Source organism: Rutilus rutilus (assembly GCF_951802725.1).
Source record: "Rutilus rutilus genome assembly, chromosome: 13".
NCBI classification, from domain to species: Eukaryota; Metazoa; Chordata; class Actinopteri; order Cypriniformes; family Leuciscidae; genus Rutilus; species Rutilus rutilus.
The window spans coordinates 18,100,702-18,153,504 of record NC_140218.1 but is presented as its reverse complement, the minus strand read 5'-3'; the positions used below and the strand labels follow the sequence as shown (position 1 = coordinate 18,153,504).

Genomic DNA, 52,803 nt, shown 5'->3' with positions numbered 1-52,803 from the left:
AAATATGAAATATGGAAACAAATGATATTAAATATATAATTAATATACTATTAACTTAATTTCATGGGCTGTGCTACCACTTGATGTCCAGAAACAGTTGAGATCCATGGCTGTATGGAACCCTCATTGAAAAAAAAGCAGGGACACTCTTATTTATCATATAAATAATTTTATGTAATTTGGCCAAATTCGTCAGTAAACATATTCATCAAGTATATTTTAAACAATGCCTCAAAACACAAATATATGTATACACTTTTTGATGTTCAGAATAATATTTGTTGACTTATTTTGTGTATTGTCAACTGGCCGTTATAAAGTGAACTTAAAGCGCTTTAAGACTTTTCCATATAGTGGACCTCCATCATCCTCTGCTGAGTTGTACCCACTTTAGACTTACGAAGGGCACCAGTACATTCAGGCTTATACTGTATTCCATAGCTTAAATAGATGATTATGCATCTCTCAAATCTCTTTGTGACCTTTTCCCTCCCCTTTTCCGTCTCCTTCTTACTTTTCCCATCCGTTTCTCTTTTACTCTCCATTACTTTGCATGGCAATCAGTGTGAGCTAACTGCAGGCTCTCTCTCACACAGTCGGTCCCTCCTACCTTGCTTTCTTTTTGTGCCTTCTTCCATAGGGACCCCCATCTGTCCCTCCTCTCCAGCCATTGTGGGGGCTCAAAGCCAGGCCACCTCCACAATGCATTGGGCGTGTAGAGGGGGGAGGCAGGGTAAACATGACAGCATCACCATCCTATTAGAAGCTCTTTAACTTTGACAACCCAACACTCTCACAAAGCTCTGAGGAGACGAGTCTCGCCTCACAATGTCACTTTAATGGCTTGTTCCACCCTTCTGTGAACTCTAACCTCCCTTTACCTTTCCTCTGCTGTGGATCGTCTTAGTCTTTGGTCTGACCTGAGCTCACTGAGCAGGTGCACTGGTGAAAACCATCTATCCCAGATCTATCTATCTATCTATCTATCTATCTATCTATCTATCTATCTATCTATCTATCTATCTATCTATCTATCTATCTATCTATCTATCTATCTATCTATCTATCTATCGTTCTATCTATCGTTCTATCTATCTATCTATCTATCTATCTATCTATCTATCTATCGATCTATCTATCGTTCTATCTATCGTTCTATCTATCGTTCTATCTATCGCTATCGTGTATCTGTCTGTCATTAATTTGGAAATCATATCTATCCATCTATCCATCAATCTATCCATCTATCTATCTATTTATCTATCTATCTATCTATCTATCTATCTATCTATCTATCTATCTATCTATCTATCTATCTATCTATCTATCTATCTATCTATCTATCTATCTATCTATCTATCTATCTATCTATCTATCATTCTATCGTTCTATCTATCGTTCTATCTATCTATCGTTCTATTTATCGTGTATCTGTCTGTCATTAATTTGGAAATCATATCTATCCATCTATCCATCTATCTATCTATCTATCTATCGATTTATCTATCTATCGTTCTATCGTTCTATCTATCTATCGTTCTATTTATCGTGTATCTGTCTGTCATTAATTTGGAAATCATATCTATCCATCTATCCATCTATCCATCCATCTATCTATCTATCTATCTATCTATCTATCTATCTATCTATCTATCTATCTATCTATCTATCTATCTATCGTGTATCTGTCTGTCATTAATTTGGAAATCATATCTATCCATCTATCTATCTATCTATCTATCTATCTCTATCTATCTATCTATCTATCTATCGTGTATCTGTCTGTCATTAATTTGGAAATCATATCTATCTATCTATTTATCTATCTATTGTGTATCTGTCTGTCATTAATTTGGAAATCATATCTATCTATCTATCTATCTATCTATCTATCTATCTATCTATCTATCTATCTATCTATCTATCTATCTATCTATCGTGTATCTGTCTGTCATTAATTTGGAAATCATATCTATCTATCTATCTATCTATCTATCTATCTATCTATCTATCTATCGTGTATCTGTCTGTCATTAATTTGGAAATCATCTATCTATCTATCTATCTATCTATCTATCTATCGTGTATCTATCTGTCTATCTATCTATCGTGTATCTATCTATCGTGTATCTCTATCTATCTATCTATCTATCTATCTAGTTCAGCGTTTTTTGTCTTTCACCAAACCTCATCCTCTGTCATCGTACTCTTCCCTATTTCTTCATCCTGCTGCCACCTATCAGTCTCATTGTCCTCCAACTCTGTACCTTGACCTCACTGTTCTCCGGCCTATCCAGCGTGTTTTTGTGAGTGTGTGTGATGTGACTCATGAGGAGGAGGATCACAGCGTTAGCTGAAGCTTAAAGGCAGGGGATTACGGCAGCACAGACACTGATTAAAGCCTTCCAGCCTCCTATGGCCCCATTAATACAATCTTAATCACAATGCTTTATCCCCATCTCCCCCCTATGGATCAGGACCTTTCATTTAGTAGGAGACTGCGTTGTTTGGCCAGTGGATTAGTGCCAGAGAGACAAAAAGCTGGGGAGGAGTGAAAGAGGTTTCAGACTGCACTTTAATGTCCCATCATCCACTCCTTCTCTTTAACTCAACATTTTAAAATCACAACTCCACACGGCAACTACCTCGCACAGTAATTGAAGATCTGCAATTGCATAGAGGCCCCAAAAAGTATTTGAACACTGTAGCCACACTTTAACTGCAGACTGCAGAGGTCTTCAACCCTGAAATGAATTTTTACCAGCTGGTGTCAAAGTGATTTTAGTGTGTATGTAGGTGTAGGAGTAACCACAGGTGTAGATCATCACCACTGTTCAAATAAATTTGACAATCATAAAGTGTCCAAATATATATATATATTTTTTTACATTTTATATACAAAATGTACTGTTGTATATATTTTAAATCAAAAATGATTTGCTTGAAATGTTTTTATTTATTCATTTATAAATGCCACTTGTTTACTCTTTGCAGTGTAAATCAGACTGTCATAAATCCTTTGAGTTTTGGCTGTATTAGAAGATTTCAAATTAATCTTAAAAACACCACGCTAAGATTGTAATTTTCTTATTTTTTTCATAAACTTTGTATGGGTATTTGCTGTGGCACGGAGGTCACAGCGATGGCCATCTGCCCTATGGGAAAACGCAACAGTCTTCACGTGCCTTTTCATTTTTACTAGCACATTTCTCCTCTACGCTTTCTCATCTGTTTTCAAAGGATATGTCGACAGCAGCTGACAACTCTGAAACCGTTCCCTTATTTCAGCCCTGCTGAGTTCTGCACAGACGGCTGATGTATTGGCAATGAACAATGCCAAAGACTCTCTTAAAACATCTTGTATAGTTTTTTATATAACTTTTGTGGATAGTAATTTGCAGCTTTATGAGTAACATGCTGAGTTATAAAATAAAAGAAACTTTCTGTGAGTTTTGCTTGAAATGTGTTCTATTCATTTATTTATTTATTTAAATGCCTCTATACATTATCTATATCTATCTATCTATATCTATCTATATAATTTTAATTTTTTTGTATTATTCATATGTACTAAATGACATATACACGATGCACAATATAGTGGCTAATGCACGATATAGTGGCTTCAAATATATTCGGGCACTTCAGCCACTATTAAAATTCAGTCATCATTTACTTTACATCATTTAGCATTTATTTTAAAGAAATATAATTTTTAAAGCAAAGTTTTTCCCAAACTGTTACGTTTTATATTAACAAATATGTTGTTGAATAGCCTTCATTGAAAACATTATGATTAGATCATGTTCAGTTAATGTGCTGTAACTACACCTGTGTGAAATCAAGGGGAACTGAACACTACAGGTGTTGACACTATGTCCTACAGGTTAGAGTCATATTTAAATGTAATTTCTCATCATTTGATTTCACTTCCTTTTTTTTAAAAAAAACTAAATGCTCTTGACGGCACAGCCTGAAAGCCTTCTGTGCACTTGACTCCCTCCATTCTGTCCTTTCCTCATCTTCACCCACTCAACCATCTCAACGTGTGGAACTATGTGTCATTCCAATGCCCAGCTGACCCACAAGAGGACAGGGAAAGGGGTCACTCAAGAATAGGGCCTCGTTCACCACTTCTGTTTTGTTTTACTCCCTCTCCCACTTTCTCTTTTTCTCCCTTGCTCTCTCTCTCTCTCTCTCTCTCTCTCTCTCTCTCTCTCTCTCACTAGTTTGGCCCCAGCTGTCCATCAGCCCCCCGCAGTTCTCCCAGCTGTCTCGGCTCTCCGAACGAACAGCCTAACAACAATGCAGGTCAGAGGTCGAGAGAAAGAACACACTGCACTTACAATAGACCAGCGGCGCCCGCTAAAACAATCGCTCCCTTTTTCTCCTTCACTTCTCTCGCTTTGCCAGGGCTGGAAAAGACAAACCTTTGGAATAGTGGATGACGCAGGGTCCACTTCAAGCAAAACAGCCTCTGAGGCGCCCGTTCTCATCTTAGTGCAGCTTCCAACAATAAACACACTTTCACACACTGTGAAACTGGCTTGTCACCCCATCAACCCTCTGTTTGTTCATTTGGAGAGGCATTGCATTGTCCGATATGAGCACAAAGCTGAAGTCAACGATCGTCCTGTACTCAAGTGATATAAAGGTTTGTGGGAAAAGGCAATGCTGTTCAATACAGCTATGTGACATGCTAGAGTTCCAGGACTTAAAAACACATTCACACTGTAATTCTTTTTGTTCCCTACATCATTAACCCCCCTTTTTGTGTGCTTGTTTTGTTTTGTTGATTTCCCCAACCATTTTGGCAATGAAAAGGCTGGGAAAACGCAAGTGATAGTGAAAGGGGATCCCATGACACAGTCACCTGTTCCACAGCTATGTGTTCCCATGGCTCCACATGCTCCACTGACTCCCATGCCCATCATAACACTAATATTAATCATTAAAACCTCTATTATTATTATTCAACCGAACACACAAATTCAGTGAAATATCTTTCTCATTTTTCATTCAAATATAAAACGTGCAATTCTGCCTTATGCAATGATTTTGTTATGCAACCTTTGGTAACACTTTATTTTACAGTGTCCTTGTTACACGTTACATGTTACTATAGGAATTACTAAATTGTGCATAATTACATGCAACTAACACCCTAACCTTATAGTAATGTAGTTTATTATTATTACTCAGTCCTTAAATATATAACTGTAACACGGACAACTTAAAATAAAGTGTAACCCAACTATTTTCTAAAATAAATGATGGAATATTATATAATATTCCACATTACAGAATCCATGAAGTATTGTAAAACTATTGTAAAAAAACTGTTTTTATTATAATGACAGAAGAATCTAATTAAATATTTAATCATAATATTTAAATTGAATGCATTTTTAAATCTGGTTTATTGTTAAAATTATAGCATTTTTCTTTCTATCATTATGTTTTCTTACATTCTAGAATCTCTAAACAAATATGATCATGATAATGGTACAAATAACAATAAAGAAACAAAATAGTGTCATATTATATAAGAATATGTATTTTATTAAGTGCGAAACAGGTAAATATTTACAAATGCTTGAGCAAGATTACAAATATTGTGGAGAATGACAAAAATACATTAAACTGAATGATAAATAAATTAGATACTTTATGAGTATTGGTAGCAGTTACTGGCAGTGTACCAAAGAACCAATAAAAACAGTGCTGACGAATTGTTTCAAAACATGTACAATTGTCATCAAAATAAATAATAAATACAGTCATAAATAAACGCATTTGTCATGAAAAATGTAGTGTGCTAAATTTTTTGTCCTTTTCCTTCCTTCTTTCGTTTGTGTCGTGTTTTGTTTAGTGGCAAATCAGCATCTGGTTGAACAGTGCTGAAGAGACTTAAGCGTCTAAAATCCTTCCAGTGTTTGTCTACATGTCAATTTGATGCACTTTTATGGCACGTGTCCAAAAAAGCCATCCTATTTGAGGAGGAGAACAAGCGTATACAGAATACAAATCCCGGAACAATTAAAAATAACATTTAAAATAGTAACAAACTCAGTCGTGACAAAAACGAGAATAAATTAACAAAAAAAAATATGCATCTCTATCTCAGTACTTCAATTGCCACAGGTAGGTTGCGTTTCAGAAACTCTCTTTCAGTGACCTCTATGGTCTCTTAAGGGATCAGACAGGATACATGCAAAGTGTCTCCTTAAATGTGCTGGGCCCCTGGAGGCACACTGAGGAGCAGGAGGCAGAATTGCTGAGCGTCTCTGGTGGTCATATTTGTTTATTCACTGTAAATGCTGCTCATCTGTGATGTCACAATGTGCGAAGGGGCGAACGGCTCGAAAGCCATCTCTAAAGGAAGCTCGTAACGGGAGCCTGGGAATAGAGGGTGACCCTGAGGGACTGGAAGACCGGCCAAAGAGGTGGGTGGGTAAGGGTGTGAGGAGATGTAATGGGTGGCGTGGGCCGGGTGAGCGGTAAAGTTCCTCTCAGCCTCGTGAGGAGATGGCTCCTGTTTGAGGGCGAAGTTGCCGCTGATGCTGAGTGGCGGCGTAAGAGGGCCGTCGTAAGGTGGCGTGCCGCTGCTACATTCGTTGGGTGAGGAGTTCTCATAGGCAGTCCCCTTGAAACCCTTCAGATGAAGCAAGTGTGAGGCCTCCAACGAGCCGTAGGGTGGACTGGGAAGTCCCGGCGAGGGATAGCTAATGGGGTGACCCTGCGCACCACCTGCTCCTGGCACCCCGCACTTTTCATCCATCTTGTTGAGCACCATGGTCGAGGGCCCAAGTTGGAGGCAGCCGGCTACGAGATTGCTGGTAGGTTGCGAAAGCCCCTTGCAAAGCATCTCCATAAAACCATTGCTCTCGGGTGACTGGCCGCTGTCCAGAACCTCCGAAAGCGCCCAGATGTAGTTGCGGGCCAGCCGCAGGGTCTCGATTTTGGAGAGCTTCTGGGTCTTTGAGTAACAAGGCATGACTCGCCGCAAGCTTTCCAACGCATCATTGAGCCCATGCATGCGCGAGCGTTCCCTTGCATTGGCCTTGACGCGGCGGGCACGGAATCGTTCTTGTCTGGCTTTGGTCATTTTCTTCTTTTTAGGACCTCTTCGCTTGGGTGCCTTTTCTCCATCGAGACCCATATCTTCCTCTTCCTCCTCCTCCTCCTCTTCCTCCATATCCTCACTGCCAAGCTCTTCGCGATTGCTCCTGTGTAGAGCATAGTGACCCATCTCAGGGGTCCTGTCGCCATCCTGTGAGCTGAGGTCTTCCTCCATCCATCCAAGAGAGCTGACTAGCTCAGTCACATCCCCTGGTTTTCCATAAGGTTTGGTCATCATTGTGATCTGACGTCAAAGGAGAAAAATGATTAAAAAACGTTTAAAAATAAATATACACCTTATTTAGACCTCTATGTGTTTAGAAGTTCAGACTATGACTTTTGACATGTGCTCACACGAGTTAAATCCTTCATCATAGAGAGAGCACGATTATTGAGATGATTATTATATAGCTTACAGCTCTACAATTCCATTTCTTCTCTCAGTTTTAATGCTCCATCTAAAAGGACTTTCTGTTTAAACCCTTTGATTTCCGCAGTCATTTTGAGACGCTGTCCAATCTGGGACACGACTGGATTTAGTCCACAGATAAAGCGCTCGGATTTAATTTGTGGGGAGTCTGTAAACCGGAATCAACAAACACAGGACCAAGCCACACTAATACTACTACAACACTTTTAAATTTGATTTGATTGAAAGACATCAGCATTGTCTCTAAATATTTAGTCACAAAATTCTGTCGGCCTCCCGTTGATGAATATTCCGATTGTTTTCCTACTCTAGATTACGCGCTTCTGAGCGAAATATTTAGATTCTAATTAAAGTTACATTCTATTGTGACGCTTAGGCTATAAACGTGTTTGTTTTGTGCATTCATTGGCGCGTCATATATTTATAAGTAGAACAGGAAAGTTTGTAATAATTTATAGTCTAGGCCATATACGCGGCCCAGATTTCGACTGCATTGATTAACTGCACTGTAAAAAATAAATAAATAAAGTTAAATTGTTGCCTTAAAGTGAATTAAAAATGTGGCAGATCACTTTGTATTTAACTAACTAGCCTATGACTGGCATAATCATATCAAAATTCCATTTTGTCAAACGGGAGACATGATGAAAACATTTTAGGATGACTATTATATGTTGACTGTTTTATAGCCTATTCATTTCTTTTTATTTACTTATTTGTTTTGGTTTTTTAAATGAGAAATCATAAAATGAATAAACAAATATTATTACGCCGAATTTGTTTGATCTAAATCTTTAAATAAATCCTGAAATAAATCTACATTTGATGTCCTACATCTTAAAAAATAAAAACAAGAAGATATATAGCCTATTTGTATAAATGATTAAAAACAACCGTAACCTACCTGTAAAAATAGCACCTGGATTCACTTCAATAAAACTTCGACCACTAAAAAGGTGGTCAGAAAGCCAGAACACACTGTCAAAATGTTTTTAAAAATGAAAAACAAAGTTCCAGACGCCCCACTGATAGTTTGTGTATGTCAACAGTCCGTCTGCGCTATAGTTCAGATCCGTTAGTTCTCCATTGGTGCTTCAGAGCGCGTCGCATGCCTCACTGAAGCGCACTGACTCCCGGCTTTGACTTTCTAGCGATGCTCACAAAGCTCCGCCCACAAGCCACCCACCCACCCCCTCCAGCTGATCCGAAAGCGCGTGGCGCGCTCGTGGCCAAAAGTTTCACGACTTAAGTGTGTGCGTTTACCCCAGGGGCTTTGTGTCTGAGAGGGTGTTCGCATTTGTGTGCGAGGGAACGATGCAACTTCCCTTGTACATTAACCCTTATAAATCTTACAAGGTGAGCGGCTCTGCAATTCGAAGAAGGGAAGAAAGCTGCAAACGTTTCTGACAACATTTGGGTCAATGACGTCGACGCTCATAGGCTCATTTTGATTTTAATAAATTCATAGGCTATTGCAGCAGGGATTAAAATGTCCTGTCTGGAGATGGTAAGAAAACGTTTAATTAAAAAGATTTGAATTCTTGAAACAAAAACAAAAAATGCTGGCATAATTTTTCATAATTTTTTACAATTTTGGAAAATACAAGTCAGCAAAATTTAAGTCAGGGTGGTGTAATCAACATACAAAACTAGGCCTATTTAAAATAGAGAAGACCCTTTGATACCCGCATGACTGTATGGCCATGTCATTCATTCATTATAAAAAGTTACTTTATTATTATTGATTTGATGATCAACATATTACGTTTACTGGATTATGTAATACACCAGTTGATTTGTAGTGTAGCCTACTATTCCAAATTGAAATAGCCTATAATTGGGAATCTATACAAATATCACTCTTCGCTTTTCTTTCGTGACCTAACGTAATTTTCTGCCCCAATAAAGCCCGCTCAGTGCTGGATTAATACCCCTGAGCCCTATTTGGTTTATGGCGAGGTCAAACGTTGTTCTTAACTCTAATTACAGTAGTCTAGTGTACAAAGACGCGCGCGCGTCCCAGTAAATGATTGTGACAGCTTGGTGCAGTGTGAGCAGGTGTGTGTGTTGTTCACCCGTTTCATTCATTCGCTCCGTCCGCTCATTAGCGCCCCTCGTCCCACCAAAACATAACGCTCAATAACTGCTGGATTAATCAAGCCCAAACGGTTTTGTTTCGCTAAGATAACTCACTCAACCATACATTCTGCGCCCGGGGGTGATTTGCCCCCAAAAATACTCTTTTCTGAAAAGATTTATTAGCCTACTTCAGATGCAACAGATAGTGGGGATCTTTTAATTCACAAACGAATAATTATGTCGTCTAAAGGATGTGATAATATCATATTTGCAGAACTTTGTAGAGGCAGACCCATATTTAAATTCTCGCGCATGATAACGAGGCAAGAATGTATTAGCCTTTTTAATATATTGGCACGTTTTAAATTTTGAGATGGATCGTGATGCACCTTTTTAAAAAAGTACTTTTTACAACCAAAAAAATAAATAAATCTGGTGACAAAAAAATTAATAAATGTTTAACGTGTAATGTTACCGTGAAACCTGTAAAATTTCCTTCCACCGTGGATGGGGATTAAGCGCAACAAACTTCCGTATTCTGTAAAACAGGTGCTTCCAGTTAACAGAGCTGTTTTACTCCTTCAAAAGAGTTACCAAAGATGAGCATAACCGATGTCCATCGCATGTGCAGATTGATATCTAAAAGTTTTAAAATAAAGTGATAAAATAATCTTCATCTTATTCAAACTTCAAGAAGTCACTTAACGTTCATTGCAAGAAAAAGTAAATAAATGTAGAATGTTCATATACAAAAATAAAATTCTGTGCACTTTAACCATTTATGGCATTTTGCACTGTATGGGCTACATAGCCTATATGTGTTCGTACCACATACTGCAGTAGGGGCTCTATTGTAGTAGTGTGCCATTGACTGTGGGGCTTCAGGTCACACGTGTCCTCACACTGATCCCATTGTATGCACCAAGTGTGCACATCTGTGGCCTAGACAGTGCTCTCACGCTCTCTCTACAAAAAGTTTTGATAACACTTAATATTAACTTTCATTTTGAATCCAATGCTAACAGATCACATTCATATATTTTTAGAGATGACCTGTAGTGATAAATATATATTGGTAAGAATTATTATTTATTTTTTTTGACTATTATTTTGACAGGTATTCAAAATAATAATTCTTTAAATCTTATGCTTTTTTTCCTCACAATTTTTTCTCATAAAAAATTATATATTTTTCAATTGCTAGCCACCATTTACACAGGATAGTTTTCAGAATAGTTCAACTTTTAAGTCAAGGCGGACACTGGTGATTGATAAATGAACAGATGGGCTTAAGTGATGCGTCTGCCACACCAGCGCTCACGCGCCAGTCGCCTGCCTACCATAATCTCTCATGCGACAACACAATCAGCACAATAGGACAATATCCATAGCGCTAGTTCACTCGGGTGACGCTTCTTTCCTCTCGCACAAAGGGAGGAAGGCTTCCACTTGGCGGCATAGAAGTGTTGTAAAGATAGAAAATCTATGCCCTGATGAAGATGGAAAGCTTTTGCTATGGTAACAGTCAACAATCAATGTCCAATTAATCACGATTAACATGGGGGGAAAAAAACATAATTAAGTTCAAAATGTTTGAATAAGTTTCTGAGAAATTGGCGTTCAGACTTTTGGCTTCAGGGGGTCAAAGAAAGTATATATATTTAGTGTGTTCAGGCATACATACTGTTTCAGGAGAGCTGCTGTCCCATATGAACCAGGGATCACATGTGTGTTAACAGTATGTGCACCTATAACTGTGTCATGCTTCCCCAAAGATCCCATGGTAACCCTGCTTCTCCACAACTTTTCCTCCCAGGAGTGTTTCACAATGCTGTGTCACACCTGCAACCTGTATTGGGAATTCCAGTGCTGAGTCCAAACTCTCCTCCCTTGTGTCCTACCGACGGACAGCTAACTTAGGGATCGAGGCCTCCTGCATTTTCTAGTCCACCTCAACCAGAAGTGAACACTATATGATCACAAGAGACCACTCATTTTCACCATCTGACCTTAAAGCTGATGGTTTTATGAAGGCTTTCTTAAGTGTTCATGCGATGATGGGCCTTCATGGAAAATCTGTGAATGCAGAGCCACGAGACTAGCGTTATACTCAATAGACAACCTCCTGTTGAGATAGTTTAGAGTTCAAATTATATCCAGAGGAACAGCACACAGAGCTCCCATGACCCGTTTCATTGTTTGGAGAGGCAGTTCCACTCCCCTACCAAGGAATTGCGTTTCTGCAACGATTTAGAAGATTAAACGAGTAAACCATTAAAACATTTAGGAGAAAAATGACAATTTTGCTGACAGATTACAATAAAGATCAAGCTCAATAAAGATTGTTGTGCAGAAGCACTTCAATTCACTGACTGCATATCGTTCAAAGGTTTGGGGTCAGAACGATTTATTTTTTTCTGAAAGAAATTAATACTTTTATTCAGCAAGTACAAAGCACAAATGTACTTGTTCAAACGTCACAGTAAAGACATTTATCATGCAACAAAAGATTTCTATTCAAAATAAATGTTTGAACTTTCTATTAATCAAAAATAATATCGGAAATATCGAGAAAAAAACAATAGGCTTCCACAAAAAATATTAAGTAGCAAAACTGCTTGCACATTGATAATAAGAATTGTTTATTGAGCACCAAATCAGCATTTCAGAAGGATCATGTGACTGAAGTAATGATGCTGAAAATACAGCTTTGGCATCATTCAAAGCAATAATTACATTTTAAAATACATTTCAATTGAAAACAGTTATTTTAAATTGTAATAATATTTCACAACATTAATGTTTTAAATGTATCTTTTAATCAAATAAAAGCAGCCTTGGTGAGCATGAGACTTCAGAAACTTTGAACAGTAGACTATGACGATTTAATAATAGTTTAGTATATTTTAATATAGCCTAATTCAATTTGTTCCATATTGATTTGAACACTGTTTTAAAAGAATATTTCTGCCTGTTAAAAAAAATAGTTGATTATGATTCCAACCTACCCTTATATTTGATCCAACCCTAGGCTTGAATTGGATATAATGATGTTATTTTTTAGCAAAAAATCTTTATTTGTACATTAAAACATATATTTAGCCAGTAAATACACTGATGTAAGTCTCTCAAATGATTATATCACAGTATAATAATTTGTATATAACGACAGTATATAACGACCATTTTAGTTAGTCTCGAGAGGTTTGTACTGAATGCATCACACCACAAAACCGTCAAATCTTCAGCAGAAACCTGACAAGTCAAAAACAGACTAATCAAGTGCATCCGCCCCCTGTCAACACATCGACGACAGTTAGTAGGATGCATCTCCTTAAGCACACCAGCAATGACTTAGCAGTTGTTTACTCTAGCTGGCTTGTTGTGATGCTGTTGTAGTTCCCTTGGTTGAGAGTCCTTCTCCGTGCCAAAAAACCCACACACCCACAACTATTGCCACAAGTGAGTTATCCTTTTTTGCAGTCCCAAGGGACCTGTTTGGAGTGGGAAGGGGGATTCGTGCGCCTCTCTGACAGATGGGTCCTTGTTTCTGTCTTTCTCTCCCTCACTCCCTCTCTCCTGAGCTCAGACACAGACACACTCGCTTAGACTGAGATTGAACGAATACAATAGGAATTAAAGCCATGCACACATGCTCCCTCTATGTCTCCTGAAAGCTGAGCCCCTTGTAATAATTATAAAAGCAGGGGTGTGTTTGGGTGATGGGGGCTGGGCTGTTGGGGAAAACTTTGATCAAAATTTACACTTAATGACTTTTTCTGCCTAATTTTCTTCAACTTAAAGTTACAAACAAACTATTCAACCCACTAAAACTTTACAAGTAAACTCTTCAAATGAAATGTTCCAGAAGAGGGTTTTCAAATAGCGTGTCATAATTTTGTATCAATAGCACAGAGTTGAAGCACAGAACTCACTTTCAAACCAGGTAACTTTCTGTTGGTCATCGCGGCAAATTTGTATGACCAACTCGAACGTGAGCGAAATCTTCGTGAGGAACTTTTTCGCCCTCGTGTGAAACTCCCGATCCTTTTGGAATGACTCGATTTCAAATAACGGTATATGTGATCAAACCCTTATCCGCTATAAAAAACCTTTTGTATTCCTCATGGAACCATCCGTGCAAATAACGGACCTTTATTTTCAAGAGTGTTCAAAATAAGGTTTGTGAAAACTGAACTGTATTCCCTCAAGAGAATAATGGAGAGTAGGAGTGCGTCTGTGTTTTAAGAGATACGTGTTGTAAAGGTAATCCCAGAGCTCCGGCCTTATCTGCTGCTTACTGGAGCTGAATACAGGAGTTCTCTGGGATGGATCCTGAGGGACAGGAAGTCAGGAACAGCCTAACTCATGCTCTCTGGCACTGGGGAGAAGTGGGGCCGAGTTTTATGGGTATGGACTTTTAACCTCAGTATCACTCACCTTCATGAGCGCATTATTAGACTGAAAACATTTCTTTTCTCCATTTAACACACTGAAATCGTGGCCAAAGAGTAGCGACTGGGGGGACTCTGCGAATAAAAGCCAGTCTGCCAGTTTGTGTAAATCAATCCCATATTAAATCAAGTGCCCACTGCATAATTGGAAGCGTAAAATTGCCCATTTGCACAATATGCCACCTGCAACCCCTCTCTAGGCGGTTCTGCTATTGATACGATGGCTGGAGAGTGTCCACACAACACTTCTTGCAATTTTTCTAGCGATTGCTTGGAAGACGCGCAAATTCCATTCTGTTGGGGAATTTTGAGGGTCATACTGGCTATTAGAGCCAACGGAGGATAATTGAACCATTCGAATGAGCCGAATACAACCACTTATAGTTCCAATTAAGGTGGTCAGAAAATTCCTCTTAAACCACATTTTACAAAATGAAGTGTTCATCCAATCACAGTCCATCCTTTTCCTGAACCCCAACCCTGTTGGGGTGAGCTGTGAGAGACGAGGGAGAGGGGGAGGAGGGTTCCATCTGCTTTGCTGGCTGTCCTTTGGGACATGGGCATACCCCAAGGGGCTGAAGCTGGGAAGGATAGAGGGAGGGGAGGATGGGAGGGAGTGAGAGAAGTTGAATAGATTGCACCCATGCACTAATCAAAGGCCATAATCAGTATGCCCAAACACAATAGGCAGATTTCGCTCATTCCTTACTTTAGCTTCTCCAACAAACACAATCATTATACAAGATTCATAAGTATCATAAAACGAACTGCAACTGGCATTTTGTAATTAATGACATGAGCGAGCAGATTTGCAGGGCTTCATTTCGACAAATTAAAAGATTTCGGTGTGTTTGGCAGGGAGCCACAGATTATGTGTGATCAGGTGCATGTAGCCCACAAGTGGAATAGTCTGATTCCCACTGTGGTTTACAGCAATATGACACACAAAGGTGATAAGTGGGTTGATTTTAATTTTTATAAATGAATTCAAATTCAGTTTAGTTCTATGCATAAAACATTTTATTGTATAATAATAAAATAAAGAAAATGGAAATGCAGCTGCATTATTTTCCCACAGCTTCAAGAGAAAATGCAGTATGCATTGGAGTAATGCCAATTTGACTGAGCCGACGTTTCAATCAGCCCAATTTATTGTTTTTTGAAGTATTTTTCCACCTTTATGCTGACTTTTTGATGCAGAAAACAAATGCCAGCTGGAAAACACTGCGGCTTCTGATTAAATGAGACGAGAAGTGATTGTTTGTTTGCTGCATGAAAGACACAGAGACCAAATAAAAGGAATCAAGTTGCATCAGGTTTCATGGTTTCTCGTCAGCTCGGACTTGTTGAGGGATGCCTGGATCTGAAAGCTGTGGGTCCATGTGGGTACCCCAGCGCTAAGCATCCCATTGATTGAACTGCTCCTCCAGGGCAAAAGCAACTTCAGTGCTTTAGTTAACACCCCTCCAGCCAACTGCAGAGCTTTCCGATTGGCTGGCTGCCTCTAAGCTGCCTGTCTTCTAGGCTTATTGTTTTGCGAGCCCTACACAGTCAATATTAAGCTTGGCTAATGTGATATAGAGGCAGCTGGAGGAGCCACTGATATTACCATGACACTATGGAGTAAGGGGTGTAATGCCATTAAAAATAAATCAGGTGGTTTGATGATTCGGCATGGTCCGGGGATTCTGTGAGACATTAGGTGGGGCAGTTGCTATAATTCTATTACACATTCTGGGGGAACCTCTGAGGAACAATTGATTCCCTTTGCCTAGTTCAGCATAATTCAATTTCTTTTCATCAAAGGCCTGAAAAGAGGAAGACAAAATAGAAAGTTTACTTTTCCAATTGGAAAAATCGACCACCAGAATGATCAATTCTGGGATTGTGTAGAAAAAGCAGATGTTTGAGGACCTTCAGCCTAAAGATGGTAGATTGGCTTTGATTTCATATAGGCTACAAAAACTTTTGAATAATAGGCCTAAAATAAACAACAGCAAAAAAAATTAAAAGTATAAGATTTAGAACATACTGGATTGTTTACTGCTTGGATTATTGTACAAACAGAGATTACAAGAAACGTGAATCACAGAATTTAATCTCTTTAGTCGGTTCGATGTTCACTCGGCAGACATGCTTTGTTGAAGCTCTACGTCTTAACTGAGCAAGCACGTGAGGTCAGGTCACTCACTATTGGTTACAAATATATTTTTTTAGACATTGACTATGTTCACGTTTTGCTTCGAATTAAACAGGTCTGACCTGACGACCATTTGTAATAAGCAAAATGTGCATTAATAAATTAATTCAGTGTGCCGTTGGTCGCGCGGTAGGGGGTCCTGTGTCACTATTGTTCTGACGCTCGAGACGCATAAACGGTGATTTCAAGGCCCATTGAGCGCGCGATGGATTGTACGTAAAATCTATTAAAGGGCGGAGAGACCATCGATTATTCGACATCTTCTGTTAAAAATAGATATCAAGAGCATTTAATCTGTAGTATGTAGGCTACGTATTTGACGTTAGAAGACTTGTGTTGTCAGTAAACAAATATTTTAAGTTCCATTTAAGAAATTCGTTTACATATTAATTTGTAGCCTATTATGATGTAGCTATTGGGATTTTTAAAAATATATAGCCTACTTTAGGTAGGGCCTAGGCTATACCATGACAAATATGATTGAATGATTGCCTACTGCTTAAAACCAGATCACAAAATTATACAAGCCTGACATTTAAAGGGAGAAATCACATTTAAATCATTTAGAGCAGGTTTAGGTAATCAATAGGTCTAATTCTGTTTGAAAAATTCAACGTTGACATATGTTGAACCAAAGTCTTAATTTATCAGATATTTTTGATAAATTATAAATCATTCATAAGTTCGTTTTTTTCTTCACGTATGTAGGAAAAAAGAAAGTTACATAATAGTTTACTTACTAGTGGCATTTATTTCATAGTAAGGTTTTATTTTGGGCAATACTGACATCTAGTGGTTATAGTCAAGAACAACTTTGCCTTTGTGCTGTCACGCCCTATTCTTGTGCTGATTGGTTAAAAACACTTTACATAGAAAAGTAATTCTTGCCTTTTAGTGTTTTCATTGTGAATTCATGATTCAAACACCCTATAACATTAAGTCATCCCAAAAGGGTCCGACACACAAATCTCTGGAATGTGTTTGTATAAGATTATAGCTTTCACTGGAATTATGCTGTATATTAGAAGGAGGGTGACATTATACTTTTAATGTACTTCATTAATACTCACTATAAAATACATATACACTAGCACCTCTAAATAGTAAGCATGGACTTTATTGAAGAGATTAGACTAAAAGTCAAAACCATCCCATTTTTACTTGAGCAAAATCAAGAGATCTAATTGGGAAATAATAATAATAATAATAATAATGCTTGACAGAATCATCACAAGGAAACATTGAGGAAGAACGCAGATACTTACCAAGACACAGAGTGTGAGAAATATTTCCCAGAGATGAAAGGAAGAGAATTAAAATAGAAATACCTATAAATAACCCAGCTAACAGAGCTAGCACTTACAAACACACACACACACACACAGAGGTCTTGATGCAAATGTAAAATAAGATTCTTTTATACTGATACTGCTGTCTATCGTTGACACAAACACCCTAACACCCACATTTGTACACGGTTCTGACCTACATATAAATACAAGCAGAGAGAGTGAAACAGACTCAGTGAGACCGCACTCCTACGCACGCTCTCTTCCACTCTCACTGCATGCACATCTTCTGCATGAATTCCTCCTAGATTATTCCTGCTGCCTACCTGCTTCTCCGTTTATTTCTTTTCTCATTTTCTACTATCAGAGGACACGCATGCAATTCATCTGACAGATTTTTCCTTGAGATTTCAAAAGCAGTGGACAGGGAGGAAGGACACATATCAAGGTCTAGCGATGGCACCAAAACGAGAACCATCAATTAAAAAATCGCCATCTGGGGGAACCTTACCAAGACATGGACCACCATTTCCTTGCCCTTCCACAACACCCTCACCCCCGAAACCAGCTCCTGAGCTGAAACCGCGGATGCTGCGCCCCTCTGAATCCCCCTTTGACCCCAGCACATTAGAGGTAAGTGATGGTCCTGCAACAAAGTGTTTCAGATTTGAACTTTCTCCTGCTTATTCATCATTACTATGGCAACAGCTCTAATACGCATCACTAAAATAGCACAGGTAAATCTAGCAGAAATAGAACGTGGTGCAAAATGACCAAAAAAAAAAAAACCTTCATATGAATAATTTGATGTGGATTTAAGGATTTATTCATTTAAATGTTCTGTATGGTCACACATACTGCCACACTGCAACACAAGTATCAGATCTGAATTTGAAATTAGTTGTGAATAAAACATTAAAGTAATCTCTTTTTATGCAGCTTCTGATTATCTCAGCATAGCACATGGAAAACTGTGTCAACCCAGCCCCCAAACCTTAAGAGAATTTTAGAGCTATATCAGGATTGAAAAATGGGGCACTGATGTAGCTGGTCCACACTAGGGTCCCTGAGCTGCATTACTGTCACAATTTACTTAAATGTAGGCTATTAAATCATTTATTTTCTTCATTATAATATACCTGATTCTCAAATCTAGGTTGGAATTAACAGAGACATTCAGTCAGACATTGAAGCAAAGCATTATAACAATGGGTTTGTTGATTTATCATTATACATTTTCTTTGTATCCCAAATGATTCACAGATATCCATATATAAAGACAACCAGTACCTCCATGTGCTTAGGAATGCAGGCATGCAGCACTGAAATACACAAGTGAACCTTACAAAACAAAAGCTTAATCGCATGGCTTCACACAAATATACAAATCATCAGCAATGAAGATATACACGCTTTGCCAATTGTGTGCAGTCAATAATTATGATTTGCGCTGGGAGTGTCTTTGTGCAGTTATGTCATTTTGTGTATTGAGCATTCTCCACCCTGAAAGTGAAGAGGGAAGTCATTCTCGCGAATCGGTTAATTCAGTTCGTTATAAAGAACCGGTTTAAAAACTGATTCAGTGATTCTTTTACGTCATGACGTATCACGCGGTTCCTGACATGTTGTGGAAAGTTCATATTATTTTTTTATTAATAATACATGTTTATTGTAATTGTATGCGTCCCGGTTCAGTTTGTTGCAGCCATGATTCAAGTTCAACTAACGTCACTTACAACCATAACTAGCTTTTATTTATGTTTTACCTTTCGGCTTTCGGCCCATAAGTCGGTACTCTCCATATGCTTTAACTATAAGTGCATTCGTCAGTTTACGGACCATTACGAGTCTGACAAATAAAATACAAAAAACACAGTCTCTGTTCAGTTACTGACCCCAACCGCTTGGATCGATGCATTCCAAATCGCGAACCATAAGTTCATTCGTATTGGCGAACAGGTTTTTTGAACCGGTTCAGCTAATTCATTAAAAAGATCCGACTCCAAAGAACGATTCGTTCACGAGTCGGACATCGCCTGCCTAGCCTTCATAACGCAGCAGCGCTAACGTTAGTCATTTCACACTCTCGCCGCGATACGCACACCCGGAAAACAAGCCACTTCAAACATGGTAGGCATTTTGATAAACAATTAACTTAAAATAGGATTGAGTAGAACTTCTCTATGTGAACATATCTAAATGTAGGGTTAGAAAACTGTATTCGAGGATAGTACCAAAGAGTCTGTCGTTAGCCTATTTCATGCTAGCTAAGCTAAGTTTTATGCTATTTACTACGCGTGAAAGTGGCCAAAACTCTGTAAATTGTTCATGAATGTCCTTTACAGAAATCCCTGACTGTGCTAGCTAAACTACATTTATTAAAGGATTGTGTTTTAGTTAAACCGTCACTCAGTACCACAGCTGTGAGTTAGCGAACAGTATTAGCTGGTCAGTTTTAGCCAGGGATAGAAAACTTGTCTAACTTTTTTCATCCGGACTGAACTGTATTCCCAGACGGATTTTATGAACCCAGATATGTTATTATCAGAAATCCCATTTGATTCACAGCATTGCTATTGTGCATCATTTCATATTCATTAAATGTCGCTCTGTCTCAAACAGTCTGAATTCAGCGAGGACCAGATTCTTGGTGAGTTTGTCTCTAGTCCAGATGATCTACATGTGTATGTATCATTCCCCGCATTTCTTCCTAGACAGCCTGCTTTCATCATCCCATCCATGTTATTCTGCTCCTCTATTACTCTGCCCTTGCATTCCTCCTACTTTCTTTCCTTACCTTTGTATTGTTTTCCTTTGCCACTGTTGTATGTCACCTCCAGATTGAGTTTAACTTGGAGCAAATACACGGTGAGTGAGTGCATTGAAAACTTTTCTGTTCTGATGTCGTTTAGTTTGCATTGTGTTAAAGGCAACGAGCTGCTGTTTGTGTGTCTGAAAGCACCTCACCTGCCTCCTCCATTTGAACTTCATTCAATAATTAACATACGTGAACTGTAAGAATTAAAATGTTGTTTGTTTGGACAGTAGAAATGTGTTTTTGAAGTGTAGGCCTATGTGTTTCCTCTGTAGCATGGACCGTCATTTCTGCAGAGGGTGTGTCTCTCAGTCAGGAAGTGTTGAAAGTTTGCTAACAAAAGCGTGTGAAACATTGCCGTGTATAACATCTAAATCAACTCTGAAACTTGAATATTTTAGTTATAATCTGTTACTAATGAGCTTTTTTGGTCACTGGCCATGTAAGATAACCTTTGCTCTCGTTTGTTTAAGCAAAAGAGGTTGACATAATACTGCTCACTCTCCAGTTTTCCTCTCTTACCATATATGGTTAAAGGCTCAATTTAAGGCATGCAAGGGAACAGCCACATTCCAGGGAGCAGGAAAAGCATTACTGCGATGGGAGAATGTTTTTTCTTTTTTTTTTTGAAGGGCTTGTCCTGACGGATAACATTGAGTTATTTTCGTTAACTCTGGCTTGGAGTCAAAAGAATAGTTTATTTGTAACCACACACATTTTAAGAGTTTAAGCACTCAATAATGGAATATTTTAAGCTTATGTTTTAAGATATATATATATATATATATTGATTCCATTTTAATGGTTTACTTAAATATTAATAATCAATAACATTGTCTAAGCAATTCAATTTATTAAACTTTAATGCATCAAACTTCTTTTTATAAAGAATTTAAGTTTATATATTGTCTTTCAATACTTTCAAATTGAATATCAGCGTGATCAAGAGCCTGACACAATACAGATTACCTTGCACATTACATTGCTTCAATTTAATAGGCTACATAAAATATATAAAAGTTTTTGTATAATCAAAATGATTATATATTACGTGTTTGAATGCTGACTGACCAATCAGAATCAAGTATTTTTAGAGCGTGTGCTAAAGGATAATAGTGTAGTTTGCCTTAAGTTCTGCTTAGATTGCTACTTATTTAGTACGATTTTTCCAGAAAAGGCTTTATAATTTTTATCTTATGTTAATAGTAAAAATCGTGTATAATATTAATTGCTGTATTTTTTGCTGTAACTCTTGTTTTTGCCATGAAGATGGCCACAGATTCTGACATGGCATTAAATAAAGCTATACTGATACTGCTTAAATAGCTAGTTGATGTTTTTGACTATTTCACAAGCTTTTTAATGTGATCAAAAGGTCTATGAGTAAGGAAGTATATAAAGACTTTAGGTGGATGGATAAGATTTCTGTGGTCATTTAGAATAGCCTGGAATGGCATTAATATTAATAGCCGGTGCAGTATTTCTCTTTGTGCTGATCCAAGGCATAATATATCTTGTCCTTTTTTTAAATGCAGAATACAGTCAACCATCCTTGTTTGTCTTCCCTGTTCATTTCAGTTTCTCTTCTATCATGCATGCATCTTGTCCTTCTCTTTTCCTGTTCTCTGCCCATTTTTCCAGCGTTTTGCTTCAATAAATTCTTCAATGATCTCTGCAGAATTCAAAGAAGCCTTCCTCTTGTTTGACCGGACGGGAGATGGAAAGATCACCTACAGTCAGTGTGGGGATGTGATGCGTGCGCTGGGCCAGAATCCCGTCAATGCTGAGGTGCTCAAGGTCCTGGGCAACCCAAAGGCAGAAGGTAGGATCAGACACTGTTGCCTGGTTTCACAGACAATGCTTAAGCCTAGTCCTAGACTAAAATGAATGTTTGAGCTGTCTTAATTGAAAGCAACTTGCACTGATATATTAAAATATGTCAGTGCCATTGGTTTGTCTCAATGCACACCAGTAATGTTTTTTTTTCTAATGCACATTTTAAAAGCTACTTAAATATCCTAATTTAACTAATGCCTACTCCTGGCTTAATCTAGGCCCTGTCTGTGAAACCAGGCCTATAGGTAATGGCTGACCTGTATAATCATTGCCTCAGTTTTATCTCTTATTTTGTCAATATCTGGATTTACAGGATAAGATAATACATGGCAGTTTTTAACTGTTGGGCTGGATATTCAGATTTGTACTTGCCCTGCCAATAATTTTACTGATCCCACAACAAAAAACATTACATTTGAATTTTAGCAGCACATATTTTAGAATTTTTGTTGTGTGTGTGTATGTTTTCTTTACCAAAAAGTTCTTTTTTTAAATGTATTACATTTCTTTGGTTTTCATCATTTTTTATATAAGTAAATCTGACAAATAATAGCAGCCTCATCTACTATGTTTAAATGCAGCATAACAAATGTTAAAGTATGTTTAAATGCATAAAAACATGAAATGTAGTGACAAAGCACTGGCCTAATGGGGCAAGTGTCCGCTCAAAACTCTTTCACACAAGTAGCAATACTTTGATCAACTATGGTAATTATAGTAGTTCTTGCTTCCTGCATGATACGGAAATAAATGCAGTCTTGTCTGATTAAAGGCTTCTTTGTTCCTCAGAAATGAACCATAAACTGCTGGACTTCGAACAGTTCTTGCCCATGCTCCAGGCCATCGCTAAGAACAAAGACCAGGGCACGTTTGAGGACTTTGTGGAGGGGCTTAGAGTATTTGACAAGGAAGGCAACGGCACAGTCATGGGTGCTGAGCTCCGTCATGTTCTCACCACACTGGGTAAGCCGGCCCAGTCTCCCGAGGAGATATTTATAGTCCAGTCCTCCACATCTAGGACACTGAAGGAAAATACAGAACGCAGACATGGTTGAGTTGAACATTTCAGATATGGTGTATTGGTATATAGTGTTCTATTTGCTAAAAATGCCTATTTGGGTTTATTTTTAAAGGAGAGAAGATGACCGAAGAGGAGGTAGAAACGCTTCTAGCCGGACACGAAGATGCAAACGGTTGCATCAATTACGAAGGTAAACATTTGGGCTTTGACTATGTATGTAGGTTCATGAAGAGAGCATGGGAATTGTATCACTGTATTATATTTATGTACTACAATGAGATTTATTTATTTTTTACTAGCATTATGTAAGTTCTTTTAGTGAGAATCTGGTGGTGACCGCATGCCGTAACTGTAATCGATCTTCCACAGCCTTCGTTCGCCACATCATGTCTGGCTGAGAGATGTCTCGGGTGTACGTCTGCCTCCTGCCCTCAACATTTATAACACGTGAAGCAACGATCCATCCAGGCTTTTTCTTTAACGCTCTCAGACGTGCATGTTTGCATAGTCTACACCTTATCGTTTTGCTAATATAGTCGTCCACAGGGTAGCTTTGCATCATGTGACGTCTAGAGCTAGGGAGCCTGGTTGGATGTAGTCTAAAGGTTTTGACATATGGTTGAACTCTTCCCTATCTCTGCAGCAGCCTTTTCTCTGGCCCCTGGCTGCAGCATGCTCTCAGCATGTGGCCGTCCCTGTGACGGCTTGAAAGAGGCGAAAGAGCCACTGCGCTGCTTCAGACTTGAGCGCAGGTCAAGGGATGCTGCATTTAAGGGCGCCATTTTAAAAGCATTTAATTCACTTTTGGATTTGTCTTCTGATATTTGAAATATCAGCACACCCTGTGCTCACCAAGCAGCGCAGTTGCTTTTATTATGAACTAACCAATCAAGTTGCGGTGATTTGGCTGTTTTTGCTGATCTTTCTCTCCCTTTTCCTGATGGAGGCTGATTCATAGTTCAACTCTACGATCTCTCATTACTGTAGCTGTGCTATAAGACTGTTTCCACTCTTGCCCTGTAGAGGAAAGCCAGAAGGAGCTTCTTTAACATTTTCTTGAATCCTAGACCTTGTTAAGTCTTTAAACTGTGGTTGAGTAGGAGCTAGCCATGATCTTGCTCACCCTGTTTCTCACCACTTAAGAACGAGAACTGGGGAGCGGCTTCAAACTACAGCAAACATGGCAGGCCAAGTGCAGTTTTGAAGGGTCGATGAGGATATGTGGAGGGCGTTTGGCTAGGTTCTTTAAAAATAACTTTGGACTGAAGATTAGAACGGCATTTTTTTCGTATGCTGTAGTTGGGGTCGATCCCCTTTTTGCTGCAAATGGACACTAACTTTGTTTTCTTTTTTTTCCCACAGAACTCGTCCGCATGGTCATGAGCGGTTGAAGATAAAGACCCACGACCCATTTGTTTGTCTTATTTTTCTATGTAATAATTTCTTTATGTATTTGGTTTTTCTTCCTATTCATTCCGTCATCTTCATTTGCTTAATGGCTTCATTCCCTCTCTTGTGTTTGCACTCATTTGGGTATTTTTATTAGAAGTGCCTTTATCTTCTTTAAGTTCCCATATGACTCCCCAAGAGATACACCTCCTGTCCTGTGGTATTCAAACCATATAACGATATGAAAAAGGTCTGTGTGCTGACACGGTCTGCAATAAAACCTCTTGATGCAGCACATAAGCAGTGTGTATGCAATTTCCAGTGTATCCTCAGGCATCTTTGCTGGACAGTGCTGTAGTAGAAATGTCGTGTCTGGCCAGACCTACTTTTGGCCTTTTCAGAATGAGAAGTTGAATTGAAAATGCAATAACATTTGTTTTGTTTTAATAAACTTGGAATGTTTTCGCTGTCCAATAAAGTACATTTTAAACAAACTACTTTTGATTTTTCCAGATTCCTTTTATGTGAATTAAATGATTAAAAAGTGCCACAAGTCATTGTAGTTTTAAATTTAGGGAACAGTGTCTTAGGGTCAAGCTGAGCTTGCCTCTCTCCTGTTTGCAGATAGATGGCAGTGTTCTTACACTTGTTGAAAGCTCAATAAATCTCCCCCAGTTCCTTTAATCGATCGTGGTTAATTGCAAAAACCATCCTGTCTGAAGTGAAATTAGAGTAAATTGCTGAACTTCTTTTGCAGTTAGATTAATGCAATTTAAATGATCACTATTTGGTTTCAGGTCAGCAACTTAAATTAAAGGTAAACATTGTTGGCACAAAGATGTTTAGTGTCCTTGGCACTAATTTGTCTCAATTGCTTATAAGGGCAGATCTCAGGCAGACAGGCATAGGGGGTTTTAGAAACCGGCTTCTTTTTTCTATTTCCTTTTTCATCCTCATGCTGTAGTTTTAAATTTAGGGAACAGTGTCTCCAAAAATGTTACAGCTATTTTTTTTTTTTTTTTTAATGAATTTAATTAGCTGAAGATCAACAATAGATGTGACAACCTAAAATAACTTTAGGATTTTATTTTATTTTTCATAAATATTTTTAAAGATCCATTCATCTTTCCATCTATAATATATGCCTTGCAAAATCAAGTAGAATGCAAAATAATTTTTTTTTTAAAGAAATTAATACTTTTATTCACACATTAAATTGATAAAAAGGGACTTACATTGTTGTTTCAAATAAATGTTCTTTAGATCTTCATCAAAGAATCTTGAAATGTATCAGTTTCCACAAAAACCTAAAGCAGCACAACTGTTTTTAGTGATAATAAAAGTTTCTTAAGCAGCAAATCAGCATATTAGAATGATTTCTGAAGGATCATGTGACACTGAAGACTGCAAAAATAATGCTGAAAATTCAGCTTCGCCATCATGGGAATAAATTAAATCTTACAATATAGTAAAATAGAATATATATATATATACATTATATAAGAGTTCAGATGCAAAAGCCTCTAAGTGCCATCTGAAATTTTCTTCTAGAATGATCATTATGAGATTGTATCATATAAGGATTGTCAAAGTTTTTTTTCTTTTTTCTTTTTTCCGTCATCTACTGAATTTTTCGTCAACGATACCAGGGATACCGAAACACCGGGGAACATGAAATTTGGTGGGCATGTAGCCCCGCTAGACTTTTACGGAAAAATTTCGTTTGGTCCCCGGGGGCCACTCCCCCCCCCGCACTGGGCCCCCCCAAACCCAAAAAATGCAGTTTTTCCTAAATAACTACCTGAACCGTGGCACCGAGGATGAAGACATTTTTATGGTATGTTGCTCTTAAGGGCCCACATCAACCTAGCCCATAATCACTCATTAGTGATTTGCGCCCCTTCCCATAAAAAATGAAAATGCAATATTATTCTGCTTTAATCGCCCCTATCTTCAGTTGAGATGTTCAGAACTGCACCATATTTCATGTGTATGATTAACTTGACATCCTCTGGGGGTATGCTAAGTTTCGTAGAATTTCATCCATGGGGGGGGGGTATAAAATAAATTCATTTATGTGCACATTTAGTGACTGTACACTCATCGACCTGTAGATGGTACTGTTGAGCGAAGGGTTGCTGGTTTAGGATGATACTGTCACACACACACACACACACACATGCAGGAATACAAACAAACGCAAGCATGCACACACACTGACATCCACACGCACAGACAAACACACACGCGCACACATGTACGCACGCATACATACACGCACAGACACACACACACACACACACACACACACACACACACACAGAGACACACACATACACACACACATACACACACACACAGATAGACATGCACATACTACTACTTTTTTTAGGTATCAGCCATATACCCGATTTACCAATACCCAATGTGTTATGCTTGGGCAGTATACTAATGAGGTGGGTGGGACATGTTTCATGCCATGTTAGATCACATCCTGAGAGTCTACGCTTTCAGAAAATATATAGTTTATATAGTTGAATCAGTTTTCTCTTCATGGTACAGACCAAAATGTATTATGTGTACACTTTCTTCACCTAAATCCATAAAATCCCATTAATTTCAATGGGACATTTACTTAAGTGTTCTACTAGGTACAGTGGGAATGAGTTTAATTTTGTTTTGTTTTTTGTTTAAAAAGCTGTTTGTTGTTACCAATGTAGCATGAAAAAGACTTGCTTGAACACAATAAGTGTGTTTTTGAAACTCATTTTTATAATACATTATGTAGGGAAAACCACTGTTAATGAATGTGACATTTTCACATTACGGATGTTAAGTGTCTAAACTAATGACTTTTGATATAAAACTTAAATAGTAATAGCAAATAATTACAAAACTAAATTATCCATGATCCACAGGAATACTCCAGACAGTCTTTTAAAATATACAACTTATATACATAAACACGCAATACAGCCAAATTGCTCCACGTCATTTATTTTTGTGGAAAGCCAGTGCAGGCTTGAGCGGCGGTCATATTTTGTACCGCCATGCGGTACATCTAGTTTTTATAAAGCTTGTATATTTAAGTTAATAATTTCACTTAAATGACAATTAATATGCAATTTGCATTGCCATTTAAGTGAAATTATTGAACTTAAATACGAGCTTGATAAAAATAATCATTCTAGAAGAAAATTTCAGATGGCACTTAGCTTTTGCATCTGAACTCTTCATATATACTCACACACACACACTGTATACTTGTCATTATACAAATAAATATATGGTATATATACATAATATATACACAATAGTGAAATGTTTATAACAGCTCAGCTTAATACATGTATGTGATGTCAGAGGAGAATGGCTAGACTGGTTCGAATTGATAGGAAGGCAACAATAACTTAAATAACCACTCATTACAACCGAGGTCTGCAGAAGAGCATCTCTATCGCACAACACGTCGAACCTTGAAGCAGATTGGCTACAGCGGCAGAAGAACACACCAGGTGACACTCCTGTCAGCCAAGAACAGGAAACTGAGGCTATATTCACACAGGCTCATCAAAACTGGACAATAAAACATTGGAAAATCCATGTCTGGTCTGATAAATCTCGACTTTAGCTGCAACATTCAGACGGTAGGGTCAAAATTCAGCGTAAACCTGAAAACATGGATCCATCCTGCACTGGTGTGATAGTGTGGGGATATTTTATTTTCACACTTTGGGCCACTTAGCACCAACTGAGCATTGTTTAAATGCCACAGCCTACCCGAGTATTATCGCTGACCAGGTCCATCCCTTTATGACCACAGTGTACTCATCTTCTGATGGCTTCTTCCAGCAGGATAACGCGGCATGTCATAAAGCTCAAATCATCTCAAAATGGTTTTCTTGAACATGACAGTGAGTTCACCACACTCAAATGGCCTTCACAGTTCTCAATCCAACAGAGACATATGTTTGTACAGGCCGTGCAAAAGTCTGTACCATTGCTATACATATCTGTTCATATACATCTATTAATTTTTTTATTTATTATTCTTTAACTTTATAGGTAAAAGAACATCTTAAGATGTGATTGTAATCTGAGGGTTTGTTTGGGTGTGCTGAAATACCCCCATGATGCATTGTGTGCCAAGACGAGCCCATCAACAGCTCCCTGACCTTTTCTGTCTCTCGGCTCGGCACCAGTCAGAACTATTCCCCCCCTCATTAGACAGCACATACACTCTCGGAGTGAGAGCCAGAGAGCCAAGTATCACACACCAGTGGTGAATAGGTCCTCCACTAATTACTGAATTCATTTTGCGCGGATTTGTGTGTGGATGTGCATGCAGGTTTGTTTCTACGCGCACTTGTGCGAATGTGTTGGAGGCAAGTGAAGTGTATTGATTATTTTAATCTGCCTATTTGTGAGTCTGTGATCCTCGTGGCTCTGCATTCGACAGGGGAATCACTAATGGGCCTCAGCACAGGCCGCCTCAGACCTCTCCCCGTCCAATTAACTTTCAACTGGAATCTGGCAGGAGAGCGCGAGGAGGCTGGCCACGGACACGCTGAGATCCCCCACATATCCCCACAGGCTACAGATTCACCAAAGCCTTAAGGCCGGAATGTCATTACCTCTCCCTTTTAATTAAAGGTTTCTCCCCTCGTTTTAGCCCTGACATGCCCAGGTAGAATCCAAGAATCGTTCACGTCGTTGTTCTTGTTTAGCTTGTTTTTCTTTTCTTTTTTCCTCCAAAAGACTGAATTTCCATTCTCTGGTAAACATGTCTATGATTCAGACTTTTATTTTCTCCAGATGTTTATGGTAGAGAACTATTTTGCAGGACAGAAATATGTTTGCCATATTTGTATATAACAATATCTTAGTATTCACTTAATATGTTGCGCGGTTTTTGAATAGTCAGTTGCACAAATGTTACATAAAAATGAGGCAGAGATATTTGTATATGATTTATTATAGAATTTTTGTGAATAGGGAATGTTTTTGACGTATATTTGTATCAGTGTATTTGCACATGGCTTGACTTGTATCAACAACTACTTCATGCTGCATTTCTTACAAAGATATCTACTAAAATTTCAACATTTTGTTGCATTTAAAATGTTTGAGGACACATTATTGTCAGAATTATCTTTCGAACATTTCAAACTTTTGGCCTCATTTCTCATAATATAGCAACCAAAAAATATATAGATTATAAATGTAGAACTTCTATAAAACATATTATAAAACAATACATACAAACTTAGTGATCACTGTGAAAGTGTATTGACCTCTTAAATGCAATGCAGTAGTTACATTTGAAATATATTCAAGACTTAGACTTTTTATAGTACTCACTCAATAAATCTATAATCTCTCTATAAATAATTCTATGACATAATGCTGATAAGATATAAAAGAATAATTCGTTGTCAAGAGTGGAATATGACTTACACAGACGAGTACAACATCCTCCCCTTTAAAATGTATTAAATAATCATATTTATTTACATGATGTACTCGCATTGTATTGGTTTAAATTTCACTATCGAAGAGTCCAATGTCTAAATCGATATATTAATGTTCTGGTCTGGGCCGTATTCTATAGAGCGAGTGAAAATCCATACTGTATGAGCCATATTTCCAATTCCACACAGACAGCCAAAACAGTCACTTTAAGTCAAATGAATTGAACAAGAGGACTGAATCACTAGCCCTGCTCTGTGTGTGCACGCATATATACGTGCCTGTAATGAGCTATACGCCTGCATCTAGCGAGTGAAAAGTACATCTACGCACTGATTTTGTTTCAAGTCTAGCCATGTGTAAATGCAGCTCAGCTCAACATAAAGCATGTTGACTATAGAGAGTGACTTTGAATCTCAAGGTTTTGATTGACACACAAAATGGAGACAAGTACACAAACAAGTACACACATTAAAATATGAGTGTGTTACTGTCAAGGATAGATATAGACATATATTTATGCATTTTAATTTACGTTTGGGAGTAGTGTATAATGTAAGTTATAATTTACACACATACAAGAAGCATGTTGGAAATCTGCTTTATGAAAGGAATTGGTTTGCCATCATCTGTGAAGCCCTTCGACTCAGTGTGAACCATGTCCATTTCTTTCAAGCCTGTTCAGTGTGAAGGTAATTGTATGAGTGTGTGTGTGTGTGTGTGTACACAGTATATCTGAGTGTGTTGAGCAGCATCACGAGCAGGTCAGTCAGCATAGATGAGGAAGCCAGAGAACGTGCTGTATTTGTTGGTGTTTCCTCCGTGGACTTTCCCTCCGTCTAGCTGCACACAGACCTCATCTCCCACGTCTAAATGCAGGATCACACTGTTGGAGGCATAGTCATAATTCTGATCAGCATCCTGGGCGATAGCGCTGGCCCTCACCTGTCAAACGCACGGGACAAATGAAGCCACGGTTAGAGGAAGGACACGGAGCAGATCGCAACAATTTACAGATTATATTCCCAAAATTACAGTGTACTTGAATGATACTGAGATGTAGATGAACCACTAAAAGTATCTATAATAATTTAGTGATATTCATTAGACCAAACCACAAAACATGGCTAAAGCACAACAACATGAAGTTTGGCATTTGAAGCTTTTAAAATGATTTTAAGCATGTGGGATTGGGACCTTCCATTGCAATTCAATACGTCACAAACACATCAACTACCCATTATGATTCAGACACTCAGAAAAATCGTCACTTAAAAACAGAAATACATATTCAACAAGTGAGATCTGAGCATTGAATTATTGTTCAAATTAACACGGTAAAACAGTGTTTTTGATATATGTAACAAATTCAGATAGTGAAATGTATTATAATTGAGCACAGACTGAATTCAGTGGCGTTTTCATTATTATATGTGACCCTGGAACATGGGTCAGTTTTTTTTAATTGATATGTATTGAATAAATAAGCTTTCAGTGGATGTATGGTTTGTTAGGATAGGACAATATTTGGCCGAGATACAACTAGCCTATTGAAAATCTGGAATTTGAGGGTGCACAAAAATCGAAACATTGAGAAAATCGCCTTTAAAGTTGTCCATTTATGTTTGCGATTGTGCTGCATTCACTCACAAAAAGAAATGTTTTATATATTTACAAAATATCTTCATGGAACATGATCTTTACTTAATATCCTAATGATTTTTGGCATAAAATAAAAATCAATACTTTTGACCCATACAATGAACGCCACAAATGTGACTTGTGACTGGTTTTGTGATCCAGGGTCATATGTAGTCATAAGTCAATAATAAAAATAAATAAGTCAGATTTTTATATAAATGCTAAGCGTGGAAAGATTTTGATTTGTTAAACCTATAGAATTTTTTATTATAAAAATGAATATTTTAACATGAATCATTTTAAAAGAATGTACAGATAAAAAAATATATATAAAGAATGTATCAATAGACAAAAAATGCTGAATTGATTGATTTTTGTAATATGTGCGAGTTTTGTACAGTTTATAAACAGTTATTATATTAAACGAAATAATTAATATGAATTATTCATATTAATGAAACGCTGTATAATGTGATTTAAAACACATGCTGATGAGGCTGTGGAGGTACATAAGACTAAACTGCACTAGACAGATACCTCTACATAAAGATGCTCTCTTGACATGAAAGAGACCTTGTTTCATCATCTCTCTGGCAATGGAATGGAGTGATTATTAAATGATACTCTGACAAGGGCTGGTCGGGTTAAATGGATGGAGCTGCAGATAACCAGCTGACCTCTACCTCAATTGAGAAAGCAGTCATACTCTCTCCTATTTATTCACTGTAGGATCATCTAGCTGGTGATGCTAAAACTGTACCACATCCCTTCCTCGTATTGACCTGTTGAATTTAATCTTAAGCGCACGTATCACACAAACCGCGATGAGACTGTTTACTGGAGACATGGACTCATTTAAATTCTGCTTGAGAGATCAGCCGTATTGACTCCCAGCAGTGGATCTGAAACTTGTTTGTTAACATTTTAAATTGAGATTAGTCATGTGGTCAGAAAGATGCACATTCCTGCAGAAGCAATTAAAAAGGACCACGCATTTTAATAAAAAGGAATTTCATACCCTTACAATATGACTTCGAAATTTCTTGATACTTTTGATACTTTATCGTCGTTTTTTACTATCTGATCTATGCTCAAGTATTCTAAATGGAAAAGATGCGTAAGCTTCTAGCAGACAGGTGTCAGGTGACAGACAGTGATTGTCAGGCATTTTGCTCAGCCGTGTTATAGCCACTCAATCTTTGTCAGGTTTCCTAAACATACGGAGCGAGTCTATCCTAGGAAGAAAAAAAAAAAATGACAAAGATATGCACGGTGTCAGTAAACATCCTCATACAACATGCCATCACTCACTCAAATGCCTCTTGTTTTATTGGCCGTGTTATTCCCTTGAGAAACACCCACAACCGCAGGCCACATAAAACACACTGACCCCAGACAAAGATAAACTCCCTCCCCATATCCATAATCTAATAACCCCACTTCATTGCCATCAAGATACTGTCAACATCCGCACAACGTCCATTTAGATGCGCTATTGAATACCAATCTGTATAATGATGTTAGGAAGTTTTACAATGCAGCGCTGTAGGACAAATACATCAGCTTTAAATTGATTTAGCATAGCAGTGATAGATATTTGTACCCTTCCAAGTAGGCCTATCAACCAATATTGCATTTACATGTTATTTTAAGCGTTCAATAATTGATAGGCCTTACAATAATAAAAAGCATACCATTCACTATGAATATTTAATAATAATAATGAATATTCAATGAATTATATTAAAAATATTCATAATGGTTATGTTTTAATAATAATAGTAAGTCTTATTATTGTCGTTTTTATTATAATTAAGTCTATTAATTAATGATTGTTAAAATTATAATAATAATACACTTTTTGCTAATTAAATGGTCACAAATATATTTTCTTTTTTTAATAGTAATTATTAAAAAATATATAAATTACCCAACCTCTGCGTACTGTTGTTGGGAGTCAACACATGGTGCCAATTATCTGTACATAATATAGATCGGTAACACTTTACAATACGTTTTTTTATTTGTTAACATCAGTTAATGTATTAACATGAACTAACCAAGCAATACATTTGTTACTGTATTTGTAAATCTTTGTTAACGTTAGTTAATAAAAATACAGCTGTTCATTGTTTGTTCATGTTAGTTCACAGTGCATTAATTAATGTTAGCAAATACAACCTTTGATTTTAATAATGTATTAGTAAATGTTGAAATTATTAGTTCATGTTAACTAATGAAACCTTATTGTAAACTGTTACCGATTATACTAAACATCCAAAAGCAAGTAAAAAAAAAGTGTGAATATCATTAAAAATATATATCGGTCATGACAAACTTTAATATGACAATGTTTAGACGTGTAAAAATCTGAATTATTTCACCGGAAGATACTGGTTGTGTTGAGGTGCGATGTGAGAAGCCTTTTAGCTTGTCCCTGCAGCCTGAATCAAAGTTATGTTGGGTTGCCAATCCCTTGAGAAACCCCTTTTTCAACTATATATCACATAAAAACTGACTCCTGAAACAGCTACACAATCTTTCACATCCAGATCTAACAGCCACACTTTATGATACAGTCATCTGCACATTGGACTAGTCAATAACCTATATATTGAATGCTGTAAATGGTACGTGTTACTGAATACAAATCAGTGCAACAGTGATGTTTTCTTTTCAGAGGACCTAAAATATATCAAATCTGAATTATCTTCACTGCAATGACACAATGACTCATCGCGATCAGAAAAGTCCATAATATTGAGGTGGTCAATTTGGCATGTGCATCATTCCACATCTGACAGTGACGACCTGGCCTCCTCTCCCTATCGACGCAGAGCGTATGTCATTCTCCTCATTATTTTGCCAAAGCGGGCAAAGGGGCAGTCTCTCCCTCCGGCATACCCCCATGTTCAATACGACAACGCAAGCGGTCACTTTAATTATCAGACATCCGGCGAAGACCATTTAAGACATTTCTTCGCTTCCATTGATTCACATCTTGTATTTTTGGGATCAGTTACACCGTATCTGAGCACCCGGGGTTTAGACATCTCCCGCAAAGTGCGCTTGTTAGATGCTTCCCGGCATTTATCAAATATAAGTGATATGAAAGCTTGTCTTGGAGGGAGAGGGAGAGAGGCATTTTAGGATTACCGTTGACTGCACTGGAGATGGATATTGACATGGGAGCCGACTATACTTGTGAAACGCCACGCTGACTTGATCTCAGCGCCGGCTGCGAGCGGGGACCCTCGGGCCTGCTGGGGGCTTGTTCTGCCAGGCCTTTTCATTACAGGGAGGGAAAGGATGAAGGGGGGCACTTTTGCGGCGGCATTTTACACATAAGCAGAGGCGAGCGCTAGCAGAAAGACAAGGGTTGAAGGAGAAAACAGGAGGGGTGGGGGGTTAGGATAACAGTCTGATCAAGCAAGGCTATTTTGTGAGAGCAGCGAGATGCAAGGGTATATGAAGTCTTGTTTTTTATCAGTGGTGCCGTGCTCCAGCGGTAATAAAACTGACAGGATTCATTCTCGGTGATATACAGACCTCTTAGAGCGGAGACAATGGAAAACTAGCTCTTAAACTTACCTAAGGGACCGAGCACATGGGAGGGGAGGGAAAAGACTAAAGCAAAAAAAAAGATTTGAACATTTATTGAATAGGTCTGTTTTGCCTCAAAGGGAGAGTAAAATTTGTGAGAGGTATGCTTAATTGGCGTACTGTACGAGCGTGGCATTGCATACTAATGGTCCAAGTGCACACTATAACATACGTTACAAGCTCTATGACCATGGGTTCAATCACTGTATGAATATAGTCAACTGATTAAAGGGTTGGTTCCCCTAAAATGTCAAATCTGTCATCATTTACTCATCCTCACCTCATTCCAAACCACTATAACCCAAGAGAAGATATGTTAACACTTTAGTTAAGGCCCCATTAGTTAATGCATGAACTAACATTTACTAAAAATTAGCAATACATTAGTTACAGTATTTATACGTCATTGTAAATGTTAGTTACAACCGCTAGTGTTAGTGTTGTTAGTTAATGTTAGCTCAGGTCCATTAAATAATATTAAAATATACAACTTTTATTTTGAATAAATGAACTTTAAATAAGCATAATAAATGTTTTATTAGTATTGAACTAATGAACTAATGTTAATGAATGGAAAGTGTTATCATAGATATTTTTGAAGAACGCTGGGGTTCAAAACAAAATTGGACCCCATTGATGGTATGTACAAAAATAAAATATCTTCTGTGTTTTGGAAGAAAGCAGCTCAGATTTGTAAATAAATGTAAATAAATGATTTATACATTTTGGGGTGAACTATCGCTTTAACAAGTGACCCAAGGTGGGATTTAATGAGTATGTCACATACGCAATCTACTACAATTTTTTAATCAGTTAAAAAGATTTCCCTTAAAACTATTTGGCAATTAGACGCCGTGCAATTAGGGATTACTACAATTAGAGACTACCAAAGACACTCATTATATTTCTACAGGACTATGTACATGTCACTGCACCGGGAGACATTTATTAGAGCAAGTACTGGTCATTAACAGACAGGCGATGGCATTTTTAACACTAGTGTGTGAAAGAGCTCGACCTTTCGGAGGTCTATTAAAAGAGCGTGTGACAGGCGAAAAAGGGGGAAAAAGAATGGTGGACCGATTAAGCAACAGAGAGGACGGAGTGTAGATTAGTCCACTTTGAACAGTCTAAGGTTTCGGGAATGTACATCGAAGCTGAGGGACTATAAATTAAAAGATTAACAGCATGTTAATGATGAGGAAGAAGACATGTAGCTGCTAAATCAGAGATGACGTACGACCCTGGTGGCATATTTTGACTCACATTAGCATTAAGGCAAACAACCCATTATTCAACAAGCATAATAAAAGCGCCACCAATAACGCTAGCAGCATCACATCCTTTTAACAAATCTCTCCATATGTTTATAGGCCTTTATGCAGGTATTCCATCAGAAAGCAGACTTACACAGCATAATAATTAGAAGTTATTATTAAATGATGTGCAATTTTTGACCCTAACGACCCCGGGACTTTTGAGGGTGGGATCTGACAGTTCAAATTTTTTTCCTCTCCTATGAATTCCCTTCGGTTGTAGCAGGTGCTGTGATACAGTGACTTAATGCACAGTGATGAAATTTCAGCGTGAATCTCCTTCAGTGGGCAATATACCAAATTAATTACAAGAAAAATGAAGATGACCTCATTAAATATTGAAGAGTGCACTATTATGATCACATCACTAATCCTTTCCATCTGTTACTGAACAAATGATGTATTGTAACATTCCTCAAAATTCCATCTTCATCTACTGTGATGTACTGGTGCCCTTAAAAGAGTGTGAATACTATTCAAATATAAATAAACAAAAAATGTACTGATCCTACTCTAAAAATATAGCCTGGAAATCCAGACCTAAATCTAAAAGATTAATGGTCTGGCGTCGACTAATGAAAATCGCCCAGCTCGAGGGGCGGCACCAAGCGTGCATTTGAAAATCTCACTGCACGCAATTGGATAACACTACGGCCAATCACAACAATAAGCCCCATATGCTTAGCTACCAGCGGAGCTAACTGGTGGATTATACTCTTAACGTATCCGGTCGGCAAAACAGCAAAAACGTCCTTCTTGCAAAGGAACGATTCAAGCGGCGTCTTCTGTTCCTGTTTTAAATAAAAAGCCAAGTCTAACTTGTTCATTGTAGCGGCCAAAGCCGTTTCAAACAACTGGTATTCATCCATAGCCATCTTGCAATGTTCACTAATAACTTCGACGTCACAGCGCTGTCGTCATCTGTTTAGCTCCCGATGTGATTGGTGCAGCTCAGATCGAGGGGCATATTTAATGAGCATCATTACTCGACACCAGAGTAACTCGCTGAGCAAATTCAACTTGTGCTCTCGCGAGAACTCTGGATTTCCAGGGTACTAAAAATAGGGGTGTAACGATACACGCATTCGTATTGAACCGTTCGGTACGAGGCTTTCGGTTTGGTATGCAGTACAAACCAAACGATTCGTTGGACGGTGCGACCACAATTTTGTTAGCAGTCGCGCTGGCGCGACCACCACAACGTTGCCCAACATCAAGTGGCAAACGTAATGAAAGCGGAACGAAACTGCGCCACTAATTACCTATTTTGTGCAGTTAGGACCGATGTCAGTGAAGCGCGAGCCGATCTTTATCAAGCGACACACTGTTACAACATAGCGCTAAGAGATCCAGTAAAGAAAGCATTTGAATTCGCCAATTAATTAATAACATCGCTGCGAGATCTAGTGAGAAACATTCAAATTTCTCAGTTATTAACCGTAGATCTCTATTAGATCAAACAGCGCTGATGTGGAAACCAGGAGAAACATTGTGCCATGAATGATCTAGACTTAAAGTCCACAAATCAGCAACATTCCCATGGATTTAATGTAGTAACACTAACTGTAACCATGGAAGTTTGGCAAGAATAGTAAAAATGCTTTCAATACGTCACACATCTTTTTCCAGCACTTCAAAACTCAAATATTGTCATATTAAAAATAACATTTAAATGTGATTACCAAAACATTATTTGTTCATCCTTCAAAGATTACCCCCATTTTTATTACTAAAAGTTTCAAGATGTAGGAAAACTCACACTTTTAATAAATATATATTTTTAAGGACATTTCTCTGACATTTCTTCCTTTTTGCTGTATCGAAAACGTACCGAACCGTGACAACACTGTCGTTTCGAACCGGACCGTGAATTTTGTGAACCGTTACACCCCTAACTAAAAGACAAATTTAAATATGGGTGACTTTAATTAATGGCATATTTAAAAAGAGAAGAAAAACCTACTTTAAACTACAGTACATCTATGTTAAACATATATCACATAGGCTATTTTAGAATAAACAACCACTAAAACTTGTGAAAAAAAAAAATCCTGCTGATCTTTGACTTTTCCATGATTATCCACCCACATCATTTCCATTTCAGGCAGTTCTAAAGGGCACTTTAGCCTTGCATGTCTGAGGTCCGACAATGAGAAGACCATCACAACTGCACCAGCCGGTATCAAGAGACCAGCTTTCATAGCTGTCAAAACCACCACACAGACAATGATCAGCCAGATGGTCACACGGGCCTGCAACCAGGTACGGCAACACGCGTGCCACTCTCTAGAGCATACCTGAGATACTTTTTTCTCTTAATTAGCACCCGAACATTCACATACAGTCATTATTAGCAAACAAATGCTTATGTCAGGATCTGGTCTTTTTATCTTCAAGACGCCTTGTTAACCTGTCAAGCCCTGACATGTTTGGCACTTCTCCATCTGTCTATAGCTCTGTATTCATTTTGGTCCGTGCGTATAAGCCTCCCAGAAGTCTCGTCTATCTGCCCACTGTCTGCAGCTTTGTATTAAGTCATCTATCTTCCTTTCCTCCCCTGATCTTTCTGTCAACCAGCCTGGGTGATTCTGCCATACTCTTAACTGTCATGGCTACCCTTGCGTCCTTCTCTCAGTCTGTATCACAATTCACTTGTGCACTTGAGCTTGTGGGCCGCCCACTGGGGTGCCATATTGAACATGGCCTCCACAATGAAGATGCGAGATGACTGTGTCAAAACTTATTTTCAAGATGAAGGATAAAAACAATGATGTTTTTCACTGCTTATTATTTTGGTTTTGTTCCTTTACAGTTTCTCCTGTAAAAGTACATCAACTTTTAATGCTGTTTTAATGCTACTTTTTAAAAAATTAGACAAAACATTTTCTGACTAGTTTAATTTGTTTACTATATGTCCAATATAAAATGATGTATGACTATTTCAAGGTTTTAATTATTTTTTAATAATTTTAGGATGGATTTTTGTATTTTACCATTAAAAACATCTGGATCTGGACCAAGAGTAAAGTAATAAAATATATAAATAATGGCATTTAATCAAAGCTTTTTTGTTGTTGTTGCCTTTAAAAACTATATATTTCAGTGATTTCTGATTTGCAAAACCTGAACATTTGGCTACTCAACAAAATAACATGTAATTTACTGCTCGTTCTGACAACATTTTATTTGCTTGAGTCTATTTAAAAGAACACAACAAACAAAACGTAATAAGAAGTGTATGTGAATCAAAATATGCAAATATGCAAAAAAATAGCCTAATTAAAGGTTTACAGAAAATGTTCTGTTTACACCCTTTTTGAGATAGTATGTCAGACCACTGAAACATTAATCATGTAACTTTTTATTCAAAAGCTTTTAAATAGGCCTGCAGATATTTATTCATTTGAATGAATTAACTTTCAAACTCAATCCTCAAGACAGTTACTTGTTTTGTTTCTGAATGAACCAGCAATTTTGAACAAATCTGTTAAAATGAGTGATTCAATGAGTCACTCATTATGACAGTCACCATGATGTACAATGATGTTGAAAAGACAACGTCTTTGTTGAAAGATAACCGAAGTTGTTTCATATACACACATCAACTCTCTGGGTCAGCAGCAGCGCAAACGCAGATTTGATTTGTTCATCAGTGTGATCTCATTTGTCAAAGGGTTATAGACAGCTGAATTTGGAATTTAAATTGTGATCTTTTAACGGTTAATCGTGCAGCTCTACTTCAGTCATAGGCTATAACAAACAGAAAAAAATATAAATGTTTGTATAGAGTTGCCTACATCTAGTTTTGAGTAAAATAACACAATGGTGATTCTCCACTTCAAAACCTTTTAATTGAACTCTGTGTTTGGGGAAACTGGCCTATAATATTCAATAGACATGGCAGTTTGAACATAATTTTGTCAGCATTCAAAAGTAACCTTTTACAAATTAACATAAACCTCCTAATCCCGACGGACCATTGTCTGCTTTCAGATGACACTTCAGAGAATTCCAGTCTCTCAGCATCTGTCAAAATACCTAGCATCCTTTTTCACGTTAACATGCTGCGTACTTTCCATTAGGTAGCTGCGCAAATCCTCATCCTATGAGCTCTTATAGGTTACAACAATCGTGATTTGTGTCGCAAATGGACTGTTGACTGTCTTTCAGGTGCTTGGGGAAGTATCTGATCATTCCATCGGCAGTTTATTTGGTGTAGTGAGCAGTTTCTCTATTACATTTCAGGCCCTAAAGAAGAGTGAAGCAGGGCCACCTGATGTGCTCGAAATGGACGTAATTGAGTGGACTGAAAAGATAATTAATGAGCAATCAATGGACATGCAATAGAAGGGGGGCACGTACAGCGTGCAGGGGATTCAATCTAAGAGTTATGAATGATTTAACAGAGGAAGCAGACTTGCATGACAATACAAAACTGTACAGGTCAGACCAATTTAATCTACTATCGCTCTAATCACTTTTACAGGGGGTCCACTGACTGTATTAAGCCAAACATTGTTTTGTTTTTTACAACATTGCAACAAAACACTTGGCTTTCATTGCACAGTGTAATACAAATAAACATTTTATAGTGTGCTTGGGTAAAACTGTTCATAAAAGAATATGTTACGATTGCCTGTCAAATAAAAAGCTGCAAGAGTGGGTCTTGATCCACAAAGGTCATACAATCACTTAAAACCACGACAGATAAACCTTTTCTTGTCCTGCTCATTTCCTGCCTTCAGTTTTTAATTAATGTCTAGGGAATGAATGACTGAGTGTGGAAACTGTCAAATTCTCATGCATTCATTATTTATCTGATGTGCAAACTGGCACTAGACCACACCACGACAGCTCTGGCATGCTGAGTCGTATGACACATTTTTAGGTGATGAGTGAAATGTAAATATATGATGTTTATTTTAGTTATTAAATTGTCAAAACATATGGCAATGCAGCTGAGATTGTCTGGAAACACAATTTTTTATGTCACGGTTTTCCCTTTTAGTAGCCTTTTCTTTGTCAGCCTTGACAAACAGTACAACAGTGTCCAATTTGCACCCATGTTGTTTAGTGGGATGGTAATCAATTGTATAATAGGAATTTTAATAGGAAAAAGCTCATAATCTGAACTATTCTGACTCCTCTAGATGAAGATGACCTTAGTGGTAAAGCCCAATATGATGAACTGAGACTGAGTGAAACTACTTTCTACATTTGACTGCACACATAATGTCCATAATAAAGGAAAAATTATTCACCAATTTCTTTTTTTAAATTGTCATCCTTCACACATCCTCATGTTGTTCCAAACCGTCCATGTTTTTTCTTGACAAAGAAGATGTTTTGATAAACATCTCAGTTTTTTTGTCTTTACAATGACAGTCAGTGATGTTCAGTGCTGTTTTGGACCCCATTGACTACCACTGTATGGACAAAAACGGTTAAAATGTATTCAAAATAACTTCATTTTGTGTTTGCAGAGGAAGGAAAGTCATACAGGTTTGGAAGGACATGAAGGTGAGTAAATAAAGCATTTATAATGTATGGGTGCAGTATATTTTAAAGCAATTGAGCTGAAGATTTCATTTCCACCACAAATAATTTTTTTATAAATAGGGTTAAATTCTTACCTGTCCGTTCTTCTTGAGGTCTGCCCACATACTGGTCCCATCTCCTCCTCTCATCAGGACATGGTAAGTGAAGAAGTAGATACCAGGCAGAGGGCATGTGAATTTTCCAGTGCTGGGCTCATAGTAGTTGCCAACATTGGTCACCACATCATCAAATTTCAGCACATCAGTGCCTTCATGTTGCTTGCGCAGGCCTGCGTAAAATGCAATCTTAGGGCTGTAGAACGACGGCACGTAACCGCCAGGCCCAGGACCCGGGGGCCCTTGTGGACCTGGCTTTCCAGGTTCTCCAGGTGGACCAGGCGGTCCCGGGATCCCCGGAGGTCCCCGATAGCCAGATTTCCCTCTCCGGTTTGGAAAATCAGGAGGTGCGGGTGATACAGCCGTTAGCTCCTGGCCATGAGGAGTGGTGTAGGGGTCACAAACCATCCGACAACTTCCTAGCATTTCGTAATGACTTCCCGCACTGCCGGCTCCTCCTCCTTTAGTGTTGTGGACCAGTAAAGGAATGGTGACCAGGAGAATCAGAACCATGGCCACACCCACGGCTGCTCCTATGACACGCTTGCGGCGGCTGAGCCGGGAGGCAGCAAGCGTTAGAAAGTCCTCCTCTCCTTTAGATGGAATGGTGCCCGCCAGCGTGAACAGTGGAGTTTGAGAAAAACTCACTAACAAAGAAAAACAGCCACACCACAGATATCTATAGAGGAATGAGGCCAATGGGGAGAAGGACAGCAGATGAATTTATGGATGAGACAAGAAGACCCAGAAGAGAGAGGAGCATACAGAAATGAGAGGGTGCAATGGGACAAGAGGTAGAACAGAGTGGAGACCGAAAGGAAGATCTGGAAGAACGAAATGGAAACAGTGCAACAGAAAGGTGTGGCACGGCAAAGAATAAAAGATGATTACAGGAACAAGGTGGCTCTTGGCCAGCTAATATACGGGGACACTCGCAATACAATGCAATACAGTATTTTTAAAGTGTTGCAATTTCGTGGCTAATAACAATACACATCTTTACATTCATCCCCTTGCTTGTTAACATTAGATCTACAGTTAATTATCCAATAGACTGAAAACTCTTGCATAAGTGAACAGCAACAACCTGTTTTGGGGTTTTCCAGGTCAAGTTCCTGTCCAAGTGCAATTGAGCAATTGCAAAATTCAGTTCGTAAAGGGGCTAAATTAAATCACAAAGGTAGCTGCTTGTGCAACAAAATTCTAATTAAGTCCAACCAAAGACCTGAAATATGTGTCATCCAATCTTCCACGTTTTAAAACAAACTGATGCACTAAAATGCTCCTGCTCAATGAAAATTGTCCAACGCCCTGCACCAAAACCCGATGAGCCACAATGTATTGATCCTTCAGAAAATTATTATTATTTTTTTTTTTTTTAGGAACATATGGAAGATCCCTGTAGTTGCTCTGGCGGGACTGGGAAAATTCCACAGAAATAGAACTGGAGGAGGAAAAAACATGAAAAGACAAGAAAATCTGTTAAGGCTATATTTAATATCACATTATATATGTATATATATTATGTATATATATTATCCTAAATTGAACATGCTGAAAGTTGTCTTGCATTTTTTTTTTTTTTTTTTTAAATATCCAAAATGCATAATCTGTCATTATATTTTATAATTTTATATCAAAATGACCCCTGAATAGCCAACTGGCATTACGTTTTTGTTGCAAAAGGTTTGGCCTAAACAGGAGAAATATGCACAAATAAAAAACAATACATGAATAAATTAGGCTAATATCAAAAAAAAATTTTTTTTTTTTTTTTTACTATAGGCTAATTGTTCTACGTAGTAAGTGAAGCAAGCAAAATAACACCTGTGAAAGTAAGACACAATTGAGCAACTTTAAGTAACCTACACTAAAAGGTATTAAAGAGACACTTACCCTGACTTCGGTGTTAATGGGAGATCTTTAGGATTCAAAATCTTCCTCTGATGTCTGTCCTTAAATTTGCCGAATTCCGGAGAAATTAAAGGTAAATGTAATTCATGTGCAAATGAAGACACCTCTCTTTACTCCAACAACAGAGTGAATCGCAGAAATATCGATTTTAAATGCTTTAACCAGTCAAATAGGTTAAGATGACTTCATTAAGTTGTCACTATCACTTCTGACCTTATTTATGCCGCGAACTGTTAATGACTTCGCGCGTGAGTGAAACTTCCGCTTTTGCCGTTCGTTTTGTCCAAAGATATAATAATACAGCAACGTACAGCGCTGGACTTCTGACTCCGACACCTGTGAGATTTTCACACTCCACACACACACAGGCACTCACACTGCCCCCTCATTCTTCCATCCGGTCGACTCCTCCCTCCCTCCATCCCATCTCATCTCATCCTCGCCCCTCTCACTGGCTCTGTCTCAACGCCACAGATCCTGAGAGCTGCAGAGCGCGCGTGCGACGCACAAATACGCTGTATGGTTCGGGAGGGCACTTGGTTTTGAGTTTGTGTTTTTCCAACTTAATCATAATTAAATGCGGGAAAGTGTTGTAAATGTTAATCGTTTATCACGTCAGCAGCCTATTTGAGTTTTAAAAATAAGCAATTTTTTTAACAAAAAACTCTTGTGGATGGCTTAGAAAAAAGCATCGCTATCTGTTTGGGTTAAGAATGGAGCACTGTGACTTCTCGAGGTCATTGTGTGTGTGGCTCAGTTTCTCTAGCTTTGAGAGCTCATTAGTGAAGGACACTGAGACCATTGTGCTCTCCCTCTCTCTCTTTCTCAATTTCTATCTATCTATCTATCTATCTATCTATCTATCTATCTATCTATCTATCTATCTATCTAGCAATGGAATATAATTTCTACAGATTATATATAGCTATAGGTGTAGAATAGTTCGAATAGGTCAGTTGATGCCTTTTTAAAAATTTCAATAGATTTCTAAAACTGACTCAGCATAAAATAGGCCAAATTATCGCATTTATGCAGATTTTGCATTGCATCCTCTTGCAGTCTGTTTGTAGGCTAATGCCACCAGTGTTTAAATACTGGGTCTAGTAGCAGATCCATTGAGAATTCAGTGTAACTCATCCCATCTTGCTCCCTGTCAGGCGTATTCACACATCTGAATTTTTAAAGTTTAATGAGGTTGTAGAGGGGGTGTGAGAAAAATTGGAAGATCAGTCGATGAAGTGCCGCACACATTTTGGACCGTCTTTGCTTGTTTGCAATGCATGGGTAAATATAAAACTGGTTGTTTGAATACAGCGATTTCTTTACTCGAGACACACACACACACACACACACACACACACACACACACACAAACAAACACACATATAAAGGCTATAGCCAATACTGTCTTAAATAGCTTGTGCGTAGCACGTCATCTTATATGACATGAGATTTTGGCCAAACGACAGAAAAAAAACAGTGTTTTCCTGAAAAGTAGCAGTTTTGGACATTGGATATTGACATTTTCTGGCCACCTCTCTCCACACCCCTTTCTCCGATATGACCAGTGTCAGGGGAGAGAAGAACAGGAGAAGTGTTTGTGTTACAGTGTTGAGTTAAACACTATATCACTCCTCCCACTTTGTGCGTCAGTCAGTCCCTTCCACACACACACACACACACACACTGTGCAGGTTTAGCCACAATGGGTGTTATAATCATCGCTAGGAGACATAGGCAATATAGCGAGAATTGGATTTTTAGTGGCTGTTAAAATATTACTGAGATGATTAATATTGAAAAATGCACATGTCTCTGAGCTGTCTATCTCTCATTCCCTCTTCTTTTCAGGTCTCGTTTCACCATACTGTCTTTCTCTATTATTTTTCTTCGATCATGAAGGGGAGAGTGGGGTAAGTTGTGTCAATGCATTTGGAGAAGAGGCTTTTAAGCTGCATGCTTTGAGTCAGTGACACAGCCTAACCCCAAAGCATCTGGCACAGTTTACCCCAGTTACCATTTTGGTAAAATGGAAAGCCAGGGCCAGTCTTTAGCTAACCTTTTTTTATTTTGTCATGCACTAGATAGGCTTGAGTATTGTTGCATCTGACACATTTTTAGCTTTAATGTAAAGGTGATATTCTTTTTTCTGTCACTGATGATGACTCAAGCAAGCTGTCGATGGTTGTTTCGTCTATAGACCTCTGTTAGTTTGTTGCTTGACATATGTCGAGAGTTGGATTAAATGACATTGGTCAGCCAATATCTGGACAGTTTTCTTGGAACTAAATATGTGTTCATACCACATTTATCTGTGTTCGCTTTGGTCTTGGGTGGGCTTTGTTCATGTTTAAGTTTCCTTGATTTTAGTCTGTTTCTATGGTATTGTTTGATTAGTGTTTTCAGCTTTTGTTGAAACTATCAGTTACTAGCAGTTCAGATACATCAAAACTAGAGATGTTAAAAATAAATATCGAAGCCTGTACAAAACAAATAGAAAAGGTCATTCTATGATTAAAATGAAAAAGCAAAGTTACATTGCGTGATATAAAGTCACAACTGTTTTTAAAAACATTTTAAAAGGTGTACTTCATACTTGCACATACATTGTGCAATTTGACAATTGTACAGAATATCTGCACAATACTACTGACCAAGAGCAATCTGTTACACTATTTAAAAGAAATCTCTCCATGATCTGTAGTTTCGGTAGGCTACATCTATCTAAGCCTCTATCACTAAATTGATGGAAAATAACAAGAAAAACACTAGTGTATTACACATGAACACATACAGACTCACTAATCATTACCAGAGACAAGATCCCATGAGAGTTGCTGTGACACTTATTGAGACATGGATTGTGCACATAGATCCACCCGTGTCACCAAGTAGGTGTGAAGAATGATTTTATATGCTGTTATTTATGTAAAATTTTGGATAATGAGATTACCACTGGGCAGTAAAAAGTAATTAGGACATGAATTAACACTCATTTAAACAGGGAATATTGATGGAGTCTCCCAATTGGCCAAATGAGCGGTGACCTGACCTCTCTCCCCTGTGGGAAAAAAAACGGACCTTGATCTGAAATATAACAGCCTATAGATCAGTGCCTTTGAGGGTTATGGTGGTGGAAAAAGATTAATAAAACATCACCAAGTGCTGAAACAAAAGCCTTTGTACTGTCACTCTGTTTCAGGAATAAGGTATAATGGAGGAATGGTATTCATTGTGGCATGTGCATGAAAGGATGTAATTAGATGCTGCATGGCTTATGTCATGGAGAGTTCACTTTTGTGTATGCAAAAACATGAAAAATAAATGTAAGGTAAATATCTGTGTGTTTCCCGAGTGTGAGAGAGAAAAAAGGTGTGAGAAGTTAAAGGTCAGGGACAGTGTCTGTATTTGTTTATGTGCACTGCAAAAAAACAAAACAAAAAAAGATTTTTTTTGCAGTAAAAGTAATTATCTAAATTTCATTATTTCATTAATTTAATTATCTAAATTAATTATCTATTTTTCAACCAAAAAATAAGATAAAAGAAAAAAAGATTCAAGAAAAAAACAACAATTCTGAATGTCTTAGGATCTCAAAATAAATTATCTAAATAAAAAATGATTATAAAGTACGATTAAAGATATATTGTCTAAAAATATTCTCATAAGATATCATAATACACAATATATTTATATATGAATATATATGAAGACCGATGCAAAAGCCTCTAAAAGCCATCTCTGTCAAAAATGAGATAATAATATTGAGTGAATGCTCTCCGCACATAGTATACGTATAGTTCATCAAATACTTTTACTTCAAACTCACTAAATCCCAGCCTCAGCCCATTCAGAAATGCCGGTACTTGGGTAGAAACTTATACATAGGAGCCTGATAAAAATCTTAATATTAAACAAAAACTTTAGACGGACTTAGAGGCTTTTGCATCGATATATATATAAAGTTACATATTACACATTTGTGAACTTGATAGAGAAAGGGGGATGTTGTAGATGAGCATGTATGTGTGTGTGTGTGTGTGTGTGTGTGTGTGTTTCTGTTGTGCTGTTTCATTAGACTCTGATCATGGTGCCTGATGCAGAGTGACAGTGTGTAGATTGAGTTGCACAGCCACTCTAATTCTCTCCATTAATAAGCATCGTTCCACACTGCCGTCCCGGACCACATTTATTAATCACAATTTGTCATCTGCCTTGCACTCCACCCCTTCTGTGTCTTTACCCCCTTCTCTCCCTCTCTTCCTTCCCTCTCTCAAACAGAGAGACATGGTCAAGCATGCTGAAAGTCTGCAGCGGCACGACTTGTTCTCTCGTTAAGTCCACATTCATCTTAGAGGACTCAGAGACTAATCCGAAGCATTTTGCTCAAATGTTAGCACCGCTTGTTATTTATTTGCAAAAGTCATCATCTCCGATCTAAGGAGATGAGAGGGATCTAAAGGCCATGATTAAAAAAAAAAAAAGTTTTTTTTTAATCTTATGTCTTTATCTTAAACAAGTATATAGCGTAAGTGTCATCTCTCAGCTACAGTATACAGCAGCTGAAACACAAATAACAGCCTCTTACTTACATTTCACCCTGTACAAACTGCCTATCGGTTTTATTGGCTCAGAGGATTAACTAATTGGACTTGGTCTCATTACCCTGACACTCTGAATTCGAAGACATGTCTCAAAGGTAATCAATCCATATACATGGGCAAATATCTGTCAGGCTGCATAAACCCAAACCTAAAGGAGGAGTAAAGTATCAGCTCTACAACACTAAAACTCAACATAAAACAGCTGTGAATTATTAGAGGATTTAGGGGGTCGGACCTCCCAAATAAAATATTTAACCCCCCAAAGGATGTCAAAACAAACTGTTGGAGGATCTCATTAGTATTACATAGGTTTGATGCTATATATTATATTAGGAATATTTCAATAAGACTATAATAATAATGTTTTCTTTTTCACCTCCTGCCAAACTGACCTTTGCAAACAGAGGTAACCATAGTAACAGTAGGCTATATGCCGCTACAGCACTTTCCATAGGGTCAGTATTACATTAGTAAAATATTTAAATCATTACTTTACTAGAAATGCACTTTATACCAATATCGGCTGATTATCTGTCAATATATTTAAATAATAAAAAAGATTGTATATATATATATACACACACACACATACATACATGCACTACCATTCAAATGTTTTTTTGTTTTTTTCAAATTTGGATAAAAAATTCAGTAAAAACAGTAATACTGTGAGATTTTATTATGATTTAAAATAACTGTTTTCTATTTTTAATATAATTTAAAATGTAATTTATTCCTGTGATGGTAAAGCTGAATTTTCAGTGTCATGTGATCTTTTAGAAATCAGTTTAATATGCTGATTTGCTGCTTATGAAACATTTTTAATTATTATCAATATTGAAAACAGTGGAAATCGTGATACATTTTGTTCAGGATTCTTTGATGAATATAAAGTTCCAAAGAACAGCTTCTTTTTTTTTTGTACCATTATTAATTCCTTTAACGTCTCTTTTGATCAATTTAATAGGCTACATCCTTGCTGAATAAAAGTATTCATATCTTTAACAAAAATCTTGACCACAAACTTTTGAACAGTCACGTATACTGTATAAACATCAGCTAATCAGGCCTACAAAGATATTTTAGTCTATAATATTAATGTATTTGTAGTTTACAGCATTAGTTTAGTTATTTCTTTAACAATTATGTACTCTTCTGTGTGTCTGTTCAAGTGCAAGAAGACGCAAAAAAGGAATCAATTACAATCTGAATCACGCCTCTCCATGCGTTTCGCCTTTTTGTGTCTTAAATTGCTTGAATGTGTGAACTGGCAAGACAAAACAAGTGCAAATGATAAACTTTCACTTTATGATGGTTAAACTTTGCAATTAATCTGCAAATCACATGCATGCTGAACAGTGGGGCCTGGTCCGTACGGATCGTGGATCGACTATGATCTGTTCTACCCCTAGCAATTTGCATGTTTAATAACTCTTCGGCCTAAGCTGTGTCAAATCCAAATGAAAGATGCCTTTAAATGATTTTTGCCACTTATCTCACGAGGCCGTTCTCATTGGCAGGCCTTGCGCAGTGCGTTAGTCAGATGGGGTGCTTTCATTACAGTACCTTGCCCTCCGTCTCCCCGCAGAGGCCTTGTGCTGTTTTTCTTAAGCAGCACCAGTGTTCGGAGTGGGAAAACCAAGCCGATTTTCATGTGCAAATGTCAGTCAGTCAGCTTCCAGCAATCACAGCCTCGACTCCTCCCGAGGCCCCGCGCGAGACGACGGCTGAATAATTTAACAGCTCGGTGTCACTGCGCTCTGGGGTCACAACCTTCTAAAGTGATGACAGAGAGTGCTCCCCAAGTCCCTCCCATTCACTTCCATTACCACTTATTTACCGCCTCCGAATTCAGGCAGACAAAGCTCAAAGCTCAAAGCTCAAAGGGATGGAAATCAGCCGCACAGTCCAAACAGTGTCATAACACATAAAAAAATAAATACACAACAACATTTTCACAAAGAATCCCTCAAGACGCTGGTACACATCTGTTTGTGTTTCACACACACACATAGAGATAGCCGGATGGAGACCCAGGCTCACCTCTTCACAGAACTTTGCCTTAATTGCAATAAAAATTATAAAAAAGAGCAGATTTAAAAAAAAGAGTTGATATAATCAAGGGGGGAGGGTTCAGCTTTGAGGGAGAAGTGAGGGAGAGGGCAGACGAAGGGAAGGATTGATTTCTCCAGTGCTGCAGACACATTCTACCTTTCTATCAGTCACATTGAGACATTGTGTCATTCTGCGTGAGGACTCATCTTTCTTCTCAGCTCCAGATGTGACAGGAACATGACAAGGGTGCGTGGTCTGTGGGTGAGACAACCACACACACACACACACACACACATTCACAAAGTTCTTCTGAGGAAATTCTGAGACCTGACAAACCCTCTTTACAATAATATATTTCTTATTAGTAGGAGAAAATATGTTGCAAAGACAAAATCGATTGCAAATTTAAAAGTGGACCTATTATGCCACTTTTTACAAGATGTAATAAAAGTATCAGGTGTCCCCAGAAAGTGTCTGTGATGTTTCAGCTCAAAATGCCCCACAGATCATTTATAATACCATGTTGTAAATGCCCATTTTGAGTCGAAGGAAAAAAGCTGTTTTCGTGTATGTATCTTTAAATGCAAATGAGCTGCTGCTACCCGCGCCTATCCAGAATAGCACTGTGCCTTTACAGCTCGTGCCTCGGATACTCTGCCAAAAACTAACAAAAGATCTATTACAATAAATTACAATAAATATAATTTTGTCCATCGAAATATTTAGATTAATGCTAATTATTTACTTCCACCCCGAGATAAAATGGAATTACCTCTGCATTTTCAAGCATCACACACATTATATTCATATTTTCCACTGCAGTTAGCAGTTTGTAGATTTAAAGAAATGTCACAATACAAGAGTGTGGTTTGTTAGCTGTGCCCTGGGATGTTCCCATGGAGATATCAATACCGTGAGCCCTCATTAGAACTCTTCCCTGTAAATGCATGAGCATCATGTTTCAGACTGTGAAATCCTTTCCTCAGTTTCACACCGATAGCCTCAATTCTTCAGCTTCTGTCACCCTGCACTCTTTACACCTGTTTGTACAGTGCGAATTTCTCTAAACACTAAAATAAGCACACAAAAAGGACTTTTAAATATATAACATCACCATAAACACCTTTTTTTACTTTTACAATCCACTTCCCTTTGCTGATTTGTTGCTCGGATGTCTATTCAACGTTCAACAGTGAAGATATAATTGAAGATGTGTGTTTGCTCATCTACAATACTCTAAAAAGCAATTTTGCAATGCTTTACTGTATAGATTTATATGGATTAGCTGTGTTTATGCTCAAACAAGCATGGACTAAGGTTCATTAGAAATGCATTAAGGTATATTTTAGTTTACCATAAATACTTGTCAGTACATTCAGCAGTAACTTTAACCATATTTCAAAGACAAATATGATTTCTTTTTAAAATTAAATGTATTTACCAAAAATAAAAAGACATAAAGAGAGAAGGAACCAAATGGACTATGCTCTGAGTTTATGAATGAACTGTGTTTTGACTTCTGTACGCTGATATCTGAGCTAGATAAAGAGATCAAGGCAAAGGAAGGTGAAGGAGACATGAGTGATCTTTTTAAATTACCGAGAGCGATTATTTGGTGACTTATGGTTGCTTGCTGTCAGGGATTTCAGGATAAATTGAGGCAAACAAGAATTACACTTTCTCCCTTACCCTTCATCCATCTACCCCCCTTCTCTCTCTCTCTCTCTCTCTCTATCTGCTCTTGCAAAGTTACGTGATTCACTAGCTTGTGATTCACTTTTTAATTCATGACCACTTTTCAAATCACAGTGCCATAAATATCTGTGTGTATTTGTCTGTTGATTTGTTTGAGTTTGCTTGTCTGTAGTGACCTCTGATTTTTTTTTAAATATATTGTGAGGAAATTCAACTT

At 37.8% G+C, this 52,803-nt stretch overlaps 3 protein-coding genes across 5 annotated transcripts; 1 reads left to right on the top strand and 2 right to left on the bottom strand.

Moving 5' to 3' along the window:
- Positions 1–5,565: 5,565 nt before the first annotated feature.
- On the bottom strand, positions 5,566–8,857 carry neurod4 (neuronal differentiation 4). Its single transcript, XM_084428009.1, has 2 exons — positions 8,457–8,857; positions 5,566–7,366 (listed from the first exon to the last, which is right to left on the bottom strand). The coding sequence occupies exon 2, from the start codon at positions 7,358–7,360 to the stop codon at positions 6,305–6,307; it is 1,056 nt and encodes a 351-aa protein (XP_084284135.1). The 5' UTR covers positions 7,361–7,366; positions 8,457–8,857; the 3' UTR covers positions 5,566–6,304.
- Positions 8,858–18,015: 9,158 nt separating this feature from the next.
- On the top strand, positions 18,016–25,132 carry LOC311302276 (myosin light polypeptide 6). 3 transcript variants are annotated; one of them, XM_084428007.1, is made up of 7 exons: positions 19,578–19,704; positions 20,197–20,224; positions 22,068–22,211; positions 23,015–23,188; positions 23,359–23,436; positions 23,616–23,658; positions 24,609–25,132. In XM_084428007.1, the coding sequence occupies exons 1-6, from the start codon at positions 19,702–19,704 to the stop codon at positions 23,642–23,644; spliced, it is 456 nt and encodes a 151-aa protein (XP_084284133.1). In that variant the 5' UTR covers positions 19,578–19,701; the 3' UTR covers positions 23,645–23,658; positions 24,609–25,132. The 3 variants fall into 3 exon arrangements, with proteins under 3 accessions (XP_084284134.1, XP_084284133.1, XP_084284132.1); XM_084428008.1 differs by lacking the exons at positions 19,578–19,704; positions 20,197–20,224; positions 23,616–23,658 and adding exons at positions 18,016–18,207; positions 20,415–20,442 and having other exon boundaries at positions 24,609–24,846; XM_084428006.1 differs by lacking the exon at positions 23,616–23,658.
- A 4,522-nt stretch (positions 25,133–29,654) lies between these two features.
- Positions 29,655–42,930, bottom strand: c1ql4a (complement component 1, q subcomponent-like 4). The gene is made up of 2 exons (XM_084427836.1): positions 42,298–42,930; positions 29,655–31,049 (listed from the first exon to the last, which is right to left on the bottom strand). Exons 1-2 carry the CDS (start codon positions 42,829–42,831, stop codon positions 30,870–30,872), a joined length of 714 nt encoding a protein of 237 aa, XP_084283962.1. The 5' UTR covers positions 42,832–42,930; the 3' UTR covers positions 29,655–30,869.
- Positions 42,931–52,803: the final 9,873 nt, after the last annotated feature.

Excerpts from the sequence above, each read along its gene's own strand:
- LOC311302276 (XM_084428008.1), top strand. The coding sequence starts at position 18,031 with ATGGCACCAAAACGAGAACCATCAATTAAAAAATCGCCATCTGGGGGA. Across the intron at positions 18,208-20,414 it reads TTGACCCCAGCACATTAGAG|ATTGAGTTTAACTTGGAGCA; the intron begins GTAAGTGATGGT and ends TGTCACCTCCAG. Across the intron at positions 20,443-22,067 it reads TAACTTGGAGCAAATACACG|AATTCAAAGAAGCCTTCCTC; the intron begins GTGAGTGAGTGC and ends TGATCTCTGCAG.
- c1ql4a (XM_084427836.1), bottom strand. The coding sequence starts at position 42,831 with ATGGTTCTGATTCTCCTGGTCACCATTCCTTTACTGGTCCACAACACT. Across the intron at positions 31,050-42,297 it reads ACCTCAAGAAGAACGGACAG|GTGAGGGCCAGCGCTATCGC; the intron begins GTAAGAATTTAA and ends TGCGTTTGACAG.
- neurod4 (XM_084428009.1), bottom strand. The coding sequence starts at position 7,360 with ATGATGACCAAACCTTATGGAAAACCAGGGGATGTGACTGAGCTAGTC.